This window comes from Ostrea edulis, chromosome 2, assembly GCF_947568905.1.
Source record: "Ostrea edulis chromosome 2, xbOstEdul1.1, whole genome shotgun sequence".
NCBI classification, from domain to species: Eukaryota; Metazoa; Mollusca; class Bivalvia; order Ostreida; family Ostreidae; genus Ostrea; species Ostrea edulis.
Genome location: NC_079165.1, coordinates 102972790 through 103033737, shown reverse-complemented (window position 1 = coordinate 103033737; position 60948 = coordinate 102972790). Strand labels below are relative to the sequence as shown.

At 36.1% G+C, this 60948-nt stretch overlaps 1 protein-coding gene, 1 long non-coding RNA gene and 1 pseudogene across 2 annotated transcripts; 1 reads left to right on the top strand and 2 right to left on the bottom strand.

The window, feature by feature from the left end:
* Positions 1 to 512: 512 nt before the first annotated feature.
* LOC125680169 (mucin-2-like) lies at positions 513 to 9885 on the bottom strand (annotated as a pseudogene).
* A 5097-nt stretch (positions 9886 to 14982) lies between these two features.
* On the top strand, positions 14983 to 38641 carry LOC125681539 (heat shock 70 kDa protein 12A-like). The gene is made up of 5 exons (XM_048921685.2): positions 14983 to 15105; positions 18356 to 18634; positions 26400 to 26657; positions 27779 to 27902; positions 37003 to 38641. The coding sequence occupies exons 1-5, from the start codon at positions 15076 to 15078 to the stop codon at positions 38022 to 38024; spliced, it is 1713 nt and encodes a 570-aa protein (XP_048777642.1). The 5' UTR covers positions 14983 to 15075; the 3' UTR covers positions 38025 to 38641.
* On the bottom strand, positions 33037 to 34100 carry LOC130052029 (uncharacterized). Its single transcript, XR_008800366.1, has 2 exons — positions 33874 to 34100; positions 33037 to 33550 (listed from the first exon to the last, which is right to left on the bottom strand). It is a non-coding gene; the product is annotated as an uncharacterized LOC130052029 (long non-coding RNA).
* Positions 38642 to 60948: the final 22307 nt, after the last annotated feature.

Genomic DNA, 60948 nt, shown 5'->3' with positions numbered 1-60948 from the left:
AATTAATAAAGTGACCCAAATTTTAAGGGTTTTTGGAAAAAATGTAAGTTCCCCCAATAAAAGTATTTCATTATATCAAAGGATTTTGTCATGTATTTCTCCGAGAGTTGAAGAATTTATTGCTTCTTTTATTGTTTACATTTTCACCATCTACTTAAAATTTGAAAAGTTTAACACAACACCCCCATCCGCCACTGTACCCGGTATCATCTTCACAACGTCCAGGCTTTGAGAATATGTAGCCTCTCAAGATTTTAAAATAATCGCAAAATCTTCACGCTGTGAAGATGGTACTGTATATTTTTAAAACTGAAAATGGTAAGCCTTTTCAAATTATGTAACATAAAGATTTAAATTCTTTTATTACATCAGGGATTCGCACTCTATGGCACAGACAAAGAATTCCACAATCTCTTTAGGGCTTTTCGTTCGTTTATAGATCCATTCAATATCTTTCATTTAGCATATCATTTCTATAACCATAAAAGCAATGTCAATTACATTCTTTTTATGAAAATGTTTATTGTTTCTTATGGATTTCAACAAAATAACAGGAATAATCCGCGTGTGCCTCTGAGAGGCTAATTATCCACGGATTCTGGTTTAATTTCATCACAGCAGAGTGTCTTCCAAGTATTCTACCACTGGACGCATGACCAATCGGAATCTGAAACAGAAACAATTGCATCGAGGGCGTTCACAAGATGAAAACACGCACATGTAAGCACAGAACGGAGATATAGATATAATTCTGATCAATGGTTCACCTTGTGATTTGTCATTTGTGAAGCATAAACGTCAAAATTGACTTTGGAATGCGTCATGTTATGAGAGATGAAATGTGCTATTTTAATAATGTATTGATTTAATCATCCATCATAATCAGAGCATTATGTTCGAACACTCTCTTTACCTAAATGCCCGCCGAGGTGATCCTTTCATTCCTGGTGTGATATTTTTATTAACTGGTGCTCGAACACTCCTTAGACCAATCACCCTGTCAAACGATAATTCAAACCAGTTAGTTTAATTAACATCAAAAGTCAAATGGAGCTGCAGACACTAAGGGGAAATTCTCTTATTTCAAGAAGAGTGCGCGTGGATGTTTGTTTTTACTGAAAACTTACATTTGACAGCGACCGGGAATAGTGTCCACCACGATATAAGGTCCTACGGATTTTGTTGGCATCTGACATGTTTCATCCGAGACGTCATCTGTACCCGCATAATTAAACGAGACACTGGGGTATCGCAATCCACTGTAAATTAAAAATTAGTCATTGCACAATTACAATTTCCCGTTACAATCCTTCTATGAAGAAAGAGAGAGAGAGAGAAGAGAGAGAGAGAGAGAGTATTGTTCTCTGCACTTTGTGTGTACAGAAATATAGATCACTTATTATGTACATAAGCAGTGTATCTGATTTCGGCACACATTAATTTGATATATATATATATATATATATATATACACACACACACACACACACACACACACACACACACACACACACACACACACATATATATATATATATATATATATATATATATCCAAATTGTGTTTTTAAAAAAAATCACAGTGTCCGGTATAAAATATTAAAAGAAATAGAATAAACAGTACACAAAGTTAAAAATTTAATGAAAGCGCTTGCGTTAAATTTTTAACTTTGTGTACTGTTTATTCTATTTCTTTTAATATATATATATATATATATATAAAGCACTGAAGAACCAACAACATTCAGTATCCAAAACTGTCGGATCTATATTAAATAGATACAATGGTCAGGGAAAATAATTATATAAAGCTGGAAAAGTGTTTAGCTAGTTTTGTAGTGTAGCTTTAGTGCTTATTGTTAACTATATTTGTGTTTTCTCCATAATGTAATCCTTTCACGTCCTGACGAAGGGACAGGTTGTCCCGAAAATTTGACAATTCCAATTGTTTATGTCGTTGGTCATTCTAGTGCTTTATATATATATATATATAAGTTAATTCAGGTATCGGCAGTTGAGTTCAGGTTTTGAGTGTAAGATTATGTATATTTCATATAGTTTTTCCACATGTTATTGTATAGTACGAATTAAGCGAAAATAGGATACCAGCGACCCGTCCTTATCATTTATCCATGTAAGCCTACAGAATGTGTGTTTAATATAGTATTTTACGGTAAGTTGTTAATTCTCACAGAGAGCCAGTGATAGATTTTAAGGACTTTTCACTACAGCAAACAAAGCAAAGTTTCAGTGTAATGCCTGATCATAAACTTATCTAACGGGTGTGCAATAAGGTTGTATGCCTTAATATATTTTTATTGTTTGTAGACAGCTTTTCAGGACTGTTTTAGGAGATACTTAAAAAAATAGAATAAAAAAAGGAAGAAATGTTTTAGAAACATATAAGCCCCCCCCCCCCCCCCCCCCCCATGTGGCAATACTTTAAAAAGGATCAACTTTAAGTTTAGAATGTCTGTAATGCTAGTGAAATATATAGGTTTCCTACTACATGTAGTCAGGGGTAACCACAATACTATGCTTTAATTATCAAGATACTGGGCAGACATTTCCAAATTTTTATAAGCATGCAGTCATTTGAATCATGATGTTTGACTATATGACTTGAAAACCAATGACGTCATGTGCCAGTATACCAAGTTTTGATATCTGTCAAGCAAAGAATTCTAAAGATATTGTGCGGAAAATATCTTCCGATGTTCAGATTAATTTTATATTTCACCTTTGACCTTGTGACCTCAAATTCAACAAGGGTTATTTACTCCTTAGGTAAAACCAGTGTACCAAGTTTGGTGTCTGTCAAGGAAACGGTTCTCAAGATATTGAGAGGCCAATGTCTTTTCCATGTCCAGAGTAGACTGGCCTTTGACCTTTGACTTTGTGCCCTCTACGCATCTACTATTTAGAGAAAAAAGTATAACAAATGTACTGTCTGTCAAGAAAAAGATTTCTAAGATATTGAGTGGACAATATTTGATCGACCAACAGGTGCAAACTAATATGCCACTTTTTCCGTGGGGTTGGGGGTTGGGGTTGGATCGCCACATCTTTTGTAAACGTTTACAGGATTTTGTTTTAACACGTAATATAGCTCTCGATGCAAGTCTATTTTATGGAAAATAGGTTGTATGATGTAATGTAGAACGTCTGACTTATCTATTGAGAGGAATTCAAAATCCCAAACAAAGTAAAAAGCAGACAATGTTTATGTGTAGCTATTCAATAGCTTGAAATTAGGACCGTGATAGACAAACTCGTGCTTTGGAATTTGGCAAGATGTGAAAAACAATTACCCTTATATTGCTCGACAGATTTACTCTTTTCAAAAAATGAAAATATTAAAGATATTGCAGAAAAATTAGGAAATATTTCGTTCTAAATTATTTCGTTAACTTGTTCAATAAGATACAATGCCATTGCATTAATGTAAGCTCAAATATAAACAATTTACTGATGTTTTATATTTATGCGTTTACTCATTAAAATTCTTATTAGTATTATAGATGGTCCTTGAGAGGAGTCACTCACACTACTCAGGGGAATCTTAGTCTACTGAGTACATGTACTGATGTTGTAAATCTAACACTGGTGGTGTGTGAGAATTTGTTGTAACTACAGAACAAGAAAGGAAACTAAGCTGGTTTCGGAGTACTCAGAGTTTTCAAGATAAATTTTAGCAGTGTACAATACAGATAGAGAACACAAGTCTCTGTGAAATACAAAATATTTCAAGTCTCTATTTGCTGGTTTTATAGATACCGTAATCCTGCATGCATTTTCCTCCAGATCATTCTTTTGGGTCCCCTGAACTGCCCTCGGACGTCTACTATCTTGGATATCCTGACAAAAAATACAACTGTATACCCACATGCCGTTAAGTAGCAAATAAATGAGGAAAAATCTAAACCTGAATAGGCATAATTTACGGACATGCTTTTATCTTGCATGAACAGGTATTAAAGCATGGTAAATAAAACGAATAACGATATAAAAAACAACAACAACCGAATACATGTATTTGCTAATCAATGCATTTAGAGTAACATACTTAATTATGTCAGATGCCCTGATATGTATTCATTAGTTGCAACATATACATGTATAACATATGGATTTATAACATTCCAACTATGGAATCTATATTGCTGCCTTGTGCTCCATTGTACCGTCGCCAAGATGGTACGATAATATGATTGTGGCATTGTACCATCGCCATCGTCGTGCCATGGAACCATTGTACCAACGTAGGATTCCGCACAATACTATTAGATAACTTTTGTCCTTTCTCTCCAGCCCCCCCCCCCCCCCCCCCCCTTTACCGTTCAGTTTATTTTGCACTTCTCAGGTAGCTGAAGCATCGTACTGACCGAGAATGTCAATATTTTTATTGTATGATTGAAATATTTAAAACATCGAAACTGACTGCTATACGAGAGCCTACGAAAGAATATAGGGTCGGCTTTTTGGTACACAAATACAACGCAAGACTCGATAGAAAATGATCAGAGACGCGAGTTTTTGTTTGTTGCACGACTAAAACAATTTGAAACTTCGAAACTGTCTACTGTAACTTACCAAACGATAACTCATCGGTCATCTTTAGATCATTGTCTACTGTAACTTACCAAACGATAACTCATCGGTCATCTTTAGATCGGGTTCGATGTTGCTATAATCAATTCAATTCAATTTATTTATTGATTCACCAAGCATGTTGGTATATAATCATGTTACACAATATGAGATATGTAATGACAATAAACTAATTACTAACATTTGTTGTAAACGGTAGTTCGTGGTAGAAGTCACTCTTTCTTTACAATGTACGATCTAGTGCAAAGTGAGTACAGACGCGAGTTTTCAATTTAATAAGGTCCGTTGTTGGAAAAATTAATTATCATATTCACCTCATGGACACAATCCGGGTGATTCAAATAAATTTTTACATTCACTTCCGATCTCTACCCAGAGTTGTCGTTCCTTGCTCTCACTTACACCTCTGTCAACATCTCAAGGGTTTTACAAGATTTTTGTAAAATGGCACGTATGCTCAAATCAAGTATGGTTTTGACTTCCGTTACAAACATATACGTAAATAGATAAATATTGAGCATATATTATGTGAGTGTAAGGAACGATAACATTCGTGGGTACAACGTTCCATCATTCTAGCTAGTCGGATCTCAGCCACTCAGAAAACTTGAAATTTCTCGATCATGAAAGATGAAGATAACGAACAGTGATAAATCTCATAACTCCTATAAGTAATACAAAACAGAGAGTTGGGCAAACACAGATCCCTGGATATACTAGAGGTGGGATCAAGTGCCTAGGAGGTCACACCCACCGTGATCCCCATATCTTGATCAGGTAAACGGAGTTATCTGTGGTCAAAATCAGTGTGCTAAGAACGGCCTAACAATCGGTATGGAACAAGTCGGACAGCATATCATTTGACCCAATAATAGGTTGTATTGGCAAACTAGATCGCTATAACGACCATAGAATTTGCGAAATGCTGACTTTAAATGAGACTGTTGAAACCCCTGCACCATCATCTTGTTTGCCAGTGACCTGCATCGATTTAAAAACTGACCATACGCAGAACAAGCTCTTGCGTATCGAATCAGTTGAGAGATATAAACACCATATGCAGGTGATAATGGAATATTACTACATAAATATGAGAAGTTGACGACGGAGAAGCTGAAATCACCCCGTTTGTCATAAAGTTGAGTTGTTAGTTTGCCGTTAATATCTATTTGCAATAAAATATCTAAGTATGAAGCAAAAGTGGACGACTCTGTGGTGTCCTTTATTTCGAGTTCACAAGGATGTAAAACTTATACGGTACCAACTATGATGCACCAGATGCGCATTTCGACAAATAATGTTTCTTCAGTGATGCTCAAGCCGAAATATTGGAAATCCGAAATAACAATAAAATTGTAAGAACTAAACGGAAAAACAGAGTGCCAAAGACTGGAGTCAAATTTGTCTAAGGATCAGAGCTATGCATGAGGGAGATAGAAAATCCTTAATTTTGAAACGAATTTCTTAATTTTATCACAGCAATTATATATCGAATCGACATATGAATGACGATTATTAATGTTAATAGATAATACACTGTACGTCTTCGATATATCTAAATGTTGAATTGAAGGCCACAGCAAGAGATTTTTTCTTCTCATGTAGAAGGTTTTGAATAAATTCTGCTTCATAAGAATATAAAAACGGGTCAGCTAACAAAGGAGCACAATTCGTGCCCATGGGAATTCCAACAGACTGTTGGAAGACCTGATCACCAAAGACCACGAAGATATTGTCATATAATGATATAAAATATTTAAGATTGTAATGCTTTAAATTCTAATTGATAAAAATAATATCAAATCACCGCTCAAATTTCCATGCAGAAAATGGAGGGATTTTAATTTTAGACAAATACCAATCTTTCTAAACACAATTGAAATATATAGCCAGTTACTACTATTATCTTCAGAGGAAATTACAATTAAGGCGATCGCCAAATAGAGGAAGGGGTTTTTGTTTCTATTTACAGACAAAGACAAACATTTCCATGTCTAACGTATGGCACAGATAGGTTCTGCGTTGTATTGTTTTATCATTGTATGTCTCAGTCGAGATTTTTTTTACTCGTGTGGAGATATCACCAGCTTAAGGTGAAGTGCCACTAATGTTGATCTATGCATGTGCCCACGTTTGTTTTCATCATGCCAACACCCACAGTGAAACGAGATCGCCGTTTTTGTGGTCATATTCCAAAGATTTGTGAATTTCACTTCGAATACCGTGGGCTTGGCAATGGAAAATCGTAGGTTTGAAGCGGCAACGGTATCGCGAATCGAACCCGGACCTCCTGGTTGCGAAGCGAGCGCTAAACACTTGACTACCGCGACCGGTACACAGACATAGAGAAATTGGATTATGTACAATACCTTAGACGGACCATTAATAAAATGAAGAAAGTCATAGCAATATTTTATACCTGTGCACATGTATTTTCGTTTCATGAATTAGATAAGCAATTCTATCGTATCTCGGTAATGAAAGGTGAAGATAACGAACAGTGATCAATCTCATAACTCCTATAAGCAATACAAAGTAGAGAATTGGCCAAACACGGACCCCTGGAGACACCAGAAGTGGGATCAGGTGCCTAGGAGGAGTAATCATCCCCTGTCGACCGGTCACACCCGGCGTGAGCCCTATATCTTGACGAAGTAAACGGAGTTATCCGTAGTCAAAATTAGTGTGCTAAGAACGGTCTAACAATCGGTATGAAACACGCCAGGCAGCATTTGACCCAATAATAGGTTGTATTGACAAACTAGATTGTTATAACGACCATAGAATTTGCGAAATGCTGACTTTAAATGAGACTGTTGAAACCCCTGTACCATCAACTTGTTGTTTCGCTAAATATTTGATACGTTTTTAATTAGCTACATATGATAATTCGAGAAGGCAGTATGCAGCATATAGATCATATGTGCAATTCAATAAAGAACCAAGTAATTAAATTCCTTGAAAATCTAGAAACATTTGGGAACTTACATGGTACATCCGGCTGGTTCAGTGGTGACGATAAGATCATTCCGCCTATATTTGGACTCGTACACAGGACACGGCCTCTCGGTGGTGCTCACTGTGCTCATGGCTGCTGTCGTAGTTGTTGTTGGTGATCTCGTAGTTGTTGCTGCTGTCGTAGTTGTTGGTGATGTTGTCGTAGTTGTTGGTGATGTTATTATCATTGGTCTACTCGTAGTTGTCACGACTGTTGTCTTGACCTCTGATATATCTTTATTTGTTGTCATTCTTCCAGTTGTCTCCACGGTGTAAGTTGTTGTTGGCTGTGGTGATGTTGCTTTAATCGTAGTTGTCACAGGTTTAGATGTTTGTACAGAGTTATCTAACGTTGTATGTACTGCTATTTCTGCAGTGTTCTCCACGGTCTCACGTGGTGTTGTTGCTTCTGTAGTAGTTTTTTCTGATGTTGGCCCAACAAGAGAAGGCGTTTCAGACGTTGTTGATTTCCTGGTTTCATCGGTCTTGACTTTCCTTTCTGGTGTTGTCGATAGAGACGAGATACCGGATTCTGTTGTTGCTTCCACAAGTCTTTGCATTATGGTACTCGTCTTTGACAGTGTAGTGGTTTCCGTGATTTTCTCTGGTTTTGGTACCGATACTTCTGATTTTACGACTGTTACTGTGGGCGTACTTTGGTCGACAGATTCCGTTCCTTCCATTTGGTTTTTGGTAGACGGTTGACCAACTGCTTCTGTTGATAATGCTTGACTAGAGGTGGAGGGTAATACATTGACTGTGGTTGTTAACATGTCCGACTCAGTACTTCTCGTGGCGCTTTTATCCTCTAATTGTAAAGAGAGGTTGGTTGCTGTGGGGAATGTAACTGCTGGTGCAGTAAATTGTTCTATGGTTTGAATCGGAGGGTTGATAAGGTTTTCCCCAGATGTTGTTGTCTCTGAAATAGAATCCAGTGCTGTTGATAACGAGGATCCTGCAGTTTGTGTTACGTCAGAGGTTGATGGAAAAGTCGTCGATAAAGTAGTTTCTTTATTTGTTTCGAATAACAACGTTTCCAAAGGACTTACCGTGGAAGAATCGTCATTAACTTTAATAGTCCGTAATGTGGAGGAGACTAGTGGTTCAATAGCGCTGTCAGCTGAGGATTGTATTGTGGTGCTTGCTCCAGAATCAAGATTTAATTCACCGGGAGAGGTCACCTCCGGGTCACCCGACACCATAACGACACTAGGTGCTGCTTTAGAATGAATTGTGCTGTTGGCATCAAATTGGACACTGCCTACATTGATAGAAGAGTCGATAGTACTGTCCATGATCAAATCAAATCCATCGGTTGTATTGGATAGCACTGTTAAATCTTGAACAATATCTGCATTAACTGTTGGTGGGGTGAAGGGTTTCAAATTTGTTTTTTCTGTTGCATCAATAGATGTATCGCTATTCAATGGATCACCAGAGGCAATCCTAGTCTCTTCAACAACCGTGATCTGCATATCGGTTGGAATGTTTGCATTAGATGAGTTGACTTCTACATTTGGAGATGCGGTGTTATCACTTTTTTCAGCATCTGCCATGGTCACAGACTCTTTGACAACCAGAGATGAATTGGTAACAGGACTCAATGTAGGCATGGGGGAGTCGGATGGGATTTGAGAGGAGAACTTCTGTGTGGATTTAATACCAGTGGTGGTCTGCGTTGTGTCATTACCAATCACATCTGGTTCAACAAGAACAGGTACATCAACTTTCTTGTCAATCACAGTTTCACCTTCAGCAGATCCAAAAGTATTAAAGGTATCTGTGGAGGTAGATGCCACTACTGCTTTCACTGAATCCGAGAGCTTTGCTGATAACTCTGTAGTGCCTTGGTTAAAGATTAAAGTTTCGTCTGTAGCTGCCAATTTTCCCGACACATTGCTATCTGTCACTGATTCGAAGACAGAAGATGTCACATTGGGTTCTGATGTAGTTTTAGAAATCTTTCCATCAGGAATGTTCAATAAAGGATCATTTGTTGGATCAACGGTAAGATCATGTTCTGCATCAACAGCAGCGTCTGTATGAATTACACCGCTCCAAACGCAAGTAAAATCTGAAGAGGGACACGCAACATCATTGAAAAATGAAGAAAATTCTGTTTAAATTTCGAATTGAAATAAGTTAAAAAGAATATTTAGAATAGATACTCACGGAAGAATAAACAAAGTGTTGTTGTAAGCCAATACGCCATAGTGCTAAAATAAACCAGTGAATGCATCGGACCTCAGTACAGAATATCATTTTATAGTTTTTCATCAGCCAGTGATTGTCGCCACGTCAATGGGTTCGCATTCGTCCACAGAGCCCCGGGAACGACCAGACAAAACAACATCCCTTCTTGACATTTACGAGGTTTTCTTTGAACTTCACAGAATACATATATTTATACATCTCAACACAATTGACATAATTTTATGATTTAGCGCAAATTCACTCATGAATGCATGACTGGATACTTTTGCAGGTTTACATATAATGCGTCTTTTTTGGAAAAGAAATAAACTTTAGTTTATCCAAGTCACAAAATATAATTTGTTTTGAAAATGAAAACTTTATATGTGTGTACATCCACACTGTTGATTATATAACGTCTTTCACTTGGAAGATGTTAATGTTGCTGGGGTAAAATGCAATTCCCAGTGTATTTTTATTCCTTTTAGTTATTAATAATAAATTATTCGAGAAGGATCGTGGTTGTTTTGGTTTACAAATTACTCGACTCTGAATTATTTAGTTTTGGCTTTTTTCTTTCCAAATTGATAAAGTTGAAAAGATTTTCAAAAGTAATAGAATGCAAGGAATTTAAAATTCAAATAATTATTCTAATACAAGGATGTCATGCTTCATATTTGATATAAACAATTTCCTACTACAATTGCTAATACTATTACTACTACAAAGTAAATTGAAAAGAGTCGAAACCGACTATCTTTGATATTTACAACCTTACGCACCTACGGAGGTAATGAAAAAATTCGAATTCATTTTTGAGCAAAGAGGGCTTTCAATTTCAACACGGTTTATTATTTATTGTTTAAACTGCTCACTTGATTACTTTGACTATTTTTAACTGTTAATGAAGAGGAGAAATAACTCTTTATGAGATGGAACAGCAGGCTTCATTGGTGTAGTGCCAATAGTACGCAACAGCCATGTATCTGATAGATATAAAGCATGTAACCTGCGTAGGTGACGCCAGGGAGTTCTAGTGGTGTTGATACACCGGTCATCTCGGGCCAATGACAGGCCTGACTTTTTTATGTCCTGGTTAAATGTTTGAGACAGGGAGCGACATCACCCTTTTCCTTCATACTCTAAACATTTGATAAGAGAGTCTTTTTCATCTCTTACGTTTTCTAAAAGAAAACATACCATCAATTGCATCTACTTCCGATTTATACTCGGACTTCACAACGTTAGATACAGAAATGTTACGCGCCAGCTAACAATTTCATTTTTTAAAACCAAAATAATATTTCTAAGAATGATTTATTGGGGTTTCCAACGATAAAAAAAACCCTCAGGTTCGAATGCACTGTTCCACTACCATGGAAAATCAAACTGCTGAAATTCATTAACGAAATTTTCGTTTATGAAAATCCATGAGAATACAATATTCACCGCCAACGTGAAAAGTATATGCTGACATTGAAACGATGTTGCTTATACCCTCATACATTTTCAAATTGATATTTACATTCTCCTTTCATTTCTGTCGGAATTCCCAACCATTAAAATAGACACACTATATTTATCAAGATTCATACATACAATGTTCACAGCTGCATCACATACAGGGAGAAATGACTCACTAAAATTATTAAAGATGATCAAGTAAAGATATCAAAAACATCAAAAATGCAAATATTATAACATAGGTTACTGCTGATGAACTATTAGAAGTTTCCATTCTTATTTGACGATTCATTTTAACAACTTGAATTCTCTTAATGCATGCACAATTGTATAAATGAATTTAACTGGTGATTTTGGATATACTGCTCTATATATAGTCTGGGTTGTGAACAGCACTTTACAGGAGAGAATCTATAATACTAAATCATGAGACTGATTTGGCTGTGACAACACTCCTCGGAAACTGTAAAGTATTTTTCCATGTCATGTGTTTGGTCATGACCTGTATATTATCGTATCAGAACCCTTTTCACGAGCGCATAAGCAATTCTAGAAAATCGCAAGAATAATTTTTCGGTATAAAAAAAAAATACCCAATATTTACCGGTATGACAAGGGTAGATTTTGGGTATTGATGGTTATCGGTATGCAGAAATAGTGGAACAAAATATGCATATACCTCATGTAATGTCAGATAAAACTTAATCTCATCATTGTTCGATTTCCTCCAATTTCCCAACAATACAATTTTGATACTGGGTGCAGAATATCAAAGGTCAGAGGGTCACACTGAAGGGTTCCTCCATGTATTGGAAAAAGAAATTAAACATATTGTGTATGAGGTTAGACCGTTAGAGTGGGCAAACTAGCGGTGCTCAGGTTTGGGTCAAATGAATAAGAATTTCTCACCATGGATTTATTAGAAGAATTTAAAGTATCAAAATTCCTTAGCTATCGAAGATGGGGACCTACCTCACAAGATACAGTGTCTGATTTCAAAAGGTATATTGCTTTAAATTTTAAAGTGTTGTTTTCTCTTTATTGATTAGCTCATTTTGTCCTCAATCATCTGACGTTGCAAGTGTGAAGCAATTCATAGTAATGCACAATCACAAATTGAGATACAAGGGCAATAAAACAACTATCTACGGTGTATGTTGAATCTATTTTATATCATTTGTACGTCTACTGTTAAATGTATCAAAATTTAAAATTTAATACTTATATTTACATTAAAAATACTTGATTTCCTAGAACTCTGTGCTTTTAAGAAGTTGGAATAACCATAGAATAGCCGAGGCTGCTTTCTTCAACATAATTTGTCGGATAAGCACTCGTATGTCTCATCGTTCTTGTTTAAAGTGGCATTGGGATGTACTAGTAAATTGTTTTCCTTCAGAAAACTTCATACAATTTCCATCATGTTGGAATAGCCTTGTTACCCTCAACTACATGCACTATCTATATAATGTTACATGTAAACACATATATTATACAATCGAATTATCTCGTGCTTTCCGATTAATTAAGATCCGACAGCCGAGGATATTCATCTGCATGTGCCTTCGAGGTGGATATAACATCCAATATCGGGCGCAAAAAGAGTGGGAATTTCAAAATTGATACAATCGATTACCACTTGTCCAGTATCATTTTGGTTACTCAATAACAATTTACATCTCTTCTCATTTTCAACTATCTTGTACTATTATTGTGAAGGGTGGCTTCATTGTTGACGTATAGTAACATCGAGATGGCCGATCATGTATTGTTTGCTAAGTTCGACACGTTTTAGAAGTCGGTGTCGATTTTCATATTATATAGTCATATGATAAACAAAAACTTGCGTCTCTAATCACCTTTGACCAGGTGTTGCAGCCTAGTTATACAAAGGTGGGCAACGAGGTCTCGTTTCGCAGGTTATAGTAGCCCGTTTCGAAGTTATTGTTTTAAATTATTCATTCATGGATAAAACAATTAGTGACATTTTCTCAGTCTATACGATGCTTTAGCTACCCTCAAAGTACAATAATCACCCCACATTGGTTTTATGAATATTGTACTTTTCAGGTAGTCAAAGCAGTGTATTAAACAGTAGCAAATCCAGAAATTTCAGAACGGGTTCGCAGTAACGGGCTGGGACTATGTTGAATAACCCAGTGGCTCTAGAACAAAACCCTTTTGGGGACCCAGGGGTATATGGAGCACCAAATTAACATAAACTCAAAGAACTAAATATATCATTAATCATTTGAAGATATCAAATCAATTATTGCCGCACACTTATCAAATTGATGTGCGCATAAAATCAATTAGTTGCTTTATTAATTCAGTTGAAGAGAGCATCAATTCAATTATTGCTCTCAGCAATTCAATTAATGCGCGCACCAATGTGATCAATTATTGCTCGCAAAATTGTATTTTGAGCTCAGTATAAAGGATTTGATGATCTCTTGAATTCAATAGAAGAAATGTTTACTTATTTATAACGCTTTTGTATACGGAATCAATGCGCACATCAATTCCTTTAAAAGAAAGCAATTAAAGAGATCATCAATTCAATTGTGAAGAAATTGAAAATATCTCTAATCATACAGCTGCTCTCTCAAAAAGCATTATTGCGTGCATCACATGATATAATATAATATCATTAATTCAAGAGAGCAATCATTCAATTATTGCGCGCATTAATTGAATTATATTGCTCTATTCTATTGAATTGTACATAGCGCTCATCAATTCAATTGTTGATATCATCAGTTCATTTGAAAACAGTAGCAATTCAATTATAGCGCTCGTCAATTCAGCAGAATAGTTATCAATTCAATTAATGCACGCAATAATTCAGAATTGAAGATATCATTTATTATTTGAAGATATATCTAATTGAATTGTTGCGAGCATCAACTGAATTGATACCTTCAAATAATTAAAAATATTTTCAATTATTTGAGTTAATGTTAATTTGAAACTCCATACGGGCAAAGTCCTCTGAAGCTACCGAGCTCTGACAGTCAGACAAATATAGAAATATATATCTTAGTGTTTTTGGACATAATACTATTAAAAGTGGACATTATTTGTGAGAGGGCGTCATCGCCGAATCCACCGCAGTAAGTCCTCAGTACCCCTTGCGTGTCGTACAAGGCGACTAAGTGGGACGGTCCTTCGGATGAGATAGCAAAAACCGAGGCCCCGTGTCACAGCAGGTGTGGCACGATAAAGATCCCTCCCTGCTCAAAAGTCATAAGCTCCGAGCATAGGTCTAAATTTTGTAGCCCTTCACCGGCAATGGTGACGTCTCCATATTAGTGAAAATGTGGGACGTTAAACAATATACAATCAATCAATCAATCACCACAGTTGATCTTAAAAATGTAAATATCACTGATGAAAACAGTTTACGTTTCAAATGACAACCCACGAAACCACATTTCATGTATTTTTCTGTTGTGTCATACTTGGAATATGTATGAAAAAATAAATGTACATATTGTGTATACAACTGCACATGTATAGGTGTGCTAATTGAGAAAATATATTTGTATCTTTGATTATATTAGATAATATTTTAAAAGCTTCGCATCCTAAATCATATTTTGAAATGAATTACACTGTATATCATATAACTCATGCTGTATTGTATAAAAATAAGGACATAGTCATTTTTTTTATCATGTTGTATCACCATGCACATACATGATCTATGAACTGCATGGCTCTTGCTAATAAACATTACATTGCCGATAAGATTGCATAACTAGTCCAATAAACACGCGATCGCTGGTAATAAAAAGGGGCGATAAGATAATGGCGTCTGCAAAGGATGTAATTGAAAACGTAAGTACACATTATATAATAGATATTGAACTCTCAATCTCATTTTAGGAATGTTATCTCCATCGGTCTCTCCTTTTGTCCAACCGTCTGTCACACCGTCCGGTCAGTGGAACTCCTCTTAGCGGTAAATCTATCTGCATAGGATTGTGTCCGGATAGGGCCATTTGCGAAAGCGTGACTGCGCGTTAGTCACAACACGCCGTCACGCCAACAAGCAACGCGCCTTCGCGCTCTCACGCCAACAAGCAAAGCGCCCTCGCGCAGACAAGCAACACGCCTTCGCGCTCTCACGACAACAATCAACGCGCCTTCGCGCCAACAAGCAACGCGCAGACAAGCAACGCTCTTTCGCGCAGACAAGCAACACGCCTTCGCGCTCTCACGACAACAATCAACGCGCCCTCACGCCAACAAGCAACACATCTTCACACCGTCACGCCAACCTGCAATACGCCTTCGCGCCGCGTTGCTTGTCTGCGCGAAGGCGCGTTGCTTATTGTCGTGAGATCGCGAAGGCGCGTTGTTTGTTGTCGTGAGAGCGCGAAGGCGCGTTGCTTGTCGTGAGAGCGCGAAGGCGCGTTGCTTGTCTACGCGTTTCTTGTTGGCGTGAGAGCGCGAAGGCGCGTTGCTTGTTGGCGTGACGGCGTGTTGTGACTAACGCGCAGTCACGCTTTTGCAAATGGCCCTATCCGGACACCATAGGATTGGGATATGCATGCATATGATAATTGCAAGGATACAGTCAATCAGTCTTGTTTTAGATACTGCTAGTTGCCTATAATTTCTGGATGAGTGACCTTAACTTGGAGGGGGGGGGGGGTTGATAGGTTCTGTTTTAGTAACTACATAGAATACTTACTTCAGATCTTGCAGTTTACCAGCATGTGCAAGTACATACAAATTATTTTTTGGGTCAAAGGTAGTTAAAGCTGTATGACAAGATATTCATCTATAATTATTGTACAGAATTACTTTAAAGCAGATTAATCAAATTTTAATGTTATTTAAAAACATTTATTCAAAAGTAAATATAGCGGGTGCGCATAAATTATTGTCTGTTAGGCGTCTATAAGTAGCCTGAATCCCAACATGATGTATATAAAGCAATTGTCTAACTTTGCTAGTAAGGCTAAAAGAGCGTAAAACAACGAATTACTAAAAGGTATTTGATATCTTTATATTCCTTTTTAAACTTATGGCAAGGTACTGTTGTAACAAAATACACGACTTTACACAGATAAGACCACCGATAATCTCTGATCCGGACACGTGACTGTCACTTGATTTGAGCATTACAAATAGCCTAGTGACGGTTGTTTGTAAACACCGATTCAAAATCAAATAATTCTAGGTACAACAGGTGAAATAATGTATGACATGTCGTACATTATTTCACCTATTTTACCCAGAATTATTTGAGCTTAAATCACGCGATTTTTCTACACAATTTTTCCATCTAATATTATTTAGTCAGTATGCTGTATCATATAAAAATATTTTTATTTTGTCACAAGGAATTACAAATGTACCGACCACACTGCTAAAATCTCCTTTTGGTGCATCTAGTGAAGAGGGGTGCTAAAGTTCCCCTAACCAGTACCTTTTTTTTTCTAAATGTCTCAAAATGGAATAATGCATAACAAATTTTCAACTTATAGGATAAGCTTATGCGAAACATAATATTTTCGTATGAAGCAACAGCTGAATTCATTAAAATAAAAATGTAAATTGAGAGTAGCCATTTTCTGCTGCTTTCAGTGGTAGTTTGTTTGTGTCTGTAAACGTTCCTTGTCGAATTTGTTGGCATGTTTTAAAGGAATTATTTCAAGCATTAAAAATTTATTTCCATCCCTGTCTTAAATGATAATACATGTATGCAGTAAAATCTAAGTGAGATACGGTCACAGGCACTCGACGTTTGAAATATCTATAATTAAAAAATTGTCTACCTGTAAACAAAATATTCACGTGAATATTATGTTTACAGGAAGACAATTTTTTTATTATTATAGATATTTAAAACATCGAGTACCTGTGGATACGGTGTATTTATTTCCAACTTCATGTTTCTGAAAAGAAGTACGGACCTTCTAATCACGTGTTTGCCAAACACTAAATTTCGTATTCTTTGTAGGTTTTATTAAATTCATTACTGTTCGTTATATTCACCTTTTCATTATATAGTTCTACCTCAAATCCGTGATTAATGATCATGTAGAGTATATCTATGACAAAATTTGCTTTGTCTAACAAGTTGAAATATACTTGGTGCATTTTCAAAGCTTTATAATACACTATTTCAACAAATCGACAGTGAAAATAAAATCACACTGGTATAGATGTTCTACCTATCTCACACTGATTCCGTTTGAATGTCCCCTTCTGTCCAGGTTATTGATTTAGTAACCTGTTTGGGTTTTTTAAAATTTAAATTTGTGTATAACAACCTGTAGAATCTGTATCCAAAGGGAGTTGCATAAAGCTATATACATGTATATTATCTCCAAAAGAATTCTCACTAGGAGGAAAAAAGGAAGTTTCAAGGACGGTCAGACAACTTGGATCAGAAACCTATATGACCTTAATACAGAACAGAACAAGTTCTTGATTTGGGTAAATGCCAATTAAACATACAACAGATATGCCGAGCTTTCCATAAGCTTTTTGGCTGCATATCAAAAGTGAGTAGAAAACCACACCACCGGAGGACCTGGAAATGACAGTATCCAGCAGTGAATGACTCTCTAGATAGCAAAATCCCGCCAGACCCGCACAATGATGCAGCTTCAACATAATGTCTCTTTCCGCACAATGATGTCCCTTAATGAAGCCATGACGCTGAATCTGAAATTTAAAGCAAAATCCGCAGCAGAAAAAGTCCTCTAACCATTCAGGAAATTCACCTATACAAAATTTGGGGAGGGTGGGTGGGAATTTTTATTCGACCAACCCGCTGGGAAGTTTCAAGCAAAAAAGGAGGAAGCATGCGCAAAGGAATGTTTACGTCATTTTGCAAGATTAAATGTAAAATTAAAACCCAGTACTACAAGCAATAACCTTTCCGAAATACAAGCAATATTGACGTGATAAATTAGTTCGAATCTTAGTCGATAACTTTGTTTATCTTAAATGGATAAACTTTATTATATTTGTTTTACATGTACATCATGTACGTCTGTGATTTTGTAACAATGTTTGCGAATAACTTTTAAAATTACTATAAATACATAACTATACTCATTCATTGAAGCAAACATCGTATGTGGTCGCCATCGACTTTGGAACCACTTACTCTGGGTTTGCAGTAGGAGAAAACGAAAAGGATACAACAATCTTCGTCAACCCATGGCCAATGACAAGTAGGAGAAAAACGGACAAAATACCAACGTGCATACTGTTCGACGAAAATCAGCAATTCCACTCATTTGGCTTTGAGAGTGAAGACAAGTATGCAAAATTACAGCGTGATGATAAGCATGAGACGTGGTACTTCTTCAAACATTTTAAAATGAAATTAAAGGAGGAAAAGGTATGTTTTGCAGGAGAATCAGATCGTACATGGATGGCCTATCAATGTAGTGATGGTATAGAAACATTAACACGATATGACAACTAGTTACATGTACGCATCTAGACTATGAAAATGCAATTTTCTACAAGATAAGCCGAACAGATGAGTCCGGCTGCTCGGCTGACTAACAGTGTTACCGGTAGGTGGTATGATCATTCATGTATTTCGCCATAATCTCTGCTGAGTTTCGGCTTCGGCTGAAATTCGTCTGGACTATATTTGGACCACCTCCTTCACCAAATCTCGGAGCAGTCCTTCAAATTTCATGCCTGGAAATTCGGCCAGTTCTAGTGCTCTAAGATGACACAGTTGTTTGCTTTAGATAAGTGATTTTACAGTTAAACTAACTCACTATTAATTGAATTAAGGCGTCCCATACAAAAATAAAGTAAAATAGATGCATAAAATGGTCATTAGTGTTTTATATGGATAATATTTAATGAAAAATATCCGAGAACGAAAAGGCTATTATTATTATCATATTTGTTAGTGAATTGTGTTGCTGATCCTATGTAATTACAACATATACTACAGTACAAGAGGTTGGGTAACTAATTAAAACAGATGTTTTACGAACAGGATTTTTTTTTTGTCCGAGTCTTTATAATAGTCTTTATAATATTCTTGTTTATAATCCCAAGTTTTCTATTGTGTGTCATTTAACATATTCTTGACTGTACTGTCAAAATGGTGATGTCTATCAAACATTGTACACATTCTTTCTATTGATTTGCAAGTGTTTTTTTAAATAGAGATAGATATTTGTGTGGACGTGGAATAAAAACTTGAAATGATCTAATTAACCCATTACCATTAAAAAGATTATGCATGTAAATATCTCAATGTAGATATTTAGATCTAAATATTCATGCAAGTATAACTGAAGTTGAAGATTTAATGGAGATCATAGATGGTATTTGAGCTTCAATGTAAATTCTTGATAACGCTTAACTGTTTTTCATAAGTAAATCATAAATAATAGTAAAATAAAAGATGCAAAAGAAAGCAAGCAGATGAAACATTTTATTGAACCGGTGTAGCGGTGATCGCGGTCGCTGGTGCTCAGGGTCGCTCTAAATATAGCGGTAGCCCTGCTGTTCGACGCTCGCATAATTCGACCCATAGGTAATTGTAAACATTTTATATGGTTGTAATCAGCAATTAGTGTGAAGCTTGGTGATGAAAAAAACCCAAAAGACAATAAAACAATTGGCATTATTGAATTATTTTGTTTTAAAAACCAGAAAATGCTTTGGTTTTTAATTCTACATCTTTAAATTGTGATCGGCATATGAACTTCATTTATGCACATATTTTAATAAGAAGACGTGCATTTTAACTAATATATTAAATTATATAACTAGTGCAGCTCCTTTAGCAAAAATATCAACAGAAACTTACTAATAATTATTCATTTTACATGCAAGAATCATCGAGATCGGCATCCCACCAATGTCGTCCTGTACTCGAGCGATCGAGTCTCGACTGATTTATATCATTATGATTATGATAACAATACCTTGAAAGTAAGATAGTGGTTTAAAAAGAAAAAGTAAATAATATTGTTTTTATTGTCTATGATTTAATTGCTAGTATGAATAAATGCGAATCATGATCACACTGTACCAGTTTAATTCAAAACAAAGTTGTGACTCGAATTTCCTTTATTGTGTTTTTTAATATCGAAAAGCCATCAGCTATGTCAATGAAATATTTTTATGTAGGTGTTGAAATGCTTAGGTATTTAGTTTTAATTTTTTGCGCAATTACTTATGAATTATGAATTTAAAGCAGATTTTCGACATAGTTTGTGGTCAGAATAATCCAAGCCCCATGACTAATTTTCATTTGTAATTAAATGAGCACAAAGCACAACTAGCCAATCCAATAAACTTATCATGGTTATGTAACACTAACCTGACTAAGAAGATAGGTGCTTGTTTTTGACCGACTCAGGTTTACATTTCTAGGTAAACATCATATCTATAGATATATCTAGTGTTTTTCAATGATGATATCAGACATTCAGTATTTGAAAAGTGGATAATTTATGTTGAATTAATGTTAAGAATGGAGATGTGGAGTTCATATCCCATTAAAATAATTTACTTCACATAGTTCAAAACACGTGAAATTAGTTTAAATTCATTTCTTTGAAAACATGCCAGAAGGAAATTTATACTAATGCAATAATCAATTATCTTTGGAATGAACAATATGAATTATTTACCCTGTGAAAAACGAATAGAGAACATCCTATATATTGGACATTCTCGAGCATACAGTAAAAATGTGCATAATCATTTGCATGAAATTTCTATATGGTAGAGCCTTGATATTTAGAGGTCAAAGGGCAAGTATTATGACATCATTTACTGATCCTTTTAATTCAAAATAATTATTTTCCCCATTTTTTCTCTCCCGAATTCTGAAACTACACTTAAATTATCTAGTTCAAATCAAACCGCCACCCATTTGGACCTTGTGCAACTTTTACAGACCATACCCTAGTCAGTTCTGACAAAATATGAAACGGTCATTCTGAAGAGCGACCCCAGACACCGACGCTCATAATTAATTCAAAATAATTATTTTCCCCATTTTTTCTCTCCCGAATTCTGAAACTACACTTAAATTAGCTATTTCACATCAAACCGCCACCCATTTGCACCTTGTGCAACTTTTACAGACCATACCCTAGTCAGTTCTGAGAAAATATGAAGCATGTTTTATTACAATATTTTAAAAAGAAGTTATAGTTTGATACAAATCTCTTGGTAGAAAGTTACATACACTTTCTCTTAATGAAAATATGAAATAAAATTAATCATTGACCACACACATTTTTAGAAAATTAGATTTTTCTTATTTATACAAAGGGCAGACAACTCTTCTAAAAAGTCTTAAGTGCAAAAAATGTCAGCTTCGAATCATTCACCAGTCATGTGAATTTCATCTGCTTCACTTTCATCATTATTTGACAATAAACATTTATGTTGATCTAAATCCTTCAAAATTCTTCATTATCCTTTCATTATACATGGCATACCTTAATTCAAAATATAAAGAAGTCTACATATCTATGCAGTTGCGGATTTAGAGGGGGTGGGGGTGAGTCCCCTCCCTAGGTCTTCTTATTTCTTTTAACCACAACCAAAGATATAAAGCATGTGGTGACTATAAATGAAAGGAAGAAGGAGCAAGAAATTCGGTCAATAATGCATTAAAATGTCCCATTTTAAATCTTTTTTTTTCCCGGGGGAGGAACAAAAATTTCTTTCGAACATGCATTGACATGCACCATATTAAATCATTCCTTTTGACATTTGCATAGTCAAAAATGCATTAAAATGTCCCATTTAAACCAACCTTCTCCTTTGGGCAAGAGAACATATCCTTAACCCTTGTTAAAAATTTGAATTAAGCGCATATTACATTTGAATTGGAAAACCCCCAATGATACCAGTCTTTCAGCTCAGTTTTTTGCATGAAGGACACCCCCCCCCCCCTTCAGCATAATGCATTCATACATGCATAATTAAGTCATTTACTGAAGAAAGTATATAACCAATATTCCACACCAATTGCAATAGGATATATTTTTATTCTCTTCAATTACATTTCTACTTTGGCTATTTTTTTAAAAAAAAGATATGCCAATTTTATACGTATATTTCGGACCATAAAGACTGAAAACAAATGATTTGTGGATTTTTATGTGTTTGATAGAAAGTTCGGTGAGGCTGTATGCTGGTAATTAGGGAGTATATGTTTCGACTCTTAAAAAGATTTCGTCTCTCTGAATGTATGTTATTTGAGGCATCTTTTCGAAATATTTCTGTGGCCCTTAAAAGGGCCGGTTTTCTTCTCGAGCTTTACTTTGTCAGAAGAGCTCTCCTTATCTGTGCGGCATATTTCCATAGGTTTCCCTGGGAATGTCACAGGACAAAAAGTCACAATTTTATAAGAAAATAAGACCAAGTCACAATTAGAATTTTATGATAGTAGAACAAAATGTCATAGGACAAAAAGTCACAGTTTATAAGAAAATAAAAAACTATTGATTTTTTATATATATTTGAAAACATATCTGTTCTTTTTGTAAAGTTTAAGAAAATATATATGCAAACTTTATATTTTCTATGAGATTTTGATAATAATTATAAAATTGTTATTCCTTTTATCATATTTATTGTAAAATATCATTTTGATTTTTAAAAAGAGAGATTTCTTATTTCGATGAAATAAGCTTGATGATCATTTGGTTTAGTATACTACATATTACATATAATGATGGCAGAATTATGGTTGGCTTCCTTTCACTCCAGATCATTGTCAAAACAAGAAGTAAGTGAACTATCATATAATAATTGATATATAAACAAGTTAATGATTTTTCCTTTCTTATTATCTGATAATGAACATTTAATAATGAACTGAAGGTGCTAAATGTGGCAAAACAAACATCAATAATGATGACATGTATTACCTTGTACCTCCTATCCACTGCAAGAAATGTCTGGTGTCTGAACAACAGCTTTAGTGAGCATTTGGGTACCACCTGTTATTATTATCTTAAAAGTATATATGGGGTCTCATTTGCTAAGTCATTTTTGTGACTTTTCTACATATTTTGTGACTTTCTGTCCAGTGACGTTTATCCTGTGACTTTTTGTCCGTATACCAAACATGAATCCTATTTTGACTAATTTCGTGAAACTGAAACGTGTCCTTTGTAAGCAATTATAGTTGGGGCATAAATGAACAAATATACGTTGACCTTGAAAATAAATAAATAGATATTAGGTAAATAAAGACGAAAAAAGCCGCCAGACATTAGTTTTGTTGTCTTATGGTTTTTATTGGGAATAAGAAGGATGGCACGATCCCTTATGCCTGCTGGTTCCTATACACGATCCTGCTATATGTACATGTATATAGAGTCTAGTTGGTTAAATTTTAACACAAAAAGAATTATTTCGTAATAGGAAAGTTTTCCACTTTTGTACAAAAACACCCAAAGTAAACCTCCAAGTTGTGTACAGTAGATGTGTGGTTGTTCGCATATCGGAGATAATTTGAATTCAGATAATCAGAAAATATATTTGAAATAAAAGAGGGTGAGAGAAGAAACATACTATGCAAAATAGATAAATAAATAATAAAACAATGTTGAATATGTGCCTACGTATTGTTCGTAAATTGGGCGAGTGGTATTTGTACTTATGATTCCGAAGGTTGGTCACGGTAGAATAACCTGGTGTTATTTTATTTACAGGTAATTGTTTACACCTGCACGTTAATCCAAGTTTAAGGCGTCTAGCTGTGCCTTGTTCACACCTGTTGTCATGTGATTAAAATATAAAAGATGACTTAGGAAGTGTTATGGAGATAACACTATTGTAAATATGCTTTGAATAAACAGCCATTGTTTTCAAGTTGTTTATTCGTTATTAGATATCTTAGACATAATTCAGAAATCTTATGCATTAAAATATCAATTTTGGAGTTGGATAATACAAGTTAATTTGTATCTTTCAAGTTATGATGTGCATACGAAACAGAAAACTGAGAAGGGGGTTTATTATTACTATGGATTTAAAACCAGTAGGGCACCGCTTCGAGTTAAATACCACGCATGCGCAGAAGCCGGTGATCCGAGTCGTTCTTTTCCCTATATATTCTATTAAGAGCGACCCTGAGCACCAGCGACCGCCACCACGGTTACACCGGTCAACGCAGCATAGATGTATATGATATACATGTAGTTATTCAGTTTCAACTGAACAACAAACATCGTCAATTCCGTAACAAAACAATTATCTAAAGCTCGGTAAACCTTTCGTAATTAACCCAGCTGTGCATGAACAGTAAGCATCGATGACAGCCGAATCCTGTAAATCGATGGTTAGACGATGTGGTGTTTCTTCACTTCAAATGCAGCGAAAGCATCTAGCGCTAACAAATAAGTTATAATTACTGTTTCGTCCGCGTATTTACTCACTGAAATTATGTGAACATATCTCTGATGTATGTCAAACCCTTTGACGGACTTTTCTGTGAAAATTCACGAGTAAACGAGGCGATTGACAAAGGTATCCTGTATAAGATCTAAATCGTCCGCCATGTTGTTTCCATAAGTTGACGGAGTTTGAAAACATGTGACTTTCGTTGTCATCGGTGGGCGGGGCGTGGAAGCGTGAACTGAGTATTAATGCAGTGGCGTAGCTTCCATTGCGGCAACCGAGGCAGCTGCCTCGGTAGAAATAAAACCACCTTTTACGTTGTTAAAATGTCGATAGCTTCTGGGGGACACAGCCCCCCAGACCCCCTGCCTCGGTAATATTCGAACCCAAGCTACGCCTATGTAATGCCGCGTCGCTTGTCGTCTAAGCATGAAAATCCCAAAATGAAAAAAAAATTCCATTCAGATAAAGACTCCCATAACAAAATTGTTTATCTCCTGATGCTAAAGAGGTCCTATAACCTGGTTCTCTTTATTAGTGATAAACAGTGAGCAGGTATGGGCAGTTCTACAAATCATTAAAAAAAAACACCAGACTATAGGAAATGTTCAATAGCAGAAGATTTATTGATGGGAGTCTTCATTTGAACGGAGTGACTGCTCTTATTTTGGGATTTTCATACCAAGACGGTAAGCAATACATCATTCATAGTGATAGAGAGTTAGTTTAACAGTCAAATCACTTATCTGGAGCGGACGGCCGTGTCATCTAAAAAGTGCATATTAATTAACTAAAACTGGCCGAAGTTGAATGTGAATTTCCAGACATGAAGTATGAAGGACTGCTCCGAAATTTGGCGAAGGCGTTGTCCAGTCGATTGATTGATTGATTGAATAGTGTTTAACGTCCCACTCAAGAATATTTCACTCATATATGATATGGAGACGTCACCACTGCCGGTGAAGGGCTGCAAAATTTAGGCCTATGCTCGGCGCTTATGGCCTGTGAGCAGGGAGGGATCTTTATCGTGCCACACCTACTGTGACACGGGACCTCGGTTTTTGCGGTCTCATCCGAAGGACCGCCCCATTTAATCGCCTTCTACGACAAGCAATGGGTACTGAGGACCTATTATAACCCGGATCCACACGGAATATCCAGTCAAACTGTTTCTCAGACGAGAATAATATATCCAGTGCTGACATCTTTTCACTAACTTCCGGTTGACTCATGCATACAAGGCGCTAAACGACATTGTCAGTATACCAACTGAACAAGCCTCTTGCGTTCTAATGATTCTTATACATAAGTAATACCGCATGCTTGTACAAAAACAGATGTGGATAGGCGATGGAACGGTTTACCACTGGACATTCATTTCAGTGAAACTCAAACGTTTGGGGTTTTTCTTTAAAACTCAAAACTTATTATCTTTTTAGGAAAGCTTATGTACATACATATCTCAATGATTTTTGAAATCTAACTGTATTATCACATGGACATTTCCTTTTTGCAATTCTTTAAATATCTCTGTCTTTTTATATTCTTTTATAATGCCTGTTCAGTACTTCTTTTCTTTTTTTTATTGTTATCAGTTATCAATCATTTTAATGTTTTTACATCACTTTGTTTAGTGCTTCAAATAATTTTATAATAATATATATTGCACTACACTGTATATAAATGTTGTAAACAATAGTGATGATAATAATTTTCCGATTTATTAGAATAATAGAATATATCTGTCTTAATTTCAGGATAAACTCTCGAAACAAAAGGATGATTGGGAATTACTCGATGATACAAAAACCAAGAAAATGAAAGCATCATTAGTTTTCAAAGGAGCTCTTGAATTCATAAAGAAGGAAGCTATAGATGCCATTAAAAAAAGATACCGGTTTTCCCCAAATATCGATATCAAGAATATCAATGAAAGTACCATTTCCTGGCTGCTCACTGTGCCTGCCATCTGGACAGAAGTGGCAAAGGATTTCATGAGAAAATGTGCCATAGAGGTACAAAAATTGTAAGGTGGATCCACTCTCATGTGACTTTTCAATATCAATGGTTGAAAAACTGTATTAATTTCCACTCAATATAGCTCAATTTGATTAATGACCAATAAAATATATATAATGCCACCTATTTTAAGATGTCAGACATACAAAAACAGAAGTATAGATCAACATTAGAAAATCACACATTTTCATAAAACAGAATAATAAAAAATAGATAAAAACTTGTTAAAATGACTATTGTCAACAGTTTAGAACAAATGCTGATATATAGATATGTACAAATTAATTGTGGATATTAAGGAAATCATTGTATAATAGACATACAGTGAAGGAAATACCAGCATAGGAGTTATTGACCTTTTTTTCATTATAAATAAGTGATTATCTATGGAAAATATAAAACATTTCACTATCAATAGGTTACCATTTTTTTTATCCAGTGAATAAAATTCCTCTGAAAGATACATTTCTATCATGCGCAAAGTTTAATTCAATGAAGATTTTTTGCAAATACCTATGACATCACACGAAGATCGATCAACCTTAAGATTCAATAATAATAATAATAATAATTGGCTTTATATAGCGCTTTTTCAAGCGTATGCTGCTCAAAGCGCTTTACAATGCATTATTACCCCGACAGACCTTATATCAATGTAGAACTTTCTTAGCCTCCTAGGAAGCAAACAGTGCAAGCTGCCATTACAAGCGCTAGAGCACTAACATTCTAACAATATCTTGCACTGTCTATAGCCAGGTACCCCTTTTACACTTAGGTGGAATAAGGAAATTCATGTAAATTGTCTTTCCCAAGGACACAAAGTCGGCCCTGCTGCAGCCAGGACGCGAACCCACGACCTTTTGGTCGAGAGTCTGACGGCCTAACAACTAGGCCACCGACGCCACTGAAAAATGATATTTTTTGAAAGTGTAACATCCTCACTCTCAATCCATTAATGTTAATGGTGTTGTATATGGTGGAAAAAAGCTTCTACTACTACTACTACTAGTAGTATTAGCAGTATTATCATTATTATTATCATCATTAATACTGTTACTCTCCTATATACATTTATATATTTATCTGATGCAATTTGAAAATACCGGTTTTATTTAAGGCTGGTATACCAGAATATAACCTTACTTTGGTATATGAACCAGAAATGGCTGCTGTATGCTGTATGGTTGAAAAGAGGGGAACATTGCCCCCTGGTACAACGTTTCTTGTCTTGGATTTAGGGGGTGAGTGCCTGATTATTTACTAACCCCTCGCAACAGTGTTGTGGACGAATATAGTTTATATAATCTGTCCGTTTGTTTTGTTTTTACGTCCCTACGATAATATTTTGCTTACATTGAGGCATCACCAGCTGCAGTAGAAATACCGCATATTTAGAAATATGCCAATTCCTGCCGCGACATGGGACCTCCGTTTTAAAGGTTATATTCGAAGACCTCCAATTCTCCGACCGCATGGCAAAGGAGCAGTTTGACGCGGCCATGGCACGAGCAAGGCTCGAACTCACGACCTCCCGGTCACAAAGCCACCTACTGCTGAACTATCGCGACCGGTTTTGTCCGTTCGTTTTCTACCGTAAGTGAATGTAAAAGGATCCAGCAACTGAAAGAAAAATTCCAAAAGTTTACGTACACAAGACTTAGATTAGATTGTACATTCGAATTCTGTATTATATATTTATACATGTATTTTAAAAAATTAAAGTTTCTGAAAGGGAAATGTGTATAATGATTGAAATCATGCATAACATTTTATTAACGAATTTTATATGCATATAGTCAATGCCACCGAAAGTGTCTTTTTCTTAATTTCAAATGCACTTGCAATGTAAGTTACAGGGATGCTATCTTACACGGAGTTTTTGGTTCCTACATATATTTTTTTCAATAAAATCAGTATATGCACCCAGGAGTGCATGAGCCGAGTTGCATGGGATACATTGTAAAGCCAGGAATGACGTGGTATATTTATAATTGTGAAGAACTAATTTCAGTTTTAAACTTTTCGAGTTACTGTCCAGAAACCATATTTGTCTGAAGTTTTCAATCTATATTCGGTCACTGTGACCTTGACCTTTGTTCTCCAAAATCAATAGGGGCCTTGCTTTGCTGGTATCCAACAATATATCCAAGTTTCATTTGTTCAAATTAAAAAAATTTCGAGTTATTTCGAAATTCCTAAAACTTAAATTAATCAATACACGTGAATAAAGCTGATGTCTACAGATTTCAGCTTAATGGGTACTTTACTTATTTTAACCACCTCTGACCTGAAAAAAATACTCAAAAGCATATTGGCGGAACTGTCGTGGCTTTTTATTTGAATCAACATTCACCGTTAACATGCCACTCGCATGTTCATACTCTATGCGCTGATCTTACCACCTGTAAGCTTTTGGCAGCATAGGATTCACAAATATTCAACAAACCATATCAGAGCTGGGGGACCTGGAGACAACAGTATCCCTCAGCAAATGGTTTTCTGTCAAAATTGCGTCAATTGGATTTCACGCATGAAATCCAACCGCCAATACAGCGGCTGAATTTTGACCATTAGCGTAAAAATTAGCACATATCATTCACAATTAGTAATCAACAAATAAATGCATAATCATCAGTCATAAAGCCACAACAGTTCCCATTCATATCCATATATCACCTCTTTGGATAAAGTAAACTATTACCTCGACTAAACTGTCTTAGAGCAGCCTAAATAGTTGACACAAAAACATGATTGCCCAAGGGAGATAAGTGAACTCCATCACTAAGAAATAGTTTACTTTGCTCCACACTTATACCATGATGTTTAATGGAAGCGCCACCTTTCTTTAAAACAAAACTAGCAATAGAACTATTAATCCTACACCTAGATTTCTCTGCGGCAATATTTGATATGGCATGACGCCAATAAACTCTAGGTAATATATGTGACCATACAATGCAAGTCAACGGCATAGCCAAACTCAACCTGTTGATTACATGCTTCATGAACTGTTGTTGTCTACATAATGGATTATTATGTTTGTCAATGTCATTACCCCCTACATGTACAACCAGAAACCTTGGATGTGGATTTGTGGAGTACATGTCAAAAATAACCTTCTGAAAATTGTCAAAACTCAATCCCTATATTCCCTTCCACGACACTGATATGCCAGGTAAAGCAAGGTCTTTGCCAAACTCAGGTGAATTCAATGCAAATTGTTCTGCTCTTTTAATAAGTGATGATCCCACAATCCATATTGAATCTGCAAGATTTATGAACAATACACAACACACTTAACAATGCGTACATGCAATTTGAAAAACATTTACAATTATTTGAATGCTTTTCAACTGGTTGACAACTTATGCGTCAAGACTCACTATTGTGATATGATTATTTGCATCTAAAATGTAGCCAGCTCAAGTCTGATGTAATTTTTATATGCATTGGAGAGCCATCTACCCCTTCTCTAAATTTCCTGTTCAGGTATGCCTGACAAATACATATGAGTAGCAGCCCCTATTCTAAACGAATGTGTTTTGAATGTTTTGGTTTCAATACCTAGAAATCTTAATGCTTTGTGCAATACACTCGAGAACTGATAAGCTGACAACGGGGAACCATTGATATGACAGAATAAAGGACCATCAATCTGAGATCTAAAATGCAAAAATTCTTCCAACAAGTCAAAGCATACTGTTGATTCAATCGATTTGTTGATTGTAATCACTAAACCATTCCTACAATGATCCGTTTTAGAAAAACGCAAGTTAAATTTGATTGCGTCTTTACTCAGTAGTAGGTCAGAAAGGTGCAGTATATTTTTGGGACTGTTATTAGATGTTGCTGCTAGCTCACTAATTCTAAAAAGACCGAAAAATGCAGTTGCAAATGCAGAACCGAATAGCAAATTCTCATATTTTGATTGCGTTACTGTAGGTAAAATGTCCAAAATTTTGAGTAAAATTTGATAAGTTACAGGGCTTCTGATGTCTTTTGCAGGTTTAATTCTTTTGAAACCTGCTAACATCTTTTGTATAATGAAAGACCTAACTGGATTGTCTAAGCCATGCACTTGTAGGTTATGACTAAGGGCGGACAAGTACACTTTAGCTGTTGAATGTGCCAAATTTTTTGACGATAGAAAAGCTAGAAAATTTACTACATGATCTATTGCAGGAGGCCAAGACAGTGGCAAATTAAACTGTAATCTAAAGTCATTAAAAGCATTAATGGCTTTGTCATAAGCAACTTTTGTGTTGTTGGAGAGACTAGACTCAATTAAGCGATTTACATGCCCTTCAAAAGGTTCCAAAAGTGAGTAGGTACTTGAAAGGGATGGCAATCTGCCCAAGGTGCTAACTGCCTGAATCTCGTCCACTGAAAACGAGAAATTGCATCTGCTATCTCATTTTTACAACCTGATACATGAACTGCTTGAAACTGGATATTGGACTTTAAAGACAACAATACTAAATCTCTCATCAAAATCATTACCCGTTTATTCTTGGATGTTTTTTGATTTAAGATTTGAACTAATGCCAAGTTGTCAACATGTAAAATCAATTTCCTATTTTGCAATAGTGAAATCCTAACACAATAGGGACAAACTCTAAAAATGTTATATCCCTTCTAATATCTACATTCCACTCCTGTGGCCAACTGAGACATGCCCAAGAAGTACTGAAAACTACACCGCATCCTACTGTTCCTGAGCTGTCTGAATAAAATTGTAAATTTTCGTCAGATTCCCATTCAACATCCGGAAATTTTGTAATACCATTAAATTCATCAAGAAATTTTAACCACATCTGAAGGTCACTGTATTTATCTGGAAAGCTGTATATAGTGATGTGGTCTAGAGATACCGGACATTAACCCGTACAAGCGATATGTAAATGCTCTACCTGCTGGTAACGCCTTTGTTATGAATGATAGTGAGCCTGCTAATGACTGAAGCTGCTTTAATGTGATTTTGGATTTGCCTTGAATTTCGCGTATTTCCTTCTGCAAAGCTTCCACTTTGTCAATATGTATAAAGATTGACTGATTAACCGAGTCTATACCTAAACCCAAGAACACTATATGTGTAGTTGGACCCTCTGTTTTTTCGTCTGACAACGGAATACCTAACTCGCTGCTAATTTGTTGAAAGGTATCCATTAGAATTGTACAATTGTTTGTACCATGGGCTCCAACAAATAAGAAATCATCTAAATAATGAACAATATTTTTCAAGTTGGTGCGAGATTCTAATACCCAATGTAAAAAACTGGAAAATTTCTCAAATAAAGCACATGATATAGCGCAACCCATTGGCAAACATTTGTCCACATAGTATTTATCCAGAAATTTAAATCCAAGAAGACTAAAATCCTCAGGCCTAAATGGCAATAACCTGAATGCGTTTGAAATATCCATTTTCCCTATTTGAGCCTTTGGACCCAGTTTGACAGCTTGATCAAAAGATGAATAACTGACAGTATATATTTCAGGGCTAATGAATTCATTAATACTCTTTCCCCGTGGGGCAGATAAATTGGTGATTAGCCTCCAACCACCTTGTTTCTTAGGCAAAACACCTATTGGGCTACAATGGAAGTTTTGAAATGGTGGGGCATCAAATGGGCCAATTATGCGACCTAAATCAATTTCTTTGTTGATTTTAGCTAGCAATTGATCTTGATTCTCTAATGCTGAAACCATATTTTAACAAGATACTGGATCGCGAGGACCCATATAGTTCAAAGAGAAACCAAATGTAAATCCATGTGAAAGTTGATCTGCTACAGTTTTGTCTGGATAATCTTGCAACAAAATATTTAACACTTTAACATTGATTGGTGTATAACCGAACTCCTCCAAACATGGATAATTATTGCCGAAATGGCCTTGGAAAACGTGTTTGGGTCGCATTGGGATTACGACTGGCATTCTGAGCAAGTCCTTTGGGCATATTATGGCTGGTTTGGTTGCTGTAACAATTGATGGATGGATGATTTTTGCCACATTTAAGACAATCATGAGAAAATCTACAGTCTTTTTTAAGACAAGAACCCTTCAAATTGAAATCATAACAATGCTTGTGCTGATGAAGACTAGAAGTATGCTTCTGTTCAGCTACAGTGGACTGACCCATATAAATCAACCACAATTCCGCATCAATATCTTCCCAACTGATCAAAGCGTTTTTTCAAAGCCTAAGCCGAAACTGAACATCATAATCCCTCCATCCCAGAGTAGAAGCGCGTGATGCCCCCAATCGTATTGAACTGATATACTTCAAAATGCCTTGTACATGCTGCGGAAACCTTTTTAAATAGATGGCAGTATAAATCAAGAAGGAATCAGTCCATTCAGAGATTGAAGCAATTTTTTTATCTTTAGATTTGTTTTTAATTTTGATTTGACCACCTTCAAACACAAGGAGTTGTTGGGTTTCAGCTGCAGGATATAAATGCAATAGCTTGGCAAGATCTATATATTCATTATTCCATATTTTTTCCTGTAATGACAATGGAATGTTAGCCCCAAGATCTGCCGTGATACTAACAAGAGGGTTTACATGCGTACTGTTTGGTGTGGTACATTTTCAGTAGGTATAGCCACTGCAGGCCTAGCGTTTCCTTGAAGATAAACATCTGGGGTGATGGTGGGCTGCGTGGTGTGTAATGGAATGACCCCGGGTGCATCTTGATGTATGTCAGCACTTAAAGTGGATTGGCTGGATTGATGCTGCTGTGTAGGGAGTGCACTCGTCAGCGAGGAATTGCGAGGTTGTGATGGGAGAGCTACAGGGACTTCTGCCCGAGCCGGTGGTCTGGCATAAGGCGATCTGGTTTTAGAGCGCCTAGTAGATCCCGCTCTTAACATTCCCGTACTCATCCTCATTCAAATATACAATAAACAGTAAAATAAAATTGTACTAGCCTAGTGTAAAATTATTTCAATCGTGTACATAAAATTCGGTGTCCGACAAATTACTGATACAATTTTTACAAATTGTTTGATATAAATTCTATGAAACGATTAAAAAGTTTGTGCTATAAATCTATTTCAATCGTGTACATAAAATATTCGGTCCGACAAATTACAGATTACAATATTTGCAAAATTGTTTGATATAAATTCAATGAAACGATTAATTACAATATAATAAGTTCAACAAAATCAATTTCGATACTTAAATTTGCTGGATTGATACAATACTTAGCCGATTTAATTGGATTTTTTCTTGATCGCCTGGAATTCGTCTGCACTTGCCCGAGGATGAAAATGAAAAGGCCGAGAGCGCATGCTCGCGTTGCACCATAATAAACCCCATCATCAATATTTCTCCCATCAATCCAAAAACGCTAGAGCAGCCATGGTCACCAATATTGGGGGTTACAAATACTTAGTTAACTTGATCCTTGAACACATCAGGGCTTTGAATTTTTAGCTCTGGATATCGTAACCCCCCCCCCCTCCCCACCACCACCACCACCACCACCACCACCTTAGAATGAATATTCCATGTAGTTGGACTTCAACCTGCCATCTCATTTTCAGTCACTTGGAATGGGGGTTACTGAAGGGGTTTGCATATACAAGAACCACAGTTCCTGATCGACGCTAGCAAATGACATAATGGGGTTTTACTTTCTTTAAACGAAACTGAATATCATAGTCACGTAAAACCAGGTGACCTGCTAGCCCCCAATCGAACTGTGTGCATATACTTAAATAAAGAAATGGTGCATTCTGGATGCACAGTGACAAAGATAGATGAGTAAACAAGGAATAAATCTGTCCAGACCTGGATATCTGTGATAGATTTGAGCTTAGATTTTTTAGCCACTGCTAGGTTACCATCTTGAAGTGATATGTATTTTGTTTGATCATTGGGGTCCGAATAATTATGCACCAATTTGGCTAGATTGACATATTGGCCATTAGCAATTTGAACTTTGATTTTATTGGGCACATTGTAACCCAGCTTAAGACAATAACTAGGCGCTTGCCGAAGCGAGTAACTATTACCCCCATTTTCATTAAAAATAAAGGCCAAGTCTGCATTACCTGAAGGGATAGCCTCGCAATTTAAACTTGCGTCCCTGGCCCGGACTGGGATGGGAGTCTTGGTTACACTGGCCGCCATGCTCGCAGCGATAGCATCCGTGATCTGCTGCATCTGTTCAGCAGTAAATCGTAGCAAAGGGAGGTCGTTAACACCCGTGAACTGACCCTGATCATCAATACACTCGGGCTCACTTACAGCGGGGATCCGCCTCTTTCTTCCCCTGGACGGAAGTTGCTCTCCTCCCTTTCTTCTTGGCATTTTATTTTTCCCATAATATGTAAAAGTAAATTTATTCAAACTGTGAAAGGGAAATCCAGGTAGTATGAAATTGGGGGGGGGGGGGGGGGGGGGAGCCAGGAGCTTTATATATATACATGTAGTCTTGGTCTTAACTACCACTTCTTTTTTTCGCTCCGAGCCTTAAAGAAAAATTTCGTCTTACCTCCTGAATTTCCATGTGCGAAATGCTAGGGAATCTTGCACGGTGGTCATGACGTAATTTATGACCTCACTAATACCCGAAAAGAGAATAGCCGGCAGAGGGGAATTACCCCGGTGATGCAGATTAATGATTAATATTGATATTTAGCTTAGATAAACCGATTTAACTTCGATGAGTTAAATCCCATTATCTTAAAGGGATAAATTTGATTATCCTCCGGAAACCAAAATCCTTTTGGAATTTTAAATCTATTTTCGGTCACTGTGACCTTGACCTTTGACCCATTTTCTCCAAAATCAATAGGGGTCTTCCTTACCTGGTACATAACAATATCTTTAAGTATCATTTGATTCGGATTTAAACTTTCTGAGTTATCATCCGGAAACCAAATATTTCTGAAATTTTCATTTTATATTCGGTCACTGTGACCTTGACCTTTGACCTTTTTTCTCCAAAATCAATAGGGGTCTTCCTTACCTGTTACCCAACAATATATCAAAGTTTCATTTGATTTGGATATAAACTTTCGGAGTTATCATCCGGAAACCAAATTTTCCTGAAATTTTCATTCTATTTTCGGTCACTGTGACCTTGACCTTTGATCATTTTTCTCCAAAATTAATAGGGGTCTTCCTTACCTGGTACCCAACAATATATCAAAGTTTCATTTGATTAGATTGTAAACTTTTCGAGTTATCATCCGGAAACCAATTGTTGACGCCCAACCGCCCGCCCGCCCGCATCACCAAACCAATAGCCGAGTTCAACTTCGTTGCAACTCGGCTAAAAAGGTCAAGATCACTAGAAAGAGATTAGAAAATCCCTTCTTTCTCTTTACTAGCGCTGGTAAGAATGCTATCTTACGATGTACCTTGTTGCAACGGAATATTCCACTTTGTGGAGCCCTTGTAAATTTAAAAATAGTGAAGATAACGAACAGTGATTAACCTCAGTAGATTCTAATAAAAAATCAAGAACAGGGCAAACACGGACCCCTGGAAATACCAAAAGGTGGGACCAAGTGCCAAGGAGGAGTAAGCATCCCCTGTTGACCAGTCACACTCGCCACGCCCTCTGTCTTGATCATGTAAACGGAGTAATCCTTATTTTAAAAAAAATCTGTACGAACAGAACCGTTTGACACATTGATGAAACTTGCCAGAAAACATTTGACCTTTATATGCAAATAAGATTTTCATTCCTTACAACGACCTTAGAATTTGTGAAAAGCTGACTTTAAACGACACTGTATGTAATATATTGTTCTCGTAAAGGGGGATGTAAACTCACTTTTGCAATTTAATTATACATAAGCAAACACATATGAATCTCCTTAATCTAAATACACTTTGTGACAAATTTTAATGAAATCAATTATTGAATTATTATACATTCAATAAATATAAAATGAATTAATCTGAACTCGACACAAAATGTAATAACGCATAATGCAATGATTGGGTTTATTTCACTATGTGTCGTTATTACATCTATGTTGCTATAGTGCAGACGACGGACAACTTTCGATCAGAAAAACTCACTCAAGCTTTTACGAGCTTTTAAGCTCGTAACTTGGGTGAGCTAAAGATCAGTCATAGATATCATTATATTTGTAATTGTCCATTCCCTCTTAATTAGGACAACACTCACCTTCATGATTATCTTTCTGTTACTTACGTCAGCAAGTCCTGGTATTTCCCCAAACATGTTTTTTCTATTCTGATAAAACCCAACTGTTCTTGATTTGCATTTTCTATTCTGATAAAACCTCACCGTTCTTGATTTGTATTTTCCATAGGGTGTTGTATATTAAGTGTTACACTCTGTATTGTAGGAGGCACTATTGATATAACGGTACAGGAGGTGCTGAAAAACTACAGAATGCGACAACTACATTACGCAGTGGGCGACGCCTGTGGTGCTACGACGGTTGATCAGAAATTAGTCAACACTATCGAAAAGAAGTATGCAAACAACATTGACACATTTCGTAAACAGGATCCCCAAGAATATGTCAGATTTCTTTGGGATATCGAAAGTATGAAATTGGATTACAGCAGCACAACAGAACAAGAAGAGTTGGAAATTGAAATATCACAGAAATTGAGTAAATCTGCTACAACTCAGAAAGTAACGATATCGCAGAAAGAATTCAAGGGATTCTTAGCGCCAACACTGGAAAGCATTGATAGATTCATTGTGGACATACAGAAACTTGACAAATGTAAAAATGTGTCTCATCTGATACTCGCAGGAGGATTTTCAAACGATACCGTCATTCGAGACCACATCGAGGAGAAATACAGAACCAAGTACATTATCGTCGCTCCAGTAGATCCTGGCGTTGTTGTTTTGAAGGGTGCAGTGTTATTCGGACAGCACGATAGCAAAAAATCTCCATTAATCACTGAAAGGGTATGCAAATATACATACGGATTTGCAGTCTTTCGTAACTTTGATAAATCTCACAAGGAAGAAAAGAAAATAATTCGAGGAGGAAAAACACAGGCAAAAGATTGTTTCAAAGTTGTGTTTAGAAAGGGAGAGAGGGTAAAGGTTAGCTCATTTCGAGAAATCCATATTTGTGACGAATTTATGAACGATAGGGCGGATAAAAAAAAGGAACCATTAATTATCAAAATCTACTCATCTGAGGAAGAGAATCCAAAATATACGGATGACACATCTTGTAAAAATCTATGTGAAATGAAAATGTATCCTCCCAAAGGGGAATTGTGGCCAGATAGGGTGAATGGCAAAGTCCGATTTGAAGTAGCGGGAACTGAGCTTCAAGGGACACTATATGACAATTCTAATCGGAAACAGGATCAGTGTGAATTTGAATATTTGATCTGAATAAAAGAGTGCAGTACTAAATCACTTGTGCTGGAGTGGAAAGTGCTATTCGTACTTGTATGCAGTAAGGTTGATTGATTGATTAAATATTGTTTAACGTCCCTTTCGAGAATCTTTCGCTCATATGGAGATGTCACCATTGCCGGTGAAGGGCTGCAAATTTTAGGCCTATGCTCAGCGCTTATGGCCTTTGAGCAGAGAGGGATCTTTATCGTACCACACCTGCTGTAACACGGGGCCTCGGTTTTACGGTCGCATCCGAAGGACCGCCCCATTTAGTCGCCTCTTACCACAAGCAAGGGGTACTGAGGACCTATTCTAACCCGGATCCCCACGGGATTGTATGCAGTAAGAACAAAGAAGACATTTTATATATGAATGATATGTTACATATGTAGTTGTAACTCAATTGCAGAATGTAAAATACTAGTTAAGTAGACATCGCGCTTCTTTCGCACACGGATATATGTAGTGATTTTTCCTGATAAAAAAATCTGATTTCGGTAGTCAACACAGAAGGCTAAAAAAGTAATTTTCATAATTAGTGCTGTGGTCATTTCTGAAAAGAGAATTAAAAACGGGAGTAACCCCAACCTAGGATAGAACAAAATACAACCTATATAATTTGATGCAGAGTTTTGTCTAGATTATGGAAATGATGGCTGTAGTCTGATAAAATATGTCTGACTTAGCTTAAATTTGGATTTTCTGTCACAAAGTCAAACTTTTTTGGGGGAAAATAGAAAGTACATTTTGTACATTTATGGCCGACTTTATGCAGGGAATCAAACAAGGTTGGTTCTAAACCATACAGCCTGATCCAGTAGATTGTATCATGCCTTTTATATGCCAATACTGTGGAAGTGTTTCGAATAATGAAAGAAATATGTTCTAAAATTGTCAAAAACGTCTGCATTTTTCGTTCCGCGTACCCTCATTTCTTGCATCTGACAGACCCATTCATGAAAGAAGTTGCATATACACTGTACTACACATCAAAAGTTTTCTCATTTACTCCTCTGTCGAATGGTATAGAGTATGCTTGTGTAGCACTGTCTATTAGGCTGTAAAACAGCAAAGTGTTATCCCCCTCCCCAAATTTGAGAAACCGTGTAAATTTTCTAGATTTGCATAACATATCGGAAAGCTTATTCTAAGGCAATTATATCTAGTAAGCTAAAGTGGTTAAATATGATATGCACAAATAACATAAAATGTGCACATATTAGGACATGTGAGTTTACATATACATTAGGTAATACTTACAGGGTTTTGTATAATTAACATGGTACCACGTGGCACTGTATAAGCAATGATTTTAAATCAAGATTTTACAGTTTAGCTGGTCTGATTTTGCCTGTTTGTGGATATTTATTAATGTGTGTTCATATTGGGACACAGAGGCGAGATTGAAAGTCAAAACCATTACCGATATAACAAAGCCTGTCAATAAGACCAAGGAGAATTGACTCAGTGGTCCTCTTTCGCCGATTGCAAGTACGAGAAGTCAACCCTGAAGACGTAAATAGACATGAGCTGTCCACAATATCTCCCTCGCTCTTCTGTGATGAAGGGAATATAAAAATAAATTACGGAGTCAGACCTAGCAAAGCAGCTAGAGGCATCAGTATATTGCAACACTGGCCAATTCAGTAGAATTGTATCATCAGCATACATTCTGAATGAAATGTCATCGATACAAGGAATTATGGACACTATTTGTCACATTTCTCGACCTTGCTGGTGTCTTGCTGAAGTTTATTATGAACTCCTTTGACAGAAATCAATGTATAGAATCATTGGCTGTTGAATTTGACCAAAAGCTTAGTGTGAAGGCAGCAGAACAAAACAGGCGTGGAGAAACAGAGCAAGCTAAATACATTATCCTAGCAATTATCCGGTTCAGAATTACCAACGATTCCTGAAGGTATAAAGAAGCATAGCTATCCATGTTGCCTTTGTCTCTGACCACATTGTCAGTATTGCACACAGTATGCCATTAGAAAATCAGAGAATAATTCTTGCTGGAGGGGTTTATGAAGGACATATAGCTAAACTTGTCACATCCACAGAGGCAACTACCATTCCGAGACTTTTCAGTTTTCAAGAAGAAGAGGATACAAGAATGCTGCTTCATGTCATTGACCTGACTTCGACTCATGATCACATGGTTGTTCGAAGTGATGATACTGATGTTTTCGTGCTATTGGGCCAAAAATAAAATGTTTGTTTCCTGTTACCAAGGCAAAAATTTCAGGTAGATAGGTAAGTTTTTAGATTTAATATTATTGTTTGATTTATAAGCTAACCCGGATCGGAGTCGAAACACATTCCAATCCGGAAATAATTTTTGTCCGGAAATTTGGTCAGAAACAACTCATCATCTTTAAGTCCAGGTACATGTAACTCGGGTAACAGGAAACAAACATATATTTTTAGCATTATTATGCTATTGCAGTGATGACATGCTCACTGATTTTGTGTACATGCTGGCAGGCCATAACAATCGACAAGCAACGTTATATCTCCGTCCATTCCATTGTGGCGGAACTTGGTGTGAAGTTTTTTGAAATTCTCCCAGCCCAGCAGTACATGCACTTACTGAATGTGACAGGTGAAGATAACGAACAGTAATCAATGTCATAACTCCTATAAAGGTGAAGATAACGAACAGTGATCAATGTCATAACTCCTATAAAGGTGAAGATAACGAACAGTAATCAATGCCATAACTCCTATAAGGAATAGAAATGAGAGAGTTGGGCAAACACAGACCCTGGATATACCAGAGGTTGGATCAGATGCCTAGGAGGAGTAAGTATCCCCTGTCGACCGGTCACACCCGCCATGATCCCTAAATCTTGATCAGGTAAACGGAGTAATCTGTAGTCAAAATCACTGTTCTTGGAACGGCCTAACTATCGGTATGAAACATGTCAGACAGCATTTGACCCATTGATTGGTTGTATTGGCAAACTAAATATAGGCCTATGCTCGTCACTTATGGCCATTGAGCAGGGAAGGATCTTTATCGTGCCACACCTGCTGTGACACAGGACCTCGGTTTTTGCGGTCTCATCCGAAAGACCGCCCCATTTAGTCGCCTCTTACGATAAGCAAGGGGTACTGAGGACCTATTCTAACCCGGAATTATTCAGTATATTTTCATGTCACAAGCATTAGAAATATTCTTAGCATAACTGCACCAGTTCCTTTGAAGTTGTTGGCTAAATCAAAGTATTATAAGGGGGGGGGGGGGGATTGTTAATTATAATGAATCATTGCTATTAAAAAGACACACATAAGCCATTCTAAACTTGTTGCTATTTGGCTTAAACTCGTAAATGGTTGTCGGGGATATGGCTTTGTAAGGCTCATTATTACAACTGTATTTTAAACGAACTTGGCATTAATTCCACTTTTGGTAATCATACTTATACTCCAACTGCCCTTTCAAAAGACGAAATTCTTCAACACCATGTTTCAGTTTTAGACACATTTAATATTCCAGTCAATGGGTCGAATGAATATGAGTTACCGTACCTATACTGGATTCCTAAACTACATAAAAACCCTTACAAACAAAGATACATTGCTGGATCCAGTAAGTGCTCTACCAAGCCCCTATCTCTGCTCCTCACGAAAATGTTAACAGCTGTGAAGGAGAAACTTCAAACTTACTGTGCGACTACATATGCCAGAAGTGTCAATTAAATGTGTCTAAAACTGAAACATGGTTTTGAAGAATTTCGTCTTTTGAAAGGGCAGTTGGAGTATAAGTATGATTACCAAAAGTGGAATTAATGCCAAGTTCGTTTAAAATACAGTTGTAATAATGAGCCTTACAAACAAAGACAATGTTGTTACTAGTTTTGTCAGCTGGAACCAAAACATATTCCTCATGTAACCTATCTAATTCTTTTATCACTTCTGGTTTACTAAACACAGAAGGATAGATGGTACGTACTTTTGTTTTCATATGTCTAATGCGGGATTTTAATATATCTCACTTGTAACTCAACAACTGATATTCAAATTTTGGTTGACCATTACAAATACTTTGTTAAGCACTGTAAACAATAAAAATGGAAAAATAAAATTTGAAAATTTTCATTTCAAATAGTGTCCATGCCCCTTCAATTCAATTCAAAATGGCTATTATGTATAAAACATACTTTAGATTCATCAGGATACAGCCATATTTTCATGTCCCAGAATCCGATTAGTTTGAAACTTAGATTGTTTGACCAATTTCAGCAAACCTGGAAATATGATATTTCAAATTACTCAAAGGGATTAAACTATATGATATTTAAAGAAAACTTTGGCTTTGAAGATGATTATTTAGATAAATTAAATACCCCAAAAAAACAAAACTTTTTGTCGATTTAGAACTTGTAACCATAAATTAGTGATAGAAACTGGTAGAAACTGGTAGATGGCAAAATGTTGAAAGAAAATGCATCTTTTGTGTCAAAAATGACTTAGGAGATGAGTTTCATTCCACACTTATGTTTATACAGAAATCGTTTTTATTAATTTGGAAAACAGAACAAATGTTAATATTATTAAATACAACAAGAGGCCTTATCGGTCACCTGAGTACTGGGGAAAAAGTATCACTACTCCCAAGGGCTATGAAATCTAGAAAAAATATCCTGTTCTGAATATCTAAGCTGTATTCTAATGTTCTGCAACAGTATACAGAAGAAGTGTTCTTAAAATTTCAATGCCCTTAAAAGTGCATACACTGATGAAAGGCTTTACATAATATAACATGGTAGGTGGATTAACATTAAAACAAAAGATATGACTAATTTGGACCCATCCTAGAGTCAAACCCCTGGGTTGTGAAATACAGCATTTTTGTACATCCTTTTCTGCTATTCTTAAGTATGCATTTAGATTTTATACAGTATCAGCAAACTTTACACATAAATACTATATACTAAGTTTGGCCCCACCCTAATACCAAATCCCTACACCTGGGATTATCAAATTTACAATTTTGATAAAGGACTACCTGCTCTTTCTAAATATCCATTTACAGTAGTTTCAATTTAGTATCAATAACACTAAAGAAGATGCTATTTAAGTGTTTTACACATAAACACTATGTAGTAAGTTTGGCTCCGCCCTCGAGTCAGAATCCCTACATAAGGGATCATGAAATTTAAAATTTTGGTAGAGGCCTTCCTGCTCTACATCACTGCATTTAGTTTTTCTTACAAGTGTGCGGTTCTTGAGAAGATTTTTGAAAATTGGTCAATGTTGGGCAGTTTTTGCCCCGCCCCTAGGACCCAGGGGTGCAGGAGTCCTGAAATTTACAATTGATGTCCCCCTTGTTCCAAAGATGCTTCATACCAAATTTGAAAAGAATTGGAATAATAGTTATCAAGAAGAAGTTAAAAATGTCTATTGTTCACACATTTAATAACTGACCATTTAGGCCCCACCCTGATACCACAACCCCTACCCCTGGGATAATCAAATTTACAATTTTAGCAAATGACTAACTGCTCTTTCTAAATATCTATTCAGTTTAGTATCAATAACACTAAAGGAGATGTTATTTAAGTGTTTATGTATATGTAACACATAAACACTATATAGTAAGTTTGGCCCCACCCTGGTGTCAGAACCCCTACCCCGGGGATCGTGAAATTGACATTTTTAGTAGAAACTTCCTTGCTCATCATAACTATATACTCGCTTTCCCTGCTAGATGCCCAGGAGTAAAGAAGATTTTATAAGAAATACATCAATTTTACAGTTTCCCCCCAAAATTAAAGCCCCTTGGGGTGGGGGGTCATGAAATTTACAATTGTCGGTCTCCATCACCTACTGTACATACCAAATTTGGTCAAGATTGGCCCAGTAGTTTCTGGAAAGAAGTTGTTAACGGACGACGCACGTCGAAAACCAATTGCAATAGGTCACCTGAGTTTACTTAGGTGATCTAAAAATATTATCACTTACAGTGATTCATTTTGGCGTGCGACCTTCGTAAATTACGCATTGAATTTGCTCAGGACGCATGATTTCAATAACTGTGCATCCCAGCGAACGCATATGAACATTCGAAATTATATGAACATGTTTTCACCCCCCCCCCCCCCTCCCCGGTATGAAATCTAAGCCCCAGAACGTACTACACACCTGAAATATTCCGAATTAAGAAAATTTTATGATCTTTCATTGGTGAACTCGCATTGCATTAACCAATGAAACCAAATGATGTATATATATATATATATATATATATATATATATATATATATATATATCGCATTACGGCAGGTAAACAAAAGTGACAACTAGAATTTCCTCGCATTTAATCCGATTCCGCCGATTTTTTTTTTTTATGTTTTAAAACTTCCTAATTAGGGAAAGTTGACAACATTTTTTGCAAAGTGGTGTGAATGATAGTATTGCCAGTAACTACGGGTAAAAAAACAAAACAAACGTGGAGTCCCGAAATCAAACGTCGGTCCTGAAAACGAAGTAGAGGTTGTGAAAATTCGAAAGGTGAAAACAATGTCATCAAAAATGGCTTACACTTTATTCTTGGCTAAGATTTGAGAAAAATGAAGAAAACGGAGAAAAATTTATTTATTGCAGTATTTGCACAGAACAGAAAAACTAAATGGCATGAACAAAGTAGCTAGGAATAAGAACTTCCATCATTCAACTTAAATTACTTTAAACATCTGAAAATCATTTGGCAATATGAACTACGAATAAGAATTTTCTGCAAATGAATTATCCGATGGCTTGTAATAAAAAGCGAAATATTTATTCTCTAGAAGGGGGTGACAACAGTATAAGCTTCTTCCTTAACGTGGTTTGTTTATACCTGTGATTGTCAGGCTGTTTGTTTGAAATAATGAAATTTGGACCACAGGTGCTTGTGGACAGGACTTCCGGTACCCCCCTTCTTGTATTTTTAAATGTTCAATTCCTTGGGTATTTCGGACGTATTTTTGATAAAATATGTAACTTCAGAGTTTATATATTTCAATGGAATACACAAATCTCGCATAGAAACCGTTTTTTAAAAATGTCATATCACCGATCATTTTTAAAAACGGTTTCTATGCGAGATTTGTGTATTCCATTGAAATATAAAAACTCTGAAGTTACATATTTTATCAAAAATACGTCCGAAATACCCAAGGAATTGAACATTTAAAAATACAAGAAGGGGGGTACCGGAAGTCCTGTCCACAAGCACCTGTGATTTGGACTCATTGATTTTAGCATGGAATTTCATTGTTGTAATCACGGGGAGTCCGCTGGACTCATGATAACCATTTTCAAAATGAATCACTGTCACTTTGAAAAAATTATGTAAATTTATCACTTATATTAACACTTTGACTACTTAACTTTCATGCGCTAGTCCTCCAAAAAATGTACATTGCATCATGTACATGTTCTTTATGTACGGTATATGCATAAGTGTACGTGTATATATGTATGTGTTTTGTTTTTTCTTTCTTCCTTTTCTCTTTTGTTCTACTCTGGATACTGACATTGTGTACTGTATACTGTAGTATTTTTATTTCTCTATATCTTTTGTTCTACTCTGGGTACTGACTTTGTGTATTGTATACTGTAGTATTTGTATTTCTCTATACCTTTTGTTCTACTCTGGGTACTGACTTTGTGTATTGTATACTGTAGTATTTGTATTTCTCTATATATTTTGTACATTGGTTTACGAGAATAAATCATCATCATCAGTAACGACATGTTGGATTCAACAGACATCGATTCCAAGAAAACTGTGATAGTCAATTCACTCACTCAAACAAAAAGTTTGATGAAAGCACAAATTGCGTTATGAAGAAGAATTTGAAGAAAAAAGTGTTTTCTACGACACTTGTGTAGCGGTCAGCCGGATTCAATCGCCGGTGGCCTGTTAGCTCAGTTGGTAGAGCACCTGACTAGAGATTCAGGGGGCGGGGTTCGAATCCCGGTCTGGTCCGTTGTATTTTCACCCTTCCTCTTACATTTGGTGCCGTAGACCATCCCCTGAATCTGACAGGTGAAAATGCCAGCCAGGGGATAAAGATCCTGGGTTGGTGTCTTCCAAGTGTGAAGACATTTAAGGCGGGAGGAATGTAGTGGGTCGGTCGGGTTCGATCCCTGGTGGCCAGATAGCTCAGTTGATAGAGCACCTGACTGGAGATTTAAGGGGCCCGGATTCGAGTCCCGGTCTGGTCCGTTACACTTGAATTCTCTGTCAAAATACTTGGTCTTGAAATAAACAGCTGTTAATTTTTTTACTTTGAATTTATTGTATATATTCTCAATTTCATTTATTGATTACGACAACACATTGCAAGTGACGTGGCTATTTGGTACACAGGATTTGGAATTAGATAACAGTATACTATGTTGATTGGCTGTTTACGGAATACTAGCACAGGAGCTGCCATAATATTCTATAGGTACCCTGAGGTCTGAACAATCATTGACATGTATTCACTGTGGAATGAGTTAAACTAGAATTGTTTAAAGCCGGTCACTCGCTTTTCCAATTTTCAATTATCTGAGGAGTTCCTAAACAAAAAATAACAATAGTGTATTTGGTGAAACAGTAAGAAAAAATAATTTCAATATACATGTAGTTACGGTATTAAAAGGTTTTGTTTTTTTACGTAAGTCATAAAGTCTTAGATAAAACTGGTATTCAAGAATAATTCCTAAAGTCAATATAGACACAAACCGGTACATCTCTGCTTTTACATTTGTATCATGTACATATTTGTCTTAAGTTACCGAACTCAGTACATAGCACTAGTAAGAAGTAAGAACAAGTCATGTTCATTAAAATTCAAACGACGAAGAATAAATTAATGTTTAAGTATAAAAATATAAATTACTACAGTAATCACAATAAATAACAATAAATAAGAGTTTGTTACACCACATACATCCCAGTCAAAAAAATTAAATGTTAAAAATATAATTTACTAGGTAAAATATTCGTCAACAAATCAAAACATGTGGTCACCACTTGTCAAGATTGAATATTATGTTAAAAATATACCCTTCATGCATTCATTATTTCACAACAATAAAAAAAAAATGAGTTGGTGGTAGTATACATATAATTTTCCAATACATCAATCACTCATCATCAAGTCCAGATAACTCTTGATATGTTTCGGTAAAGGTAGCGAAAATATGAGATCGGGTAGGATGGAGGTGAAAGCACATCGTTCTTGAAGAGATCGTCGGATAACACACCTGCTGAGATGCTGCAGAGATCGGGGGCCGGACAGCAGGGTCATGTCCATACAGCTAGCCAGGGTAGGATGAAGGTAATACACTTTGCCGCTAGCTGTTGGGTCCAGACTCTCTTTATCTTCGTCGTGTTCCTGGGGCCGGAATTCCCGACTCTCAGCCATATAAATATGGGAAGTCGATCGATAGAAATACTCCAAACATAGCATTCCTCGATTTTCCTCGTCAGAGAGGGCCTCTTTGGTCTCCTGGGAAAATTCAGAATTTTTAAACATGGTTATACTGTTGAGACCTTCGATCAAATTCTCTATTGGGTCACAACAAGACGCAATATCGGAACCTTGTGCACAATGCAAAGGATCTGCTCCGTATCGCAGGAGGAGGAGGACTAGCTCTGGGTCTCGCCTCATTGTTGCTGCAAGCAGGGGTGTGAAGGATTGACCGACATCAAATTCCCGGTTTAGAATAAATCCATCTGAAGATGGCTGGATTCCTAACTCTGATGACTGACAAATATTCCGCAGATAGAATTCAAATGCTTCAACAATTCCCTTCCTTCTAAATTTTGCCTTTAAACCTGGATATAGCATGTGCATGTTGTTGTTGGTGTGACACATGTTTCGAATCACATGACCAGGAAGAAGAACGCTAAAAATAGATTGAAGATTCCCCTCGCACTTGAAAATTTCCGCAATTATATTGCTGATCAATTCTTTATCATTTGAGTTTTTCTCAAAGCTTATTCTCAAATTTACATAGAGAAATCTGTGCTCACGACAAATGCCCTTCAAACGACGTCGATATTTGTGTGTGTTTATTTTTTCAATAATGTCGGTTTCGCCTCTGACGTCACAAACATGGTATTCCCCTTGTTTACATCGTTTTACTGAGCTATCAGAGCGTTTACTGAAGTCATTTCTGTGTCCAGCTCTTCTTCTTGCCGAATAAAAAAATCTCATGTTTTCACTGCACTAATATTTCACTTACTAGTATGTTCAGATAAATTTACTTACACTTCATTTCATAAAACAGCTACATGTAGCAGCCCGCAGAGCAGATCGAGGCGTCGTACAATCTAACAGTAACAGCTGACAGATTATCTTGCTGTTCGTGTCAAGTCCTCTACAATCCACCTTTCGTGACCGAATAGCCAAGTTCATTCACCTGCTATGGTTGGAATGTAATCTCATTTCACTCCAAAGTTTTCAGGCATGTTAGATCTATTAGTGTCGAGTGTGCAGGTTTTATGTACAAATACCGACAGACGACTCGTGAACTGCCTTTGTGACGTAGGCACATGTCGGATCATGTTCGTATAAGAACAACGTTTGTACGGGTTTTTTTTTAATTATTATTCCTTATCTATTATATATTAATTATATATACATGTGTATGTGTAAAATAATACCAGAATACCTTTGGATTAATCTGTGTGTGTGGGGGTGGGGGTGGGGGTGGGGGGTCAATATTTTTGTTTTGCTTGTACTTTAGAGTTACCTCCCGTATGCCACAGACGGTTATTATGATAATAACACGCACTCGACATATATATGATTAAAATCACAAATATAATACAGGACTGAGTTCCAGTACACAAATATAATGTTCATATATACAATGGACATACTCAAATTTGATCATGACTAGCCTAAGGGGGTGTTATTTGTTGATAACAGATTCAGCTGATATGGAAACGTATAACAAAATGCTTTGTCTTGTTAGTTATGATACAAAAGGGAGCAAGAAACCGTGCTGTAGGACAACATTATTACAGTAGTGAAATATCCACTTCCACGATTTAAAGCAACATGTACACTACTAACAAACAAACAAAAATAAATGAATACAAGATCTAAAATATGTTTATTCAACAATCAAAAGCCATCGGAGGGGAGGGGCACGTACAGTTAAACGGACAATTAATTATAACAGTGCAAATAAATAACAATCATTCAGATGTACTACTACTGTCAGAGTTTATATTTCTGCACTGCACACATTTAACATTACATATGTAATACTGATTTCAGACAAAATTTAAATCAGCATAATGATATATACAGTAATAAATAACCAAACTGCTTCACGCACCTTAGGACAGTGCCAATTTCAAAGACAGCGGATAATGATAATGTTATGTGAATACATATTAAATTGTAATCAATATCATGCAGTATAAAAGATTAGTAAATACAGTATAATACACATGTACATGAATATCCTTATATGGGTCCAAAATTGGAAATAAATTCTATTCTATTCTATGCAGTATCCAGTTGTTCTAAAAGCTTTATATCGAAAACAAGACGGTTAGAATAATTATATAAATGAAAATAAGTGTACTATATGAATAAAAAATAGTTAATTTATATAAAAGAAAGCATAAATGATAACTTACATGTAATGCTTTGTTTTTAAATGTGAGTATTCCAATTGATTTTCTTGATTTTGTTTCCAATTTCGAATGACATATTTCATACAACAATTTGTGTATTTTTTAAAAATTCGCTTAGAATATTTAAAATTTCAGCGGCCGATTTTATGATTATCTTGTTGGTTGTGAAATATTATAAGTGGCCAGTGTACGTACCAGATGTTTTCTTGTATGTAAACACGCGTACTGATTTTGATGAAGTAAATTATGCCAATGAAGAAGTCAGAGTTCTGCCTTTCAAGCGTTCGAAAACTTTTTTTTCAAATGATTTTTTCCCCAACGTGAATTTGAACACGTTTTCCATTGGAGTTATCTTTCTTAAGATAGGTCCACCCTCATTTTTGCAAAACTCGTTTTGCATGTTGGAATAATTTGACAAGGATCACTAGGTTATATGTGTGTAATTTACCACTAACATAACAAAAGACATAAATTTGACTCAGAAACGTGTTTACTCAGGTTATGAATGAAAATTCATGAACGGCATGGACTTTTATCAATACGGAATGCTTGAAATCTGATAACAACACCAAAAGGCATTTCATTACAAAAAGTTAACAGCAAACCAGAGAAAGAATTACACAGTTTTTGGGGATAGTCCATCATTACACTTAGTCGATGAAGTGTCAATACCGGGTATAGCCTCCCCTTGCATCAATGACGGCTTGACAACGTCGAGCCATGCTGTCAATAAGCACCCGGATGTTTCCAATGGGAAGGTTGTTCCACTCTTCCACGAGGGCGTTTCCGAGCTCTGCCAAAGTCGTGAGTTGTGCTCTACGGCGTGAAAGGGCAACCTGCAGCATGTTTCATACATGCTCAATCGGGTTCAAGTCCGGCGAGCGCGCTGGCCAGTCCAAACGGACAATTGTCTCCCGCTGAAGGTACTGCTCCACCACCCTGGCGCGATGAGGACGGGCGTTATCATCCATCAGGATGAACTCAGGGCCAACAGCACCAGCGTAGGGTCTGACGTAAACATCGAGGATCTCATCCCGGTACCGCACCCCCGTCATTGTTCCTCTCTCCAGGACATGAAGATATGTTCTTCCATCCCTGCTGATTCCACCCCAGACCATGATGGAACCACCACCATAACGGTCATGTTCACTGATGTTTGCATCATGGAAACGTTCACGTTGTCGTCGCCACACTCGGTGCCTCCTGTCTGTAAAGTCCAAACAATACCTGGACTCATTGGTGAACAGATCTTGAACCCAATCGTTCTGTGTCTAAGTGACATGATCTTCAGCCCAGTCCAATCGCTCCCGCCGGTGTCGAACAGTCAGAGGGACTCGAACACATGCCCTTTTCGAGTTGAGACCTGCATTGTGAAGCCGATTCCGTATCGTCTGAGTGGACACATTCACCCCCGAGGCGTTCAGGAGGTGGTTACGTAGACTGGTTGCTGTCCAGAAGGGATGGCGTCGTGCCTGAAGAGCCACAAAATGGTCTTGGTGTTGGGTTGTCGACCTCTGACGACCACCCCCATGTCGGTGTGCTGCTGTACCAAAAGTTTGCTGTCGGTTCCAGGCCCTGTTTACAACGCTCTGGCTGACGTTTAGTGCATTTGCAACGTCACGTTGTGAATAGCCAGCGTCGAGCATTCCAATACATCTGCCCAGTTGTTCTGTCGTCAGACGACGCCTTACACGTTGAGGGGGCATTGTGTTGATAAACGTAGTGTAAACACTCAAGTGAGTTTGAAATTTTAGAAAGAATCAGACACCGATGCCTGAGTGAAAATCGTGCAATGGTAGCAAAAGCATAAACTGTGATGAGAAACGCATTTCCCATGGCATGAAATGCAAGTGCAAGTTTGTTGAAGAGGTTTTTGATTTCACTTGGACACAATATTGCCAGTTATGCAGTTATTCATTTTTAAAACAGAAAAATATCTATGATCCTTATCAAATTTTGAGTAGTATATATATATTTATATGCATATAGAATTTTATTCCCTGGGTAAAAAAGATAAACTGTTTATAATGCAGTAGTTAGGGCTGTATGGACCGTGAATATTGGCCTGGGTACGGGTAGCTCGGTTTTTAAGGCACCTGACTATAGTAATGTTAGAGGTCCTGTGTTCGATTCCCGGTCCAACCGTAGATTTTCTCCTTTCCTATATTACATTTGGTGCCGTTGACCATCACTGATCGTCCTGTTAGAGACAAAAGAATCTGGATTGTGTGTCTTCATAGACGTAAATGACGTCTATGGTGTCTTCGAAGGCGTTAAGAAAGTGTGTGTATAGGGGGGGGGGGGAATAGTCAGGATTATATAGACCGTGGTTATCTGTCTGGATAGCTCAGCGGTTAGAGCACCTGACTAGTAACGCAGTGGTCCCAAGTTTGATTCTCGGTCCAGCCCAAAAATTCCTCTTTTCCTATATTACATTTTGTGACATTAACCACCTCAGGACGTGCATGTTGTCCAGCCAAAGGCGGGAATAATTTGGGTTTTGTATTTTCGAGGGCAAAGAAAATGTAATAGTTGGGGCTATATCGCACATGGTAGCTCAGTGGTTAGAACACCTGTCTATCGTCACCATCTTGAAGTATATGTAGATATTGTATGAAGATTAGCAATAAAAATAGGGGAGCAACTGTCTAGTAAAGCAGGGGTCCGGGTTCGATTCCCGTTCCAGCCACAATTCTTCTTCTTCCTTACAGTACAATATTTTGTACGATAGCTAAGTATGAAAATATAAGGGCAATGACTGTTCCGCTGGTATTTTCTCTGTTTATGTCTTCCATACAACGATTTCCCCGATACTCACAATTTATCTATATTTATAAAGCAACAGTTTTTGAAACTGTTGACATTAACATTTTGTCATTTTAACTCCTTTTTGTATTTTTATTATGTTTTATGAAAATGTGCGATTATATATACTTCTGTTCATCTATGTCTGACATCTTTAAAAGGATGGCAACATACATATTTTCTTTGGTTATTGATTAAATTAAACTATATTAAGTGGAAATTAATTTAGTTTTTCTATTTTGAACCATTAAATATTGATAAGTCACATGAGGATGGAACTGCCTTAACGAGAGATACTTTTTTCAGATATCATTTGATCCACTCAGTTACGATCTATTTTCAATTAGATTCAATTTGGCAATTAATCGAATATAAATGTAAGACTAAACTGTTCAATAAGAATACAGAATTTCACTCTGAATAGGTATATTAAAATTTAAATACTCCTAAAATTAAAAAAAAATAAATTTCCAGTGTTACACATAATCATGAAATATGTATTATAACCTGTCTTTTTTTTTCTTTAAAAAATAACAATAACACCACATCATTAATTTCTTATCCCTTTATCTTGCTTACGACATTTTAACAAAACACGTGTGTGTGAATTATGGCCCGGAAAACAAGATAGTTTATGAAATACCAACACATACGATTCCTATTTCTGATAACTTTAATGACCAGTCATTCCAAAGGCCAATTAACAACTTTTTCCATATCAAAACTATAAAAGAAACCGATAGAAAAAAAACCCCACTGAATAACTAGGTGATACAGCATCTTGCCACCCAAGTGTTCCCCTGCCCAAGATCACAGGAAGTATATTAGAATTTATTTATTTGTCCGATACAGTATGGAAACTGAGACTATGCTTTTATAGTTAAAAAATCATATGTGTCTTATCTTTCTTTCATTTTAATCCAATTAATGCGATTCGACAATCTCCAGGGTTAAAGGTCGAGTATCCTCATGACGGGTTGAAGAACATAAGTGTCAAATTCTAAGAGCACCACGTTCACCTTTCTGCCTCAGAAATGCAGCGTCTATCACTTCTGTCGCTCAAGCAAAACAATAAAAAGCCGGGAACTCGGTATCTGTGATCCTACAACACGCACCCTTATCATTGCCCCGTTATTTTTATGTTGTATTTTCTTATTATAAAACTTTCACGCTATAGGAGAAACTGTTTTAAAGAATGAATCATTGAAATGATGTCATTTCTTTGCCATTTCCTCTATCTGGTTTATGATGACTTAGATTACACCTATCCAATACATTTTTAAGGTAAATGGGTTTGCTTTGGATCATCTTCGTAACTTGGAAGATTATTAAGCTGTGCATTATATAGAAACATATCAAATGTGAAATATAAAATATAGGTTTTAAATGGATTGTGATTGTCAATAAACTGACAGTTATTGTATTGCCTTAGGTAAATTGAATAGTATATGACAAAAATATCAAAAGTGATTTTTACGTTCTTTTTTACTCATATTCGTTGGAAGAGAAAACAAAACACCCCGTAATATGTGATTGTCTGTCGCATTGACGTTAGATGCGAGTGGGAAAATATTTTTTACTAATCAACTATTAAATGTATGCTTAGATTAATTGCAGGTACGGATGGGAGGCCAACTCTATGAGGGAACGAAGATATGTGAGGGGCGCAAATCATTTTCATAAACATATATAGTCAGTCTGTTACGTTACAAGGCCCACAGTCACCTGTTCCATCCCATCTTGAGACCTAACTACGTGTTTTAGGAGAAGGCAATAAGAAGAGATGATATGTTACTTCACACTCTCAATTTAAGCTTTACCATTCTGAAAGGACAACAAAAGAGCTCGGAATCAGATCACCAAGGATAGAGTATTTCACTTTATGGAGTGTTTGATTATACCGAATACCGACAAATCACAACTGTCTGCAGGAAAAATCTTATTTCAATCTTAGATTATTTATGTTATTCAGAGTGTGCATACCAATGTGCAAGACAAATACAGGTTTTCAGACCCTGACTTTTTAGGAGGGGCCCCTTTGACAATTGACATTTTGGTATCTTCTTTATGTTAAATACCCCGGTTAAATTGATCATTTCCTGCTATATATTTCTTCACGTTAATTTCATCTCCCCAGCAAACGAGCCTTATACTGACAGTCTTATTAAAATTCCCTGTATGTATATTTCATCATTTAGCGATAATTCTATTCATGAAACCGTTTTACCTAAGCCATTTATTTAATTCCAAATGCTTTATCGAGTCTTATTGTGATGTCCCTTGTACTATTTTGCAAGTTCCATTGTGTATTCAACATAAAGAAGAGCGAAATGACCATATATGCCGATACAAATAACGAAGAAATGGGTTTTATTGCGAGATGAAATTCAATCTCCCGATTTGAATCGAGTTGCCAGGATGCAGACGACCAGCGGACAGATAAGGGACCTTTTGAAGTTGTCGTCAACTTGTTGCAGTGTCTGTTCAATAACGCTGGAATGTGAAATATTTTGTCGTCTGTAAAATACAAATGAAAGAGAAAAGAACTGTCTGTAAAGTTCTTTCTGAATCATGTTACGCTATATAGTGTTTACATATAGCTGTTTTTCTCACGAGTGTACTAATGTTGCACACATCTAATACTAGTAATTATTATTCTATAATAACCAACAATACGCTTCCTTCCGAATATTTTCATTGTAATGAATGTGTTTCAGTTTCGTTTGTTAGCTTTTGCAATGGTGATTTTTAGAAAATCCATAAAAATACCAAACATATTTATATCACTCACACAAGTCATACGAATTCGAAAGTTCAGAATGTGTATTGGTTGTCATTGTACTATCATTTTCCCTGAATTAACTCCTTTTCCTGTACGCACAATGTAAATGACCTCTTTATATCTTTAAAGCACGCACTTGATGATTTGTTTTCATACAAAAGTGTTATATAATTTATAGCCATTATCATTTTCAAAGCTGTTTTTTTTCCAGCTTTGCGAAATGTACATTGCATACTCGTACTTGTTGCTCATGTATAATTCATATAAAATATCTCTGTATCTGAAGATCAACTTAAGTCATGTCTATCAATCTGAAGCAAGGCACCTGCAGTTGCTTCTTTTAATTCTATGTTGATCACATAACATGATCTATTAAAATAAAAGTTGTCATTTGTTTGATGCTTAAATCTCGTGCGACCCGTTAAATCAAAATAATTATTACTCATGTAGTACCAATTGCTTCAGCAGTAGAGATTTAAAGAAAAATATTTACATTTGTATTCTTAAGTCAATTTAATATATACTGTACTTCATATTGACTTTAACATGGCGATCATAAGAATTATATCTGTTTTAGTATTTCGACTTGTGTATGTTATATATAAAGATTTGTATATCACAGCTGTGTATTACACGGGTCATTAAAACAAAACCCGTCTATATTGAGCGTACATACTTGTCGCGGATGTCGAAATCCTGACCAGAATTGAAAGCGTTTTTAGGATGATGAATGTCGATAGTTCATTTCTTCAGTTTTCTCTGATAAGTGTGATTTCCTTCATAAGAGATCATATAAGTATTGCATTTCCTATAAAATTGATCCTGATGTTAACGGAAAACACATCTTAAGAACGGTTTAACCACTACATTGTATTATCGTAATTCAGGCAATATATTGTCATATTCAAATGGTACTAAATCATTGAGACTGTCGTGCACCTTCCCCCAAAAATGAACTAATAAAGATATGACTAGGCAGCGCTTAAATATGAAGTGAAAAACCTTTCGATCAGCATCTTCTCTCTGCTTCATTTGATGAAAGGAAAGACAAGAAAGGGTAAACATATATGTAAGAATGTTTACATATATGACATATATGTCAAGAATGTGCATGAAAATACAGCAACACAATATACACATCACTATATTAGCTTACATGTTTTCATATGCACACACCAGCAATTCAAAATGTCATACGATGACTAGGTTCTGGTATGACCGCAGTTCTAAATAAGATGGAAGTTAAATTATTTCTCTAAGAATTCAAAATAGTCATTTCTTTTAAACAGAAAGCGTATTTAACTATCGAATTAAGCTATTTATTACGCGGGTTTGTTTAGACCACAACCGTGATAAATACCATTACAGTATCTTAAACTGTACTCTGTACTGAAGTTACAGCTATGTATAATAAAGTTACTATATATCAATAAATCATAAAATGAAAATGAGTTTTTCCAAAAAATAAAAATTTGATTATTTCAGGGTGTTTAATTTTATTTTCGTGATACTAGCACGGAGAACAGATGGAGAGTCTCTGTTATGAAATAGAAATTGGACTCTCTAAGTGGCATCGAAATGCAAATTATTCTATTGAAACATCGACCTGAAATGCAAAACCTAATGATTTTAAGGACGGGTGGATATAAAGACCATTGTGTTATGGGACTTAAACAAATCACTTTCTCTCCGCAATGTTGTATGTATTATTATTGAAGGTCTTGAGGAAGACTAGTGTATTGCATTAATCGAGTTACCTTCTTTCAATAAAACATTGCATTACGGTATATCACAAACCAATGCAGTCATTACAATAACACTCACAACTATTCACTGTAGAGGATGATTTCAGGGGTTTGTTGCTTGGCGTTTGGAATAGGAACACAGAACCCATCGTTTTCATAATTATACATCTGCATGTTATTGTTGCAATAAATTATTACAAATATCTGAAAATTCGCAGGGAACGAAAAGTTTATCATTTCGATCTTTAAACGTTTTTTCTCCGTACACAGGATTTTCTTCGCTTTTGGGTAGGATTACATTTTACCCTATTATTGGTCATGCTTGACAGAGTTGATTTTAATTTTGTTTCTCCGTAGGTAGTCAAACGGGCACTCGTCAGCACACCTCCAAACCAACTATTCCGTCAGTGTAAGCGCATCTGTGCAGGGCTTTGAGGTAAAATCCAACGCGGAGGCTGAAAGGTTATAATTATGGCATTACTGTACAATGGGATAAAGGGCATTGTCTCTCTAGAGAGAATAGTATTTTTATTGAGCAGTTAGACAAAAACACTTAAATGTGAATTTAGAAATCTTGAAATTAAGCGTTTCTTTGGTATAAAAAAGGAATAACATTGTTTTTTGTACTTATTCTAGTCAGATCATATTAGTTATAGATTATATAAAAGGCGCGAGTTTGAGTGATACAAAATTAAAATGATTGTTTCCGGGATGAGTAGTTCTATTTCCGAGTACATATCGACGCCTTTATGACACTTCCGGTTGTTGGCAACCAGAATAATTTCATATTAATATTATTAGAAAGAGGTTTCGCCCCAGACAAGACTCTCTTCTGGTCGAATTCAATCACATTCATGATTATCGAATCAAATGTCAAATCTTAGGAAACCTCTAGGATTCATAATGAAGAGATTCGCTTTCTGAGCCATGTGAGTTGGCGCCCAACTCATTGAGTTTGAATTAAAGCTACCACCAGAAACTCTATATATAATAGTCTATGAATTAAAGAAAATTCATTCTCTTCAACAATATTTCAATTCCAATCAGTTAATGTAATGAAGAAATTCTTCGCAATTATCAACTTGTGTTGCAGACACGCGCGAACAGCCAGAAGACTGAATAGCTCCTTGCGTCAGTGTATTGTTTAAGTAGTCATTACTTGCTTATTGCGATGTGTTATTTGTTGTGCACGCTGGGACCACACGGGAAATCTCTACCATTTCCTCACGCTATCGACTGCTTTCTCTTTCATGTCGCGTAACCTACCCAGCAAAAAACATAGATCTAGTTATCATTCTGCGCTCCCACAGGGACGCGAGGTGTCCCAGATGTACCATCTCCCATTGGGACGACTCGCAAAATTTGCAGATATTGTGTTCTAACAAACATTTAGACGCGTTTTGCCAGGAGCTACTCAGATTTGCTTTATCTTGTTTAGTAATGACATAATTAATTCAATATACTAAAATATTTCATTTTTTTTGCCCCATGCTATGACAGAGAACCAGTCCCATTGATATTCACCACGCTGACCCCGCGCTAGTCTTGTCTTCTTGGAATCGTACCTGTAAAATTTTACACTGAAATAATGTAGAATTGATTGGCAATGATTGGAAAGTTTGCTGCCTGTTGATTTTCTCGTGAACGTCTAATTCAAACACAATTTTCCACAACACCTAGAAACGATTCTTCAGGCTTGGAATGTGAATTTTTCTACCCACATTGTTTTCTGTTTCACGAAATTTGTTGTTATTTATCTATCGCAAACTTCTGTTAAACTACATGTCCCATTGATGCGTGTTAGTGTAATACATGAATTTTTCAGTTTCTTGCAATACTTGGTCATTTTCAATTCTCCAGTTCAATGAGCTGTTTAGTGATAGATGCTACTTACAACTGACTCAATTACCATGGCTTCCTGTAGAATGACATGCAATCGGGCTTCCCAAGTGGAACATATTATGGTGAACTTGAATATGAATTAGATTTCTAGTAATTTCCGTACGTTGACGATATACGTAAACAGCAAGACAAAAACCCAGGTCTGTAAATACTGTAAAAAAAAAAAAAAAAAAAAAAGAAGAAGAAGAGAAGTAACACACCAAATATAATATTTATATCTAAAACAACAAAAAAAAAACAAACAAAAAAAAACAAAAACCAATCTTATGACAAACAGCCTTCCTTGTTCAGTTGAAAATTATGAGCAAGAAACACATTTCTATGCGGAAATAGAATAGAAATGAATATTGTTTTGTAGCAGAGATAGCGTGACGCCATGTCTTTTCCGACACGTGCATTATTTACATTGTTTCATTCTGGTGCACCCAGAACCCCAAAAGACAGTGTGGTAGGGCTCAACTTGTGATGTTTTACTTATGAAATTATCCATTTAAATCTTTTTGGGGTTTCAGCTTCATTTCATGCGAGGGTGAAAAGAGTCGAGTGCATGTCTGGTGCACCCAGCGAACTCAGCATCTGACTTGAAACACATATAAAATTATAAAATCTTTGGTATTATGTTGCGTTTTATGATCATTTATTGTAGTTAGGATTTTTTCCTCCCTCGACTCGTCATCTGAAACGTGAAAACTGTGGATAACAACCCTGGTTCTTCAGTCTCGCTTTATGACCAATTTCCTGGACATTTTCATTCTAATTGATATAAAATACAAACATTCAATCCAAACAGCCCATTATTGGAGAAATTCATGTATTCAAATTGCATATATTTCTTTTGTTTTCCGTTTTATATTACTGTTTTAGTATACAATTACTAAAAATGTATGTATTTTTCTCAAACTTCAAAAGTTGTGACGCAAAAAGATTTATCATCAACACTGCCTCTCGCTGTGAAGTAGATTCAACTTGTATTTAATCTTTACCTACGACTTTTAGTTATGGGCATTTCCTCCTTGTAAAAGAGATGAAAAATAGGCTAGTCCAAATGAAAAAAGAAGATAGCATTTGTATGGGGCACCGTCGTCATTCTTAAAGTTTGCTTTTTGACATCAACAAGTAATTTTTCATATCAAGAATTATGTATTTTTTTAAAATGTAAAACTCGAATTCTTGAGAGATATGAAGAAGCGTTCATTCGTGTTGATATAAATTTATCGGATTCTTGATATCAGCAATTTGATTTATTTATATCAACGATTTGATATCAAAACATCTAATTCTTGAATTCAAGAATTCAGAAATAATTTCTGAAATCAATAAATCAAATTTTTGATAAAGGTATTTCTTGATATCAAATATTCGAAATGACATCAAGAATTCAAATGGTTGTTGTGAAAAAAAGTCTTTAAAATTTCCTGATAGCTATAAATCTAATCTTGATATTGAGAATTCGTGAGAGATGGAAGAGAAGAAGCACAATGACCCCCTAAATTACCTCTCGAGATGTTTTGAAAGTGAAGACTTTCACTGTGGTGTCACTCTGAATGATTTACTCAACGCAATAATTAGGTCTATGAGATATCAGGAGAGAGAGAGAGAAAATGAAAATGTTGACTGTTAATTGATAGAGCAATCATCTTCATAATGAATGCAATGCACACCTGACGTCAGTGAAGGCAAACAGTCATTCAATTGACGTCTAGGCGAAGTTCTTAATTTCATGATAAAATGAAGAATCCATACTATAAAAAGGAGGCGTTAAAAAAAGTTAGAAGAAGGTTGTGTTCTAAGCACATTCTACTGATTCCACCCAATGGGATGTGGCGGTCAGCAGGAATCTGCCATCGTTGCCAGATAGTTCAGTTGGTAGATCGCCTGACTAGATATTCAGGGGGTCGGATTCAAATATCGGTGTAATGTGTTGAATTTTCTCCCTCCCTGTTAGAGTGATACCAAGCACTGTCACTGCTGGAGACAGTGAACAATGACAAATATATATACAGTTACAATGTTTATATGCCATTGATATCTTTACCAATT

Coding starts and splice junctions, on each gene's coding strand:
- LOC125681539 (XM_048921685.2), top strand. CDS start 15,076: ATGGCGTCTGCAAAGGATGTAATTGAAAAC. Junction 15,106..18,355: donor CAAAGGATGTAATTGAAAAC/GTAAGTACACAT, acceptor CATTCATTGAAG/CAAACATCGTATGTGGTCGC. Junction 26,658..27,778: donor TGAGAAAATGTGCCATAGAG/GTACAAAAATTG, acceptor GTTTTATTTAAG/GCTGGTATACCAGAATATAA.